The following is a 72,089-nucleotide window of genomic DNA, read 5'->3' as shown; positions in this document are numbered from 1 at the left end:
CGCCACTTCCAGCTTTTTCTGCTTTTGTGGTGCTGAGGAATCGAACCCAGGGCCTCATGCATGCAGGGCAAGCACTCTACCACTTAGCTACCTTCCCAGCCTTCAATTTTTTTTGTTAGCAAATTCCTTCATCTATTTTTGGATTTTGATTTTCAGCTTAATTTGAGTGAAAAGTATACATTTATTCCTTTTTGTTTCATTCATCAGCTTATGCCTCCACTTCCCCTTCTGAAATATTTTGTTGTTTCTTTCCAAATACTTTAGGCTGCTTCCTTACACTAGCAGATCTCATTATGAGACTTCTGAGACTTCTGAGTCTTCTTGATATCTCTGGGGAGATCCCAGAACTTTAGAACCATTCATCCCAGTTTGAGTGGACAGTTTTAGCTCTCTCCTATTGCCAACTTTCATTCATTAGTTCCCTGTGATGATTAGTCCTTAGTGTCAACTTGATCTGTTTGAGAAGCATCTATGAAAATCTGTAAAGTAACTGTAACCCCTCTATACAGTATTTTTACAATAAAAAAGTACAAAAAAAGAAAAAAGAAAATCTGTAAAGCCTGCTTCTGAGTATATCTGTTGAGTTTTCAGAAAGGATTCCAAGGGGGGAAGATCTACACTGAATGTGAGTGGTATTATTCCATAGGCTGGATGCTCATACTGAATAAAATGGGGAAAGTAGAAAGCCGTGAGCACAGACATTCTCTCCTGCTTCTTAACTACTACAAGATGGGTCTGCCATGCTATACTCTATCTGTAATGATGGATTTAAACAGTGAGCCCACATAAATCTTTCCCTTCTTAAGATGTTTTGTTCAGGTATTAGGTCACAGTGAAAAAACTCTTAACACAGAAAATGGGTACTAAGATTGAGGTTGTTGCTGTGACTGCCTGACCACATGGATCCAAAGCCTTTGGAATTAATTTATGAAAGACATTTGTAAAAAGTTGAAAAAGAATCTAGAGAAAGCCAACAATGTTGTAAGAAGAGCTTACTAGTGATGGACAAGGGGACTCAGAAGACCAAAGTGTGGATAGAAATATAGATGGTGGGCTGGGAATGTGGCTTAGAGTACTTGCCTAGCATGCATGAAGCCCTGGGTTAGATTTCTCAGTATCACACAAACAGAAAAGGCTGGATAGTGGTGCTGTGGCTCAAGTGGTAGAGTGCTTGCCTTGATCAAAACAAAACAAAACAAGCTCAGGGACAGTACCCAGGCCCTGGGTACAAGCCCCAGAACTGACAAAAAACAAATGTAGAGAGTGAAGACTGATCATGAAGTTTCGGTTGGAAACATGAACTATAAAACTGTGTACCAGTAGCTTGTGCCTATAAGCCTAGCTACTCAGGAGGCTGAGATCTGATGTGGTTCAAAGCCAGCCTACACAGGAAAGTCTGTGAGACTCTTATCTCCAGTTAATCACCAAAAAGCAACAAGTGCTGCCGTGGCTCAAGTGGTAGAACACTAGCCTTAAGCAAAATAGGTCAGGGACAGCGCCTGGGCCCTGAGTTCAAGCCCCAGGACAGGCATCTAAAATAACTAAATAATCAAATAAATTGAATTCATATAGCATGTTAAGGAATAAGTGCTAAAGAGAAAAGAATTCGGAAAATTGGTTTTGTTTCTGTATGATATTGTTTCTTTGGTCTTTTTTTCTTCCTCCTGTTAATGAGTATCTTAATTATACTACATCTTTCTAATAATTCTAGCTATCTTGGAAGAAAAATCTTTTCACTATACCTTCTGTAACTTTAGGTGTCTTAGGTCTCTTTATTGCTACAATACTGAGGATCAACTTGAAAGGGTCTTGATTTTATATTCCTTCTGAGCTTTTGATTGAAATCCTTAAAGAGTAAACTGCAAAATCTTGAAAACTTTTGATACTGAGCTTCCTGATATATAAACATATCTCTTCATTTGTTATGTTTATGTATTTTGTCTATTTTAGTGTGTGTGTGTGTGTGTGTGTGTGTGTGTGCGTGCGCTCGTGTGCACACGGTCGCTGTAATGGGGTTTGAATTCAAGTCCTTGTATTCTCACTTGGCTTTCTCTCTTAAGGCTGTCCCTGTGGCACTTGAGCCACACTCTACTTCTGACTTTTATGGACTGTACTGTCTGGGCTGCCGATCTGAGTTCAAGCCCCAGGACTGGCACAGACAAAAAAATTATACAGGAAATTGGACCGGAGGTCATTCCTGTTACATTCTGGCAAAGATCTTGTCTAAATTTTGTCTGTGATCTAAGATTTTGTGAGAGGCTGAGTTTTAAGGACAAATTTGGTAGAAGAAATTTTGAAGCAGCCCAGAATTCAAACAGTGGTGGTCATTACAGACTGTTTTTAGCCTAGGTGACAATGAGTATTAAAAGCAAAAAGTAGAGAGGATTGTCGGATTGGTGGTGCTTGACTGTATTCCCAGAATTTAGAAGGCTAAAGCAGGAGGATGGAGAGCTCAAGGACAGCCTGAGCTACATAGCAAGTTTTAGGCCTGTCTGGGCCACATACAGAGACTCTTTCCTAAAAACACAAAACAGGAAAAAAAAAGATGAAGGATCTGGAAAACAACAAATTTCCCCTAGAAAATAAGCCTGAACAAAAGTTGGGGCCAAGGAAATTGTGGCTGCTAAGAGATTAGGGCTATTAAATAGAAGCCAAGTGCTTTGCATCTGGACAATAGGAAAGATGCCTTGAGGGCATCTCAGGAATTGGCCAGGTCCCACCCATCTCAGGCAGAAAGGTTTTAACTCATTTGAAAGACTTTGTTTTGAGAAGAGAGCTTGGTGGGGGGGCAGGGCATCCCTAGGCAAGAGTTTCCATGTGTTTACCTACTGAGGCACTCTGAGGCCCCTGCAGCTGTGATTCAAGTTCTGTGGTCCAAACCTCTGAAACGGTGAGCAAAAATAAGTATTTCCTCCCTTAAATGTTGTGCTCAGGCATTACGTTACTTGTGCTCAGGCATTACGTTACAGTGACAAAAGTCTGCTAACACTCTCTCACTATCCCCTGTCTTTGTCTAAAATGTTTGTGTTTGCTTCATCCCAACACTTGAGGTTTCAATCCACTATGAGATCTCATAGACACAGTTCTGAGTTACTAAGTTCATGATGTTCCTGGGGCTATCACAGATTTAGATATTATTTCGATAATCATATACTTAAAGCTACTGGGCTAGTTTCTTCTGTTGGTTGTAAGGTTTCTATCTGTGACTCTTTGCTTTCCTAGATGTGCAATTTGCTAGTCTTTCAACTTTTTTTCCTTCAGTGCTGGGGATTAAATTCAGGTTCTGGCAGTTGCTAGGCAAATGCTGTATTACTGAGCTACAACCCCAGCTCCAGTCTTTGTGTGTGTGTGTGCTGGTGTGTGTGTGTGTGTGTGTGTGTGTGCTGGTGTGTGTGTGTGTGCTGGTGTGTGTGTGTGTGTGTGCGTGTGTGTGCGTGCGTGCTGGTGTGTGTGCTGGTGTGTGTGCTGGTGTGTGTGCTGGTACTGGGGCTTGAACTGAGGGTCCGTGCTCTTGCGTGGCTTTTTCACTGAAGGCTGGCGCTCTACCACTTGAGCCATCCCTCCACTTCCAATTTTCAATATTTTTAATGGTACAAATAATTGGTTTCATTATGACATTTCCACACATGCCAGTGTTTGTTGTTTTTATTTATTAGCTATCATCATTCTGCTTGCTTAAACTCTGTTTTTCTTATTCATATAGTCTTCCATTTAGGGTCATTTTTTTTCTTTCCTTGTTTTTATGTATCTATATTCCACATGTGAGAAATAGTATGCTGTGACTGTCTATGAAGGTGGTTGCATAAAGTTTTTTTTTTAACCCCACAAACAAGGGTAAGCTCTCCTCTAGCCTCCTGACTTTTGGTCTCCTTCCCCTCCCCTCCCCCCAATTTCGAATTCCTGTCCATCAATGGCTTCAATTCCACTTAGCATTTTGTGTTTTTGGTCTAACAAAGTAGTAATTTTCCTCTATTTGAGCTTTATTATCTTGTATGGTTTATCTTTTTATAATTTATTTTTTATTATCTTTAAGTAGTTGTACAAAAGGTGTTTGAATTGAACGTGTCAGTTTATGAGTACAATGCATCTTGATCAATGTCACCCCTTTCATCATTTTCTTCCATCTCTTCCAACCACACCCATCCTCTCAATTGTTCTAGCTCCATTTTCACATATGTACATTATTACAACTCTGGTTTCTCTTCTGATTGTATAATTCTTTTGCTTTTTACCTTTTCCGCTATGTAATTTTATTCCTTATTTTTATATATTTGGAGAAAAGAAAAGAGGGTTACCAAGATATATGAAATTACTAGCTAAAATTTGATATATGTATATGACTTGTCCTGCTGAGATTAACAAATATATATGAAACATATACTGTATCTATGAGCCTAACTCCACACTCTGTACTCTTATTTGTTCCTGGAAGTTATTTAATCTTTATTGGAGAACAACTTGTCATTAGATTAAATAATATGATATTTGCCCCAGGATACAATCGTCTCGATAAAATTGTCACCCAACTTTATGCTTATTTTTGTTTCTGTTGTAGAGGCTCCTTCTACTTCCCAGACACCTGAAGTAAAGCCTTTGGAAAACATGCAGTAAGTGACAATGAACCAGGGGTTATTGACCCTCAGAGACTCTCAGAACCCTTGAAAAAAATATTCCATACAAATTGATGTTTTCTATATTTCAGGACTCCCAGTGCCTTGGAATAAGTAAAGTAAGTCACAAAATTTTGTTTGAGATTTTTGAATTTATATTGCAGCTTACAAAATTAAGATGAAAATTGACTTTCAAGAGTATTACATGAAGCTGGGTGCCAGTGACTCATGCTTATAATCTTAGCCATTCAGGAGACTGAGATCTGAGAATCGCCACTAGAAGCCAGCCTGGACAAGAAAGTCTGTGAGACTCTTATCTCCAATTAATCAAGAAAAAGCCAGAAGTAGCATTGTGGCTCAAGTGGTAGATCGCTAGTTTTGAGCCAAAAAGATCAGGGACAGCACCCAGACCTTCACTCAGTTCAAGCCCCAGGACCAGCCACCCCCCACCCCAAAATAAACAACAACCTTATTATACTATATTTTCAGGCCCTAGACCCACATTCCTGGGTTTGTCCCAATATGCAACAACAACAACAAACAAACCCACTCCAAACTAAATAAAAACAAGTAATTGTGAAGGACAAAAATGAAAAAATTCAGGCCCCATGACCAAAAAAGAAATGAAAAAAGTTTAATATGGGATGAATGAATCTTCCCTAAAAAGCCTAGCCTATAAGGCCATTTAAGGATTAATGAGTTAAGTTAAATTACTGAGAATTCAATAAGCTTAAATAACAGTTGATGTTGTTGTTGTTGTTTGTATAATGATGCTTGTGGAAGAACGACTGTGGCATCTTGTCTGGAGTAAATTAGAACCTGCGAGGGGTCCTAATAGAGAAGTTGCTGTGACCTTTCAAGCTCTTATTTGCATTTGGTGGATTCTTTTGTGATAGTGTTTTTAATGTTTCCTCTGTAGTATTTTTAATGAAAACACATACTGTATAGCTGTGGAGTCTGAAACCTTCCTATTTTGTCTTTCAAACAAATTTCTTTGGCATGAACTTACTGGAAAGACAAGCTCTGGGGCTCTCAAGACCTTTCATAGTATAGCTTAATTTTGATCCTGCTGTCTTTAAAATAATTCAGAACTCCGCCAGGTCCCTGGCTCAAACCTATCATCTTAGCTACACAGGAGGCTGAGATCTGAGTATTGCTGTTTGAAGCCAGCCTAAAGTTGGAAGTGGAGCTGTGGCTCAAGTAGTGGAATACCAGCCTTGAACAAAAAAGGTAAGAACAGCCCCTGGGCCCTGAGTTCAAGCCCCTGTACTAGCACAAGAAGTAAATTTTAATTTAAAAAAATCAGAACTCATTTTATGAGGTGGTGCTTTGGAGAAATTCTCAGCAGCTAGCTCTTTATCACAACAGGATTCAAGATTGGGTTCTAGCATGGGTAAGAAAGTAGCAGGCAAATTTCTGATTGCTTCTATCTTATTTTAAAACTCAAGTTACAATATGGTACATTTGGGGGAGAATTAAACAGTATTTCCTTAGAAAAGCTATCGCAGTCCAACAAAATAAGTACGAGGAAATGGGTACAGGGACAGAGTCAAGGAGAGAGAGTTAGTATATGAATTAAGGAAGGGTAGAGAAAGAATGCTGCCATAAAATTCAATGCATATCCTACAAAATTAAGAAAACTGTAGGGAGGGATAGGGTTGGGAGGAATGGGTGAGAATGGTGAAAAGGATGGTATTGATTAAGACATATTGTATGCATAAACTTCTTTGTTGAATGGCAAATCCATTGTACAAATTCTTAAAGTTAATAAAAGTATAATTGAGGGAAAAAAGAAAACTCAGGTTACATATGTTGCTGACTGCTTTAGATAGTACAGTGATTATGATCAGATGTAATGTGTATCAGGAAAGGCTGAGAAGGCTCAGGCTATGGATCTATATCTGTCCTACTTATTTGTGTATGTGGTCTTAAGTAGTCTGTAAATGTCAGTTCCCATATCTATAATACTCTGTTATTTTACAGGACTGTCATAAAAAATCATTTGCAATCATCTATGAGAAAGCAGTTGACAGAATTACAAAGGCATTTGGAAAATTAAGTGACTTCCACTGTTGTTTGTTCTTTTGTTTGATATGTCAGTTAATAACCTGATATGCAAATCACTTTAGTCTTCACATAATCCAAAGTGTTTAGGACTTCTTCCAATCAAGGCTCAGAAAGCCCATGTAGAAACTTTCTCCTACTAGAATTCATTGTTTTTAGTTATTGTTTTGAGTTCTGATTTAGAAAGCCAAGGTTTTTCCAAGTCTGGTCATTGATGACTGAAATATTGGTGTCCTTTTTCTCAGTACTTCTAGCTGGCCTGCTAATAAGTACTTTAGATGATATATACTACAGTAAACAGTGCCTCAGCAAAGCTTTGAGAAGAGCTTGAGAGATTCTTAGAAATCTTCCTCTACCTTTCTCTTCACTAAAGATGGACCTAAAGCTAAAGGATCGTGACTTCTGGTACAGTCTCCATGGGCAGGTTCCAGGGCTGCTGGACTGGGACATGGAGAATGAGTTTTTCCTGACTTGTACCACAGACCAGAGCCGCTCACCAGAGGACAGCCTTGCCAGATACAAAATCAGAGTAGTGAAGCCCCCAGAGATGCCTCAGCAGAGGAACCCTGTTCCTGCTGAAGATGACCCTCACTTTCATCCCAATTTGTGGGTATGGGTAAATCCCAACCAAGTGTGTCCTCTCAGAAACCAGCAGACTCCTCAAAGCCAGCAGATTCCCCAAAGCCAGCAGACACCTCAAAGCCAGCTGACTGCCAGAAGCCAACAGAATCCCAAAGGCCAGCAGAATCCCAGAAGCCAGCAGAATCCTAGAAGCCAGCAGAATCCCAGAAGCCAGCAGATTCCCCAAAGCCAACAGAATCCCAGAAGCCAGCAGAATACCAAAATCAAACATACTTCCTTACCCTCAACCAGTAACAAAAAACACACAGTCTAACTGCTCAACAAAATCAGTCCACCCCTTCTACCAGCAAATTGAACTCACAGAAGAGAAAGCTGAGAAACTAAAGGACAAGTCTTCTGTGGCACTCAAACCTCCTGAACAAATGGATTGTTTCTGGAAGCAGAAACAACCAAATCAACAAGCTGGTGAAGTCCTGGACATAGACTCCTCTCAACTATACCCACCTAATTGCCTTGGCATTAGTAAACAGCCTATCCACACTGGCTTCTATTACAACAGATCTACAATTTCACTCAAAGACATTTTACCTTTTACTGGATGGCTTCAGAATTCGGGGGGAAAAACACTATTTGCCACAGCCTCTGCTTCCTAGGAAACTTTGGAAAGGAACCACTCACCCTTGAGGATGAGAGTGAAATAAAACCTCAATGTTGCCTCTGGAGACTCACTGAGGAGGATTACTGCGAATTTCAGGAGAATGCTCTTAGCTCCTGCTGGAGGGAGAGCATCCAGCAGTCCATGAGCCAGCCAGATTTGATGGCCTCCTCCTTTCACTTTTGATTGACAACTGCTCACTGCCTTCCTTATTGTGCCTACCCATGCCCTGCTTGATCTTTGTTAGTCCCTAAGCCAACCTTGTCTGGTTGATGCTAGGCCCATCTTTGGTACTGTTAAATAAAGTAACAAGTAGGTACAAGTGGGTTGAATTCCAGGGAGGAATATAAGGAAAGTTGCGTTTTGAAAAGAGGCAGAAAACCGTAGGAACAATGGCATAGAAGCTATGGAGAGAAGGGAGTCTTAGGAGAGAAAGGAATTCTGTTTACTGGGGCATATTCTCGAATGTGAAAGCAAATGATGAAATAATGAGTGCAGCCTGTGGGCAACCTTTTGTGCCACCTGAAGATACATTTGCATGAAGGGAACTGGATTTGATGTTCAAAATGTAGAGACAAGTGCCCCCCTCTGCAATTTATTAGCTGTGCCTTTTAAAAAAATAACTCATTTTACCCTTCAGAGTCTCACATTTCTTTCTGTGGTACTGGACTTCTTAGCCTTGTTCTGTTGCCATTCAATCCCAATATGACAAACAATTACAAGCTGGTATATTTTGTCTAGATATTGAAAACCCTAGAATTGTTCCTGTATTCACTTTGGGCCTGTTGATGACAAACCTATGTGTTTGTTTGTTTGTTTGTTTTGTAAATGGTTATTATAAAGGTGATGTACAGAAGGTTTACTGTTTCATAAGTCAAGTAATGAGTACATTTCTTTTTGGACATTGTCACCTCTTCCTTCATTCTCTCCCAGTTTTTCCCTCCCATCTCCCTCCCCTCCCCACAAGTTGTATAGCTCATTTTCATCATTTTCACCATGGTTTCTTCTGAGAACCACTGCTGCATTTGTTCACCCTATCAAACCTATGTTTTTTCTCTTTTTTTCCCCCCACCAAACCTTTATGGAGGAAATGCCCCATATGTCAAGATTAATCTTAGGTGCTTAGGATAGAGAGCCTGAGCAATACCAGTGGAAAATAGATATTTGTAATGTAAATGTGATGGAATAGAGGTGTGAAGTTGCCATGGAAATGGGGAGATATTCTTCCCTGGAAAGACAAGGAATGCATTAAGAAGGAAGTGCTTTTTTGTGTGTGTTGTAGTTTTGATGAATAAATAGGAATTTGCTGAACAGATAAAACGGTGAATTAACATTATAGAGGCAACAGTGTGATCAAAGTGAATGGAAAATTTGGGGCAATGACATCTACTTTGCTACTTTAGGGCCTAGAGTGACAGTGAAAAAGGTAGTCAAAAGGCCATTTTTGTAATGTGCTTGTAGGCACTGGGGAACTAAGGCAAGTGAGATATTGGGAAAAAACAAACCCCCAAGAATAATAAAGGTTTAAGTTTTTGTTTTTTTTAACTTCCAAATTCATATTTTCTATGCAGATAACTGCTTTAACAAGTTTAAGCACACAGCCTTTTTGCCTTCTGTGTTAGCATATTGTCAAGTATATACTAAAATCTAGAAAATAGATTTTAAGTAACTATTTAGTTGCAAAACCTTTAATAACTGAAGTACAAGAAAGTCTGTTATATTAAAGCAGTTAATGCAACCAACTTGTAAAATAGCTGAAAGTTGGCATTTTAGTCACTTGTAACAGCTGATACTAAACTTTGCATAGTTTAACTTACAAAAACAGCATGTTCAAATAAAGCTCTTTCAAAAAATAATGGCAAAGACTACTTTTGTATCATAGTGGTTCTGACCATATTGACAAAATACTTTGAAATCAGTGAAGTATTCTGGCTATAAGTTGTTAAGATATGCTTGCCAGTTTTCCAAAATTAACTGTTGTTAAGTTCTAAAATTAATGTTTAAAATGAACAAAACTCAACTGGGCACCCTATGGCTCACATCTGTAATCCTAGCTACTCAGGAAGATGAGATCTAAGGATCACAGTTCAAAGACAGCCAAGGTAGGAAAGTTTGTGAGACTCTTTATCTCCAATTAGCCACCAGAAAACTCAAAGTGGCACTGTGGCTCAAAGTGGAGTGAAAAAGCTCATGGACAGTGCCCAAGCCCTGAGTTCAAGCCTCACAACTAGCTCAAGGCTAGTGCTCTACCACTTGACCACAGCCCCACTTCTAGTTTTTTGCTGGTTAATTCGCGATACGAGTTTCAAGGACTTTCCTGACCCTGCTGCCTTTGAACCATGATCCTCAGATCTCAGCATCCTGATTAGTAGCTTAGGATCTATGTTTGTGTGTGTGAGTGTGTGTGTGTGTGTGTTTGTGTGTGGGTGCGCGCGCAGGTGCGTGCGGGTGCGTGCGTGCTTGTGTGTGTGCACGTGCACCAGTCGTAGGGCTTGAACGCAAGGCCTGGGTGTAGGCCCTGAGCTTTTTTCTTTTTTTGCTCGAAGCTAGTGCTCTACCACTTGAGCCACAGTTCCACTTCCCACTTTTTGGGGGTTAACTGGAGATGAGAGTCTCATAGACTTTGCTACATAAACCAGCTTTGAACCATGATCTCTAGATCTCAGCCTTCTAAGAAGTTAAGGTTACATAGGTGAGCCACTGGTGCCTGGTTAAGAAAATCTACTTTTTAAAATATTATTGTTGCTGTCAAACATGCTTTAAAACTGGTTCTAGTATCCCATATTGTAATCCTAACTACTTAGGAAGCTGAGATCTTAGAATCAAGGTTCAAAGCCAGCCCCAACAGAAAAGACTGAGACTCTTTATCTCCCATTAACCAGTAAAGTCAGAAGTGTCCCTGAGATTTTTTGTTCAAGACTAATGGTCTACCACTTGAGCCACAGCTCAACTTCTCTCTTTTTGCTAGTTTAATTGGAGCTAAGAGTCTCATGGACTTTTTTGCCCTAGTAGGCTTTGAACCAAATCCTGAGCTCTCAGCCTCAGTAGGTAGCATTAAAGGCAGGAGTAACCAACACCTGGCCACTGAGAGTTTTTGTTTTTTTACAAAAGAGTAACGAATGTATATTTAAAACTTAGAGCTAAGAGCTCAGTTCATCAGCTTCCCATACCATTATTTCTTCCTGCTTCTCTCTTCACCTGCCTTAGAGATTATAAAGACAGCAAGCAGCTGGACTCTCCCAATTTAGGATAAGGGGCTCTAAATAATTGAATAATAAAATCAGCAGTTGTTTGAACTCACCTTTCACCAAGCCAACATACAGTGATTTATTTTGGATAAAATGGTCTTATTTAGTTTAACAGTGATTTGTCTGATGCCTTAGAAAGATTTAATCATTCCAGAAAACAGTGAGAAATGAATTAATGTTTCCTTCCTTACGAGTCATCTGATTGATCAAGATGCACTGTACACAGGAACCCCTTTGTACAACTGCTTACAGACAATTTTAAAAATTAATAAGAAGAATTACCTCATGGAGACTAGAGCTGGATGTTTGAGGGAGAGGAGCATACACATGCCCTAGACCTGGTCAACACTAAGGGCTCTTTTACTGCCAAAAGCAAGTTGTTTGAAAGCTTTTTCCTCCTCACTTCTAAAATAGAAATAATATTAACTTAAAGGATTGTTATAGCTGGGCACAGGTGTCTTATGCTTGTAACTCTAGCTACTCAGAAAGCTGAGATCTGAGGGTCATGGTTTCAAGCCAGCCCCACCAGGAAAGTCCATGAGAGTCTTCAATTAAGCACCCAAAAAGCCAGAGGTGGAGTTATGGCTCAAGTGGTAGACTACTAGCCTTGAGCAAAAAGCTCAGGGCAAAGGAGAGGGTAAGGATGTTCGACAAGAAATGTACTCATTACTCTACGCATGTAACTAACCCCTCTGTACAGCATCTTTACAATAAAATTTAAAAAAACCCTTAGGGACAGTGCCTAGACCCCGAGTTCAAGCCCTAGGATCAGCACGCGCGTGCGCGTGCACGCGCGCGCGCACACACACACACACACACAGATTGCTATGAAAATTAGAGAAGTTATGTAAAAAGTGCTTACTGATCAGCTCATTGGGCTTTGATAGAAGTGAACTATAGGACCCATGGATGGAGATGGGAGATAGGGACTGGGAGAGAATAGGGAACAGAAGACACTGTACGAAAGGAGGATGTCATTACCTTGACGCGTGTAATTGTGATACCTAGGTACATCACCTCTATAATAACAATAAAGTAAATTAATAAAAAAATTTAAGTGAATATTGATGCAGATGCCTGTGGGTCACCCCTAATTAATCCTAGCTAATCAAGAGGCTGAGATCTGAGTGTCATGGTTTGAAGCCAGTCCAGGCAAGGAAAGTCTGTGACTCTTATCTAAGTCTCTTGAGTAGCTAGCATCACAGGCGTGAGCCACCAGCACTCAGCTTGAGTTCTAAACAAACTATTTTGGGTGATAATCTTTCTCTCTTTCTTTCTCTCTCGTTCCTTCTCTTTCTCTTTCTCCCCCCTCCTCTTTCTCTTTCTTTCTTTCTCTCCCCTCCCCTTTCTTCTTCCCTTCCTTCCCCTTCCTCCCTCCCTCCCTGCCCCCTCTTTCCTTCCTTCCTTCCTTCCTTCCTTCCTTCCTTCCTTCCTTCCTTCCTTCCTTCCTTCCTTCCTTCCTTCCTTCTTCTCTTTCTCTTTCTCTTTCTTTCTCTTTCTTCTTTCTCTCTTCCTCTCTTTCATCTGTCCTGGGGCTGAAATACTGGGCCTAGGGACTGTCACTGAGCTGGTCCTACCAGTTGAACCACAGCTTCACTTCTAGCTTTTTGTGGTTAATTGGCGATAAAAGTCTCGTGGACTTTTCTGCCCAAGCTTCCTTCAAACCATGATCCTCAGATCTCAGCCTCCTGAGTAGCTAGGTTTACAGTGGTGGGTGCCTGGCTAAAAATCATTTTTTAAAAGATAAATGTTATTTTAGAAATATTACCACCCAGGACAGGTGCCAGTGGCTTACTCCTGTAATCCTAGCTACTCAGGAGGCTGAGATTTGAATGTCATGGTTTGAAGCCAATCCGGGCAAGGAAAGTCTGTGAGACTCTTATCTCCAATTAACCATCAGAAAACCGGAAGTGGTGCTGTGGCTCAAAGTGGTAGAGTGCTAGCCTTGAGAAAAAATGCTCAGAGACAGTGCTTAGGTCCTGAGTTCATGCCCCATGACTGACAAAAATACTTTTTTCAGAAAATAGAAAATCATTATTCTCCTGAGAATGCAAAAATGAATTGTTTTGTTGAATGAAGAGCAACATATAATAACCAATTCAAAGAAAAAGTCAAAACAGTACAGATTTTGTATGTATTAAAAGTGATTTTCCAAATGGGGAGGGGAAATCTAAACTTCATTAGAAACTGGAAGGCACAATTTATTTTGTATTTCTCTGTTACCCACAATACACCGAGTTCCAAAATAAAGACATTGAACATCAAACAATGCTGGAATCTGACCACTTCAGAGACCTACTATAATCAATGAATAATTTTTATTTAAATACAAAATATGCCTCTATTATAGTCATCCCTCCCCTTTGATCAGAAATAGTAACAAGGAAAGTATATTCTTGCTCATGAAATAAGACTTGTCTCATTAAATTTACCCTGATTGTTTGCAGAGTTGCTACAAGATCTTAAGTTTGATTTTTTGGGAAGTTTTTTTTTTTTTTAAATAAGGAATCTCAGGTGGGAGACTCAGGTTTCTTGAACTTAGAAAATCAAATTAATAAATCACTATCAGGTTGGGAATACATGTTGGGAAACTCTTCTCATGGTCCCCTAAATATCCTTAGTCTCCTGGAACTGCTGGGCAATACCTTCTGTATCTACTTGAATGGTTGGCTATCCTGTAAGCCAAGTGCCAGACTGGTATTCCCAAAAGTGTCATAAACAATGATTTTATAAAGACAACCTTCAATCTCTTAAAAATGTCTTGTCGTGTATGACTAAATGAACATCATTTTCAAACATAACATTCCAGTTGAAATCTTACTATTTCCATTTATCTCCTATTAACACAAGGACAGATGCTTATTGACTTATTTTGTTTTGGAGGGCTTGAACTTAGGACCTGGCCAGCACTCTACCACTTGAGCCACAGCTCCATTTCTGGCTTTTTAGTGGTTAATTGGAGAATCTCCTGGACTTTCTTGGACTGAGTTCGAACCATGATCCTCAGATCTTGGCTTCCTGAGTTGTTAGGATTACAGGCCTGGGCTACTGGCTTCCAAATGACTTTTAATATGTAAATAGTTACATTACCATGAAAATAAGCATGTTTAGAGCTCCCAAGCTCTGGAGGAGTCAGGTAAGGAGAAATATGTCACAAAAAACGTGTTTTTTTTTTTCTGAGAAGATGGCTGAATAGATGTGGAGCACTGTCTTCCTCCTCCATCAAGAAGAGCAGGTGTGTAGCAGGTATGTAAATATATTTTGAAGTGAGTCATCATGAGAGGACACTGGGAAACAGCAAGAGGTTTGACTGTCTTCTTAAGAACAGGTCAGGGGCTGGGAAGGTGGCTCAGTGATAGAGCGCTTGCCTTGCATGCATGAGGTCCTGGGTTCGATTCCTCAGCACCACATAAGCAGGAAAAAAAAAGCCGGAAGTGGTGCTGTGGCTCAAGTGGTAGAGTGCTATCCTTGAGCTGAAGAGCTGAGGGACAGCGCCCAGGCCCAGAGTTCAGGCCCACGACTGGACCCCCCCCCAAAAAAAAAGAACAGGTCAGCATCTGCCACCTGAGCTTCATAGCTGGAGGTGAGGGAGACTGATTAGCTGGGGTATGGTTTTAAAAAAAAAAAGTCCCCAGGAAACTGTCCCAGCATGGATGCTGGTGATCCTACACACTGGAAAGTTTCATGTTCCTCATAAGCTTGCATCCCACCTTAAAAAAACAACAATAAAGAAAAATAACAACCCTGAAATATAGCTAGGTGCTGGTGTCTCATTCATGTAACTCTAGCTACACTGAAGGCTGAGATTTGAGTATTACAGTTCAAAACCAACTGTGGCAGGAAAGTCCATGAAACTCATCAACAATTAACCAGCAAAAGAACTAGAAGTGGAGCTGTAGTTCAAGCAGTAGAGTGCTAGCCTTCAACAAACAAGCTTAGGGAAAGTGCCCAGGCCCTGAGATCAATCCCCAGGACACACACACACACACACACACACACACACACACACACACACACACACACACACACACACACACACACACACACACACACACACACACACACACACACACACACACACACACACACACACACACACACACACACACACACACACACATCATCTCTCAGTGAGCCTCTCACAGGGCTCTAGCTCAGAGCCAACTCCAAGCAGGAGATACTATATGAATTCTTATTGCTCTGCATATTGGATATCCCTACATATTCCCACTTCTGGGAGACCACAGATATTTCACTGAATTGGTTCATAGGGTAGTTATGATCTAGCAGAATGCCTGACCCAAATGCATTCACAGTTTCCTGTACTGTAGGCAATGCCCTTAGGACATAGAGAGGAATGGGGGAGTATCAAACCCCTTTAATTTTGGAAATTAGAGAGCTTGCCCTTTGACATTAAGGGTATGGCCAGCCATTTGTGGAATCATACAAGTGTCTGGTCTAAAAGCAGATGACCACAGGGTTCCTATTACTGCTTCCCTCAAGCCATAATTAGGTACCTTTAACTGACCAGGTTCCTGATTGCCAGTGCTGCCTTACCCATAGAGGCATGCTGAGGGGTACAAGCAGCTCCATGGTTCCAGTCACCTCCCTGCCACCAAGTCCACCAGGATAAGAAGTATTGAAAGGACCATTTCTTAGTTCTAGCCCTAGTCTTTGCTCCTGAGTGTGCAGGAGTGTTTCCCAAAGAAATAAGAAATAAAATAAAATAAAATAAAATAAAAGGCAGGATCCTGAAGCTCTCTAGCCTCTAGGTGAGCATGGCCAAAGAGAAATCAAGAGAAACATGGCCCAATTCTGGCCACATTATCGCATTCTTGAGTACATGTGATAGCTGGAGAGTCGGGAAAATGGCTCCAGGAGCTATCCTGCACCTGGACACACAGAATCAAACAAGACTTAGAGGAAATTTGACTGTTACTAGCTGCTGTATTATTCTGAAGCATTCGCTGCCACTGAAGTGGCAGAAGGATCATCATGGTTCCTGCTGGACCCCTGCCAGTACATTTCTTACTGATGCTCCACCACACAACTTGTCTGACCATACACTGTATTAAGGATTGAGTGTGAATGCCACAGAGCATGTGCTGAGATTTCTACCACTGCCTTTCCAATGTAGCACCCATGTATCCACCACGGATTAGTTGGCAGAAAAGATCATAATGGGAGCTGAGAAGGTGGCTCAATGGTAGAGTGCTTGCCTTGCATGCCTGAGGCCCTGGGTTCGATTCCTCAGCACCACATTAAAAAAAAGCCGGAAGTGGCACTGTGGCTCAAGTGATAGAGCGTTGGCCTTGAGCTGAAGAGCTGAGGGACAGCGCCCAGGCCTAGAGTTCAGGACCCACGACCGGACCCAAAAAAACAAAAAACCATAATGAGTCTACCAGAAGACATATTTAATAAAGAAATTTCGTGAAATTGTAGGATAATAAATCAACATACAAAAATTTGTAGCTTTTCTATGTTCCAAAGATGAAGTAATTGAGAAAGAAATCAGGAAATCAATCTCACACATAAACTCCATTCTCCAAATAAAATACTGAGAAATAAGCCTAACCAAGTGGGTGAAAGACAACTACTACAAAAACTATAGAATATTCAGGAAAGAAATACTAGAAGATGAAAGGAATTAAATGTTCATGGATTGGGAAACTTAAAACTGTTATAATAGTATTAAAATGAAAATCAACTAGAGATCCAATACACTCCCTATTAAAATACCACTGTCAAGAAAAAGATCCTAAAATTCATATGGAAGTACAAAAAGCCCTGGATAGACCAAAGACCAATGGAATAGAATAGAGGACTCAGAAATAAACCTAATTAAAAGTGCCAAAAATATATTCTGGAAAAAAATAGCCTCTTCAATAAATGGTTCTGGGGAAATTGGATACCCACATGATTGCAGAAGATTGAAACTAGACTCCAATCTCACCCTATACAAAAATCAACTGAAAATTTAACAAAGATCTTAATGATCAACCTATGCAAATAAGACAGAGGAAATTTGATAATATAAAGTATACCATAAAAACAGAATGATGAAAAGAAAGAAAAATAGGAACAATATAGAAAAGAGAAAATATAAGATCAACTTAGTAAATACAGAAAAGATATTTGATAAAATTCAACATCCCTTCATGCTAAAGCCCTGAACAAATTAGATAAATAAAGATCATACCAGCCAGGTGGCTAACACCTGTAATCCTAGCTACTCAGGAGACTGAGATCTAAGAATCCGAGGTCAAAGCCAGCCCAGGCAGACAAGACAAAGAGATTCGTATTCCCAATTAACCAGCTAAAAGATAGAAGTGGAGATGTGGTTCAAGTGGTAGAGTGCCAGTTTTAAGCAAAACAGCTGAAGAAGAGTATGAGATCCTGAATTCAAGCCCCACTACCAGCCCTACTACCACTACCACACACACACACACACACACACACACACACACACACACACACACACACACATACAGGTTCATAGCTCAACATAATAAGGGTTATATGTGATAAACCCATAGCCAACATCACACCAAATGGGAAAAAGTTGAAGGCACTTCCTCTAAGATTAGGTACAAGACAAGAATGTCCACTCTCACTGCTCTTACTCAATAAATACATTTTAGCCAGAGTAATTAGGCAAAATAGAGAAAAGGTATAGGAATAGGAAGTTAGGAATGCAAAATGTAACTGCATTCAGATAATATGATTCTATATCTAGAAAAACTTAAACCAAAAGATTATACTAAAAGATATTGGAACTGATAAATGATTTGTGAAGTAGTAGGTTACAAGATCAATATGCAAAAACTACCTATTGTATACACCAATGATGGATTTGCTGAGAAGGAGATTATGAAAGCAATCACACTCACAATATCCATTAAAAGATGCTGAGAAGTAAACTTAACAACCAGGGAACTGAAAGACTTCTACAATGAATATTACAAAATTCTGATTGTGCTGGTTAATCTTGATTGAAAACTGATTAAGAAATGCCTAGATTAGTAAAGCACACATCTGAATATGTCTGTGAAGGCACAGAGCAATGAAAAGGTCAATTCTAAAATTCATATGGAAGCACAAAAACCGTAAGTAAAAATTATGATCAAAAATAAAAACAAAATATGAAAAGCCAGAGGCACTATAATGTCTGATTTCAAGACATATTACAGAACCACAGTGACCTAAACAGCATAGTATTGACATAAAAACAGACCCATAGACTATTGATGAAGAGATTCCAGAAATAAACGCACGCTTCTATAGCCTATATATTCCCAACAAAGTCACCCAAAACATATATGGGAGAAAGACGGCCTCCTCAGTAAGAGCCACTCAGAATATTCCATATTAAGATACAGAAGATTGAAGTTTGCCCCTATCTCTCACCCAAAGTCACAAAATTCAGGCAAAAATCTATCAAAGATCCAAAAATGAGACCATTAGAAGAAAATACTTCCAGGGCACACTTTAAGGTCTTAATACAGGCAATGTAAGAAAACCAAAACAAAACTACATTATAATCAACTAACAAGTTTTACATGACAAAGAAAACAATCAATCGGATAAAGATATCTATAGAAAGGTAGAAAAATTCCAGCTATTCATGTGACAGAGGGTTAATATCTGGAATTAAAAAAAACTAAAAATACTTAAAAACAAAAACAAGTAATTCAATTAAAAATAGGCAAATGATCTGAATAAAATAGAGAACAAATTTTAAAACTAGATGAACATCACAGACACTAGATCAACAAGAGGCAAGTATAGAGTGTATATGGAACACTGTTTAATAAATCATAAATTAGGACACAAAATAGGTCTTAATAAATTTAAAGAAGTTGAAATTTTGAAGTTTTTTTATGGTCATAATGGATTGCAACTAAATACTACCAGAAGGACAACCAAGAAAGTCACAAATATTTGGGAATTAAACATCCTTGCCTTAAATAATAAGTGAGTCAAAGAAGAAATCACAAAAAGAAAATTTAAAAATATCTATACAAAGGAGGATGGGAAGGGATGGGAAGGGGAAACAAAGGAGGAGGCTACAATGCTTGATAAGAAATGTACTCATTATCTTACCCGTGTAATTGTAACCTCTCTGTACAGTATTTTCACAATAAAAAATAAAATTAAAAAAAATCTATACAAATGAAAAAAAAACCACAACATACCAAAGTTTATAAGATACAGTGAAAGTAGTGCTAAAGGGAAATTATAATTGTAAATACTAACATTAAAAATAAAGTATTTCAGCCAGATGTCATGGCTCATACCTATAATCCTAGCTGCTCAGGAGGCTGAGATTTAAAGATGTCAATTTGGCCGGGTGCGGGTGGCTCAAGTCTGTAATCCTGGTTATTCAGGAGGCTGAGATCTGAGGATCATGGTTCAATGCCAGCCTGGGCAAGAAAGTCCGTGAGACTCTTGAGCCAAAGAGGGACAGCGCCCAGGCCCAGAGTTCAAGCCCCATGACAAACCAAAAAAAAAAAAAAAAAAAGGAAAAAGATGGCAATTTGAAGCCATCTTAGCAGGAAAATCTTTGAGACTTTTTTTTTATCTCCATTTAGCCACCAAAAAAGCCAGAAGTAGAGCTGTGACTCAAATGGTAGAGTGGTAAGCTTGAGCAAAAAAGCTCAGGGATGGCAGTTAGACCCTGAGTGAAGTCCCAGGATTGGCCAAAAAAAAAATCAGCCTGGCTTTCTGATCCCAATTTGAAGCCAATCTGGGCAGACCCATCCAAGAGACTCATCTCCAATTCCAAACAACAAAATGCTGAAAGTAAAGCTGTGTCTCAAGTGGTAGAGCACCAATCTTGAGTGAAAGACCCAAGAAAGAGCACAAGTTCGTAAGTTCAAGCCTCAACACAGGCACACACAAAAATATGTTTAAAAGAAAACACCTCAAATTAAAAAGGAAAAGAAGAAACTCCAGGCGCAGGTGGCTCAAGCCTATAATCCCCGATACTCAGGAGGCTGATCTGAGAATCAAGATTCGAAGCCAGCCGAGGCAAGAAAGCACATGAGACTTATAACTCCAATAACTACCTAAAAATAGAGCTGTGGCTCAAGTGGAGAAGTGCTAGCCTTAAGTAAGAAAGCTAAGAGACAGTGCCGAGGCCCTGAGTTCAAGCCCCAGGACTGACCAAATAACTCCTTCCTCCAAAACCCCAAAACAAGAGATTTATTTTAGATTTTAATCTTAATTTTGTTTGGCCTTCATTAGGCTTTTACACTCATTTGACAGTGTACGCTACGTTATTAATCATAATTTTTTCCGGAAGCAACTAACTTCAATTTCAGAGAAAATGGAATAGTGGGTAATTGTTAACTCCGTCACACACCAGCATGTTCTAGCAGATTACCAAGAGCTTGTTGGGGAAATCAAACAATTCTTCCAGCACAATTTGTGAACAAACACTACAGATTTATATATATAAAGATAAACTAATGTCAGTTGAATCTGCAAGGAATTTCACACAAAATTGTGTAGTAAAGTGAAAAAAAGAATAAGAACAAATAAAATTTCTTTTATCTCCTTGACAAACAGATGAGCCTTGTGACAATTTTCTGTATACTTTGTGAAATGGGTAGTTTCATATGTAAATATTTACAGTCCAAGGGTCAGAAGGCCCATGGCCTTGCATTGTCAAATTCAGCAGCTGCCCCTTTTAAACCTATTATGCTTCAAGTAGTTACTCTAAGCTGGTGGGTAATGGTCTTCCTTCTTTTTATAAAACAAAGAAATTTAGATCATCTTATTCTTAGATTTTGAAAAGCTGATCTATTTCCTCTAAAATGTTTCTCTTTTATTAGTATTCTGTCCTAATCTAACTTTTTTTTAAATTTTTTTTTTATTGTAAAGATACTATACAGAGGGTTACAGTTACATGAGTGAGGTAATGAGTGAGTACACTTCCTCTTGAACATTGTTACCCCCTCCATTGTTTTCCCCCTACCATCCCCTCCCTCCCTCCCTTCCCCAGGTTCTTTTTTTTTTTTTATTGTGATTAAGTGATTACATAATTTCCGGAATTTCACAGTATTGTGGAATAATGATGCTCATTTAAAGTCACAAGTTCATTCTAACTTTCCTGGAGCAAATTGTCTATCACAGTCTGTAACACTAATCTAACTTTTTAAAGTTATTGTACTATACTTCTCTGGGCTATTTGGAATCACTGCAATATACAGTAAGTCTATAACAAAATAAAAGTAGAACAAGTTTCATAATTATCAAAAATGAACTAAGAAATTATTTGGCCCAGTGCTGGTGGTTCACACTTCTAATCCTAGTTACTCTGGATGCTGAGATCTGAGGATTGCTGTTCAAAGCCAACCTTTGCGACTCTTATCTCCAATTAACCACCAGAAAACTGGAAGTGGAACAGTGGCTCAAGTGGTGGAACACTAGCCTTGGGCAGAGAAGGTCAGGGACAGTGCCCAAGCCCTGAGTTCAAGCCTCAAAACTGACAAAAAAATTTGTTTGATCTGAATATGATAGGAAAGCTATCTAAATGGCAGAAAGCCTATGAGAGTAGCTATTTTTAAGTGAATGCATTACCAATGTCAGGAATTCTAGAATATTTTAGATTCAAGTCAGAATATGTTGAGGCATTTTTTTTATCACGGAAAGTATGAGTCTATTGGTTCTTCTTTCAATAGGATGGGGCTCAGCCATACCTGTAGGTCTCTTCCCAATGTACCATCAGTTCATTAGATGAAGTCTCTTTATTGATGTTGATGAAAGATTTCCTTCCAATTCCTTATGATTTTAAAGTTTGGCGTCCTTAAGCATTTAGAACTGTGAACTGGATTCTTTGGGCCCAAAGCTATTCTGCCTGATGTGATTTTTTTTTTCCTACAGAGGGACAAGTTGGTATAATAAAAAGTTTTCTGGAGGAATATGAGCAATATTTTTCTCAACTTCAGATTCCTCATGTGTAAATTAGAGGGTTACTTTATTGAGCCCTAAATTTCTAACATATGATATGTGCTCTGAAGTTGTCCTACTAAGAATTAATTTTTCGTTTCTTCTTTGAAGTACATATTTAAGATATACAGGGTGAATTATTTTGTGCAGTTACTGGGGCTTGAGCTCAGGACCTGTACACTGTCCCTTAGCTTTTTCACTCAAGGCTGGTGCTCTACCACTTCAGGTATTGCTCTACTTTCAGCTTTTTGATGGTTAATTGAAATTAAGAGTCTTATGGACTTTTCTGCTGCCCCTTTTAAAGGAAATCCTCAGACCTCAACTTCCTGAGTAGATAGGATTATAGGCATGAGCCACTGGCACCTGGTTCAATGTAGTTTTGATTTGCATTTCCCCAATGGCTACAGATGTTGAATATTTTTAATATATTTATTCCCATTTGTATCCTTTTTAAAAAAAATAATCTGTTTGAGGGATTGGAGGTGTGACTCAGGTGGTAGAACACTAGCCAATGTGCAAAAGTGTCAGATATCAAGTTCCGGTCTCAAACAAAAAAAATTAATTTGTTTGTGTCATTTGCCCAATTATTGATTGGCTTATTATTTTGTTATTAAATTTTGAGTTCTTTATATATTCTAGATATTAAACCCTTGTTGGATTTTCTCCTATTCTGCAGGCTGTGTCTTTACTTTTTTTTTGACATTTTAAAACTTGCCTTCAATAGAGGTCAAACCTAACCCCAGTCCTATTTGCTGTCTCCCTTAACAAGGGTTCCTTCCTGTATTCTCAAAACTTTATTCAGATCCATGTATCCATTGCTCAGACCTATAATCTTAGCTACTTGGGAGGCTGAGATCTGAGGATTGTGGCTCAAAGCCAGCCCAAACCAGAAAGTCTGTGAGACTTTTAGTTCTAATTATCCACTCAAAAGCCAGAAGTGGTAGAATGCTAGCCTTGAGAAAAAAAGCTTAAGGCTAGCACTCAAACCCGGAGTTCAAGACCCAAGACTGGCGTGCACACACACACACACACACACACACACACACACACACACTTTACTCAGACTGGGCGCTGGTAGTTTATACCTGTAATCCTGTAATCTCAGGAGGCTGAAATTTGAGGATTGCATTTTGAAGCCAGTCCAGGCAGGGAAGTTATGAGACTCTTACCTCCAATTAACCACCAATAAAATGGAAGTGGAGGTATGATTGTGTGAGCTTATACAGAACTACTCTCTCACACATTTATTTTGTACATGTTATTGCTATCAATTCTACTTCATGAATACTAAAACTGGAGATTAGAAAGGCAACATAGTTGAAAATAAGGTATCTATCTTCTGAAATAGTATGTATTGTATTATATTCCAGGTGGCACTGGTTCATTCACTCATTCTTTTATTCATTCATTCATTCAAGTATCAGTGAGCACCTGTGTTGTAGCATTATATTCCACGCTTAAGGTTATCAGTGTTTATAAGGAGCATATAATTAAGCCAGGAGGGGAGACAAGGGTGGAAAGAGATAATTAAGATACAAATTGCCATGTAATTGCAGGGCTGTTCAGAGTACCAGAATGGATGGGCACTTGAGCATACTTGGAGCTATGAAAACTTAAAAACAATAGCTATCATTGAAATGAAAATACAAAATTTTAAAAATACATAGAAGCTGGGCACCAGTGGCTAACACCTGTAATCCTAGCTACTTAGAAGGCTGAGATCTGAGGATCATGGTTTGAAACAACCTGGATAGGAAGACTATTATCCCCAATTAACTACCCAAAACACCCAAAAACCAGAAGTAGGGCTGTAACTCAAATGGTAGGGTGGTAGCCTTGAGCAAAACAAGCTCAAGGACAGCTCCCAGGTCCAAGGATATCAAGTATATGTCTGTGGAAATGTAAGTGGCCTTAAACTCTAAAATGAGGATAGTAGACTATAACTTATATCATCAAACCCTGAGGGGTCAGCAATAATAAGTTTTCATACCAGGAGAGAAAAATTAAGCGAAAACCAGCCTTGATGGACTTGATTCTATGACAAACTGGGGCTGGCCTCAGGGAATGTATAGAGAGGTTTAATTATGTAAATGGAGGCAGACATATCCCTAGTTTCATCAAAATGGGGGCGCCAAATGAAATACTCATTTAAACATAAGCTTTTTAGTGAAAAAACCATTTGGTCCAAGTTTTATATTCATGGAGAGATTTCAAATTTAAATATTTGACATGATTTCCAAATAAGGTTATTGCTACAGGTATATGGAAATACATTTTTTAACCCTATTTTGACATTTCTCTTTCCCCTTTTCCTTCTTTAAATACAATTGGAAAAAAAGTTTTCAACAAATAGAAGACATCTGGAGTTCCCTTAAACTGAGAGGACTTACATGAGTACATATTTTTGCAAGTTCTGGGGTTTGAATTCAGGTTCTGGGCACTGTCCCTAAGCTTTTTTGCTTACTGCTTGTATTCTATCACTTGATCCACAGCTCTACTCTGGCTTTTTTGGCAGTGTTTGGGACATAAAAGTATCCCAGATTTTCCTGCCTGGACTAGCTTCGAACCATGATCCATTGATCTCAGCCTCCTGAGATGCTAGGACTATAAATGTGAGCCATTGCTGCTGGGCAGAATTAATTATTTCATTCAACAACCTCTTTCCTTTGTCAGAACTGGGGATTAAATTTAGGCCTCCTGCTTGCTAGGCAGTTGTTCACAACAGACCCTTTTTGTGTTGTACAGTTTTGACATAGGGTCTTGCTTTGATGTCAGGCCAACCTGGACTGTGGTCCTCCTATTTTTGCTTCCTTGTGTTGCTAGGATGAGAGATATACACCACCACACCAAACCATTGGTTGAAATGGAGTTTGATGAACTGTTTTCCCCCTGGAAGCCGGTCTCAAGCAGCCATCCCTTAATCCTCCCAAGCAGATAGGATTACTGGTTTGCCCACTAATCCTGATCTGATTAGGATTTCAATAAAATTATAATCACATTCAATTTATGATTTAACTTACCTAACTCTGTAAATTAGAGGAAACATTTCCATTAGTTTTCAGATAATGGTCTTATAGAGAGCTTTCCATTTTGGAAGATAGAATAGACATTCTGTATCAGTTTTCTAGGGCTATTTGTAATAAATTGCCAGACACCTGATGGCTAAAGAAAAGAAATGTATTTTCTCAAAGATCTCTGGATTAAACATTTGAAATAAAAGTGTAGGGTCAACATTCTTCTGAGTGTTCTAGGAAAGAATCCATTTCTGACACCTCTTAGCTTCTGATGGCTCACTAAATGTTGCTTGATTTCTAGAAGCATAACTCCAATCTCTACCTCCTTAAATAACATCCATGTGTTTGTGGTTTTCAGCGTCTTCTTTTCCTATAAAGACTTCAACCTTACTTGGTTTAGGCCCAATCCAATTCAGAATGCTCTCACGTTAACTAATGACCCCTTCAAAGACCTTATTTCTAGGTAAGGTTGTATTATGAGCTTCCAGGTGAATAAGAATTTTATTTTATTTTTTTAATTTTTTTATTGTAAAGATACTATACAGAGGGTTACAGTTACATGAGTGAGGTAATGAGTACACTTCCTCTTGAACATTGTTACCCCCTCCATTGTTTTCCCCCTACCATCACCTCCCTCCCTCCCTTCCCCAAGGTTCTTTTTTTTTTTTTTTGATTGTGATTAAGTGATTACTTAATTTCCGGAAATTCACAGTATTGTGGAATAATGATGCTCATTTAAAGTCACAAGTTCATTCTAACTTTCCTGGAGCAAATTGTCTATCACAGTCTGTAATATATAACGGTGCTCACATGTTACATACCATATATGTGATCAGCAGCATGGGGATATTTGATAGTGGTTCAACCAGATGAGTGGGAGTTCTTTGTTTCTTAAGTCCTGTTAGTTTTGTCATATCACCTAACATTTTGGATTTAGCATCCACTTCTCAGGGAGACCATGTACTGTTTGTCTCTTCGTTCTTGGCTTACCTCGCTCAACATGATTCCTTCTAGCTCCATCCATTTCCCTGCAAATGCCATTATTTTGTCATTTCTAATGGCTGCATAATATTCCATTGTGTATAGATACTACAATTTTTGGATCCATTCATCTGTGGTGGGGCATCTAGGTTGTTTCCATATCCTAGCTATTGCGAACAGTGCTGCAATAAACATGGAGGTGCACGTGTCCTTGTATATTGGTTCCTGTTGTTCAGGGTAGATGCCTAGAAGTGGTATGACTGGGTCGTAAGGGAGGTCAATCTTTAGCTTTCTAAGGACCCTCCAGACTGCTTTCCAAAGTGGTTGTATAAGTGTACGTGAATAAGAATTTTAGTGGTACACAATTCAAACCAGTCTGCATACTTTTCCCAATAACCCCACCAAGTACAGCTATAAGCCATGGACTTTAAACATAAAACAAAGAAAAGAAGACTGAAAGATGGAGAGAAACAGGCTGTCTAGGATTGCAAGACCAGAAGAATGACCTGGTAATAACTTATCTGAATTTGGTTTTTGCCAAAAACAGGTGACTAAGAAATGAATTTGATAATGAATTCAGACAAAAAAAGAACGTCTTCATTCTGAACTCAGAAAAGAGACTAAAAAAGAGGCAGCCAAGTGAGATAAAAATCTAGGTGCAACAGACATTCCATTTTACAAAACTACACAGAAAAGACTGTTGGCTCATGCCTGCAGTGTCTGCATGGGATTCTAGATTCCCACCTTTATTTGAATATAAATGAGTAGCCCAAACCACTTTCTTTACCCTGCAGCAGCAGCCAAAGCCAAGTAGTGACACTGGGCTTGTGTATCCTCTGGATAGTAAGGTACTTCCTTTGGGAAGGCACTCCCAACTGGAGACCATGTGACAGTCTGGGGTCACATCTTAACCTGAATGTAAACAAGGCACCCTTCTCACTTACCCAGCTTAGAAGAAATGGGATAATTACTCCAGTACACAAAATAGTAGAACTCCCCTAATATGAAATAAGTTGGAACTCATAATTAGTAAAGAAATTAAATTTGTAACTTAAAAATTTCAAGTATTTTTCATGCTTATATGATTTATTAGAAAATTCTATTAAAGATGTAAAGAAAACAGTATCATTTCTATATAATCTTGAGAAAAATTAAGTCTTTCTTATTTGATTTAAGAAGTCAGTTTGCTAAGATATAAAGCAAAGGAGAAGCAAATATATGACACAATAAAATATAAACCAATATTATTCATGAATATTTAATTTATGGGTGTAGTTCAAGGTCAGATAATATTTATTCCAGGCATGCAAGGCTGATTCAGTACTTAAAATTGATACTGTAGTTTGTTACATTAATAGGTTAATATGAAAAATTATATTTTTACATAACTGTCACAGAAAAATAAAATTTGATGAAATCAAGCAGTTATTCATGATATACCTCTCAGGAAAAAGAATAGAGAAGAATTTCTACATTTAATACAGAACATTTATAATAATCTTATAGCAAAATTGACAATTCCTTAAATGTAAATACTGGAAATATGGCTCAAGTAATAGAGCATTTGTCCAGCAAATGCAAGCCTCTGAGCTCACATCCCAGTTCTACCATCAAAAATAAATGAATGATTAAAACTCGGAGAGAATGAGGGAGGGAGTGACACTGTTAAAAGGAAATGTACTTATTATCTGACTTATGTAACTGTAAAACCCCTATGTACATTATCTTTACAATAAAATTTTAAAAATTAAAAAAATGAATGAATTAAAAATACATTAAATTCTTCATAAAGTGATTGATTTGATAAAAAGTCAATACTCAAATATATGTTGCTTACAAGAAATTTGTTTACCATCTTTGTTTGAATATTCTTATTATATTTAAGCAGTTGTACAAATGACTTGCCATTCATTGAAGCAGTTTATGAATACAATGCATCTTGGTCAATGTCATCTCTTTCAACACTCTCACTCATCCCTACTAACCCATCTCCTTCCCTTACTTATCTTAATTTTTTGCCACTCAACAAAGCAGCTTATGTGCTCAATGCATCTTGATCTGTGTCAACATTTGAACACCTCCATCTCTCTTTCACCCACCATATCCCTTATTTTTCTCAGTTCTTTAGAATATACAATCAATTATTGCCTGCATTCTTCCCCTTCCCTGCTTCATTTTTTACTCCTCTCCACTTCACCTCACCCTCCCTTCTTGCAAGTACCCATTTCCAGGTACTTATTTTGATGGGCTTAGACTTAGTCTTTTTAAAGAATTATACTATCTGTGCTCTCCACAGAGTCTATTGCACTTCAGTTAATTCATTTGTAACCACTTCCTTACTTCTTAGTATGTTTACTTGTAGATTTACCATCTTTAAATCAGATAAAATGGAATTTAAATTAAAAGTGGCAAAAGAGACAAGTAAAATTATGTAATTATTAAGGGATCAATTCAGCAAAAGGAAACAAAAAATGACAACTATATATACACTTGATATTAGAGAACCCAACACATTAAGCTACCTAATAGTAGAGGACTTTGAAACTTACTTCCTTTTTTTGTGCTGGCAATAGGGCTTGAACTCAGGGTCTTGCACTGTCACTTGGCTTTTTCTCCCATAGTTGGCACTTTACCACTTGAGCTACACTTCCAGTTCTGTCTCTTTTTTCTGGTTAGAGATAAGAAATCTCTCAGATCTGTGTTTCCAGCTTGCTTTCAATCTTGATCCCCATATCTCAGCCTTCTGAGTGGCCTGAGATATTAGGAATGAACCACTGGCACCTGGCTAAATCTCCACTTCCAGCAATGGATGGATCTCATATTTTCCAGACAGAAATTTAACAAAGAAATGGCAAAGTTAAATTGAATCCAAGACCAACTAGCATCTACAGAACATTCCATCTAAGAGCTACAGGATATACAGTACAACCTTCTCAGCAAAAGGAAAATTCTCCAGGATAGATCATATGACAAGTCACAAAGCAAAGCAAGTCTAAACAAAATTTAATACCAACCTATATTAAATAGATCACGCACACACACACACACACACACACACACACTCACACACACAATGCCCCGGGGCTTGAACCCTGGGCCTGGTGCTGTCCCTGAGTTTCTTTTGCTCAAGGCTAGCACTCTACCACTTGAGGCAAAGTACCATTTCCAGGTTTTTTTAAATAGTTTATTGGAGATAAGAATTCCATAGACTTTCCTGCCTGGGCTGACTTCCAAGTGTGATCCTCAGATGTCAGCCTCCTGAGTAGCTAGGATTACAGATGTGAGCTACTGTGCCTGTCTTAAATATAATTCTTAAACTTTATGTTATTGTTATTACAGAGGTGATATAAAGAGGGATTACAATTACACGAGTCATGTAATGAGTATATTTCCTTTGGTGCAGTGTCTTCTGTTCCCTCATTTTCTCCTAGTCCCTCCCTCCCATCTCGACCCATGAATTGTCTAAGTCACTTTCATCAATGTCCAGAGAGCTCCACTGCTGCACTTTTCTATCCCCCACCCTCCTGAATACACCATATATAAAGAAGACAGAATCACCAAAATAAATATAAAAGTTTTTTTTTTTTTTTTGTCCGGTCGTGGGGCCTGAACTCTGGGCCTGAGCGCTGTCCCTCAGCTCTTCAGCTCAAGGCTAGTGCTCTACCTCTTGAGCCACAGCGCCATTTCCGGCTTTTTTCTTTTTGCTTATGTGGTGCTGAGGAATCGAACCCAGGGCCTCATGCATGCAAGGCAAGCACTCTACCACTGAGCCACCTTCCCAGCCCAATATAAAAGTTTTTGAAAGGAGAAAAACCTTTGAAAGTTGAGGCTAGGCAAATTAGTTCTTAAACTTTGAACCAAAGCATGAAAGGAAGTAATGAAATTGAATCTCATCAAAATTAAAAATATTTTCCTTCATGAAATCTCAAGTGTGGAGGTCAAAAGGACATGCTACAGGTTTGGAGAAGTGTTTGCAAATCACATATCTGATAAAGGGCTAATAGCTATTTGAGTTAATTTTTAAAATAGCATTAAAATCCATACAGATGTATGCATTTTGGATATAAATTGAATGTGTGATCCAGGAAATGTATAGCTCCATTAAAAGGTTTTTGCTGCTGGGTGCAGGTTGCTAATGTCTGTAATTCTAGCTACTTGAGAGGCTGATATCTGAGAAACATGGTTTGAAGCCAGCTTAGCCAGGAAAGTCTATGAAACTCTTATCTCCAATTAACCACCAAAAATGCTAGAAGTAGGACTCTGGCTCAAGTGTGAGAATGCTACCCTTGAACACAAAAGCTCAGGTACAGTGCTGAGGCCCTGAGCTCAAGCTCTTGGCAAAAAAAGAATCTTTATGAAGAGCTTATTTCTATTTTGTTGTGTAGTCCTCCACCACTTAGGTTTTATTACAATCATAAACTATCTTTATTTTTTATTTAATTTTTATTGTAAAGATACTATACAGAGGGTTATAGTTACATGAGCAAGGTAATGAGTACACTTCCTATTGAGCATTGTTACCCCCTCCATTGTTTTCCCCCTACTATCCCTTCCCTCCCTACCTTCCCCAGGTTCTTTTTTTTTTAATTGTGATTAAGTGATTACATAATTTCCCAAATTTCACAGTATTGTGGAATAATGATGCTCATTTAAAGTCACAAGTTCATTCTAACTTTCCTGGAGCATATTGTCTATCACGGTCTATAACATATAACGGTGTACACATATACACCACACATATAAACTATCTTTAGAACAATTTTAGATTCATAGCAAAATTGAGCAGAAAGTACAGAGTTCCAATGTACCCTCAGTTGTCACTCATACACAATTTCCTCCACTTTGCACATCTTCCCTCAGATAGTTTCTAAGGTCTGTAGTTTATCCTAGAGTTTGCTCTTGGTATTACACATTTTATAAGTTTTGAGGAACACATAATATGTATCCAGCAGAATTGTATAATACAGAACAATTTAATTTCTCTAAAAATCTTCCATGTTCTGTTGTTTACCTCTCCCTACCTCCTGATCCATGGTACCTGACTCCATAGTTTTCACTTTTCCAGAAAGATGTATAGTTGCAGTGATATAATGTAAAGCCTTTTTAGACTGGCTCCTTTTACTTAATAATATACATTTAAGATTCTTCTTTCCATAGTTGAATAGTGTATTTCTTTCTAAAACCAAACACATTTCATTGTCTATTTGCATCACAATTTACCCATTCACTTACCAAAGGACATCTTGGTTACTTCCAAGTTGGGCAACTGTGAAGGAAGTTTTAATAAGCATCAGTATATAGGCTTTTCTGCAGAAACAAGTTTTCAACTTACTTAGGGAAAGCCAAGGAGTGTGATTGCTGGGTTATATGGTAAGAGAAGGTTTAGTTTTGTAAGAAACTGCTAGAGGCTAGAGGTGAGGGAGTTGTTATGTTTTATGATTTGAATATGAAATATCACAACACATGAAAGGTTCTTGTGTTGACTTGTGGATTCAATCATTGAGATGTGATTGGATCTTGAGGGCTCTGACTTAATAGATTTATGAATCTAAAATGGATTTATAATTTAATGGAATTATTGGTAGGTGATAGAAACTTTCAGAGACAGAACCTGGTTGAATGAGCTAGGTCTTTGGGGACAGGTCTTAGAGAACATAGCTTGTTTTGTTCTCTGCTTCCTGGCTTCCATGAGATGAGATATGCTCTGCTCTATGACATCTTTCCTATGATATATAGTCTCACCATTAGGCAGAAACAACAGACTCAGCAAGAATGTACTAAAATCTCAGAAACTTTGGCCAAAACAAATATTTTCTTTTTAAAGTTATTTTTCTCTGGCATTTTGTCTCATTGAGGAAAAATTAACATGGGGTGGGGGAGATATGATGGGAAATTGTAATCAAGAAACCAAAGCCTCAGTTAGGAGGCACTTGGTATTTTGTCCCCACTGTACTGAAGCTTGAACTTAAGAGCCTTGTGCTCATACTGTTTGCTTCCTTGCTCACAGCTGATGCTCAACCACTTGGCCACACAACAACTTTTATTTTTTGTTGGTTAATTGAAGATGGAATTTTTTTTTCTGCTCAGGCTAGCTTTAAACCTTGATCTTCTAAGTCTCAGACTCCTGAGTAGCTAGAATTGTAGGTACAAAACATTGGTGTCCAGCTTTTGTTTTGTTTGTGCTTTGAGATATACTACACAGTATAGTAATTATAGTAAATAGTAATGTATTATACATATTAATATATCTTGTATGAGTAAGTTTCAAATGTTTACACCAGAAAAAATAAGTATTTGCATTACTGGATGTATTTAGATTCATTTAATTATTCAGAACCATATACATATATTTTACAATTTTATACATATATGTATATAATTTGTCAATTTATAATCTAAAAAATAAAAATTTAGAAGATGAAACTGGAAAACTAACAAATTGGATGTACCTTACTACATTCCCATCAGAAAGGATGGTATTTCCTGTTGCTTGCCATTCTCATGAGTGACTAGGATTGGAAAGATATTGGATTTGAGAAATTCAATGAGCTATGAAGAAGTATCTCATTGTTCTATCTATCTATCTATCTATCTATCTATCTATCTATCTATCTATCTATCTATCTATCTATCTATATCTATCTATCTATCTATCTATCTATTAGCTATGAAGAAGTATCTCATTGTTCTATCTATCTATCTATCTATCTATCTATCTATCTATCTATCTATCTATCTATCTATCTATCATCTATCTATTTATATGTTGGTCCTATGGCTTGAAATCAGGGCCTTGGTGCTGTCTCTGAGCTTTATTGTTCAAAGCTAGCATTCTACCACTTGAGCCACAGCTCTACTTCTAGCTTTTTTGGTGGTTAATTGGAGATATGAGTTTTATGGACTCCCTTTCCCAGGCCAAACTGCAATATTCATACCTCAGCCTCTTGAGTAAGTAGGATTACAGGCAGGACTACTGTTGCCTGGAATCATAGTTTTACTTTTGAATTTCCTAATTACATTTGATGTTGACTGTATCTTCATATGCTTATTTGCCATAGGCATATCTTTTTTTGGGGGGGGGGTATAGGTCTTGGCTAAAATCCATGGCCACCGGGCTGGGAAGGTAGCTCAGTGGTAGAGCGCTTGCCTTGCATGCTAGAGGCCCTGGGTTCGATTCCTCAGCACCACATAAGCAAAAAGAAAAAAGCCAGAAGTGGCGCTGTGGCTCAAGTGGTAGCGTGCTAGCCTTGAGCTGAAGAGCTGAGGGACCATACCAAGGCCTAGAGTTCAGGCCCCACAACCAGACCCCTCCCCCGCCCCAAAAAAATCCATGGCCATGGTGCTGTTTATGAGGCATTTTTGTTCAAGTCTAGCACTGTGCCTCTTGAGCTACAGCTCTTCTTCTGGCTTTTTTGGTAGGTAGAGATAAGAGTGTCACAGTCGTTCCTGAACCATAAGCCTCAGATCTCAGGCTTCTGAGCAGCCAGGATTACAGGTGTGAGCCACTGGCACCTGACAGGCATATCATCTTTAATGATGTATCTGCCTGAGTTATTTGCACATTTTTCCATATTTTTAAAAACCAGTATCAATTAGTTGTACAAGGGGTTTTGTTTTGACATGTCCTTATCTGCCTATAACATACCTTGATCAGACCCACTCCCTGAGTGTCTCTGCCTCTTCCACATTCCCATTTCTTAAAACAATTTCTATGAGCTTCATTGTTTTATTTTTACATGTGTTCATGAAATATTTTGACCATATTCACCCAGGTACTTTAACGGGAGCACCTGTGTTTCACAGGAGGACAGAGACCTGGAAGAACTACATTCATCTGTCAGATGCCAAGCAGAAGGATAAATATATGTTCTTCATATATCACCAGTTTTATTCACCATACTGTGTGTAGAGTACTGCAATTTCCTCTGGAAGGTTGGCTCCACCTTTTCTTCAACAATGAGAGTATCTGTCACCTAGTGATCCAATCCAAAGGTAGGTTTGTAGCTCAGGGCCCTTGAAGACATGGGATTCATGCAACTGGACAAAATCTCTCAGCCCTGAGGCTGCTAGCTTGTGAGACTGCACTTAGCTTTAGCTGGTGGCCCATGATATGAATAAACCCATGATATGACCTTCTGCATATACATTGGAGAAACAATGGTGTTAGTGTGAGGCATGGTGGCTCACATCTGTAATCTTAGATGCTTGAAAGGCAGAGATCCAGATGTTTGAATTTCTAGGCTAGTTTAGGCAAAATGTTATTGAGACCTGCATCTCAATATAAGATGGGCATGCCAGCACACACCTGGAACTCGAATTGTCTTCATATTTTTCATTTAGGGCAATTTATTGTTCATGTGTAGAAAGGGAACTGATTTTTTTCCCTGCTGTTTGTCATGGTTCTTGGACTCAGGGCCTAGGTACTGTCCCCTAGGTACTGTCTGCTCAAGACTAGGGCTCTACCACTTTGAGTTACACTCCACATCCAGTTTTTTTGTGGTTAATTGGAGATAAGAGTCTTACTAACTTTTCTGCCTGGGCTAGCTTTAAACCACAATCCTCAGATTTCAGCTTCCTGAGTAGCTAGAATTACAGGTATGAGCCACCAGTGCTCAGTGGGAACTGATTTTTTAAATTTTTATTTATTTTTCTGTGCCAGTATTTCAGGGCCTGGGTGCTGTTCTTGAGCTTTTCTTCCTTTCTTTTTCTTTTTTCTTCTCTCAAGGCTAGTACTCTACCACTAGAACCAAAGCATTACTTCTGGCTTTTTTGGTGTTAATTGGAGATAAGTCTTGTGGACATACTTTTTTTTTTTTTGCCGAGGCTGTTTTTGAACTGCAGTCCTTATATATCAGCTAGATTACAAGTGTGAGCTACCAGCACCTGGTTATTTATTTATTTATTTATTTATTTATTTATTTATTTATTTATTTATTTATTGTCCAACATGGGGCTTCAACTAAGGGCCTGGGCACTGTCCCTGTGCTCTTCAGCTCTATCTCTTGAGCCACGGCACCACTTTCGGTTTTCTGGCAGTTAATTGTTGATAAGAGTTTCATGTACTTCTTGCCCTGGCTGGCTTTAAACCATGATCCTCAGATCTCAGCCTCCTGATTAGGATTACAGGCGTGAGCCACCAGTGCCCAGGCGATTTAATTTTAAATATAATTTAATTGTTCTCATTAAGCTGTACAGAGATGAACCACCAGTGCACAGCTGCAATCCACTTTTTAGCTTTGTTAGGTATAAAGAAATCTGCTCTGCTGAAATTAATATAGATATTCACATCTTGTGTGCATGTATGTGCACACATGCACACATACACAAAGGGTCTCAGATCTCAGCCTTCTGAGAAGCTAGGATTACAGGAGTGAGCCAGCATTGCCCAGCTGTAATCCTTCTTTTTAGCCCTTGTTAGGTATAAAGAAATCTGTTCTGTTGAAATTAATATAGATATTCCTATCTCCTTTTATTTAGCATCATTTGAGGAACTCTTTCTCCATTCCTTTACTTTTAGTATATACTTCTGTGTATTTAAAATCGTTTTCTGTAAATAATAGTTTTTTTTTTTCAGGTCCTGGGGCTTGAACTCGGGGCCTGGCAATGTCTCTGAGTTTCTTTATAGGCATGAGAGGAAGAGATAGAGGATGATACAAGGACAAGTATTACATGTTAATAAAAAAATCTTAAAAGACATGTGTTTTTAAAAATGCGATGGGTCTGGTGCAGGTGGCTCATGCCTGCATTCTTAGCTACTCAGGAGGTTGAGATCTGAGGACCATAGTTCGAAGCCAGCTTGGGCAGAAAAGTCCATGAGACTCTTATTTCCAATTAACCACCAGAAAAATGTGGAAGTCGTGCTATGGGTCAAACAGTAGAGCCCCAGCCTTGAGCAAGAAAGCTCATTGACAGCATCCAAGCCCTAACTGGCACAAACAAACAAAGAAGATAGATGTGTGTGCTAAAACCCCAGATGTCACCTGGTACTGAATGTTTTCTATGTGAAAGACAGGTTTTAAAAAAATACATTTTTATTATTATATCTTTAAGTAGTTGTACAAAGAAGTTCCCATTCTACAAAACAGTATATGAGTGCAAGGTGTCTGACAGCATTGTCACCAATTGCTCCTAACCCATCTCTTCTCTTTTTTTAAAAAAATTGAGATTAGGTGATTACATAAATTTCACATATTCCACAGTATTGTGGAATAGTGATATGTAAAGTCACGAACACATTTTAACTTTCACAAGACAAATTGTCATTATCATGGTCTATAAAGTTAGTGAATTCTATGAGCTTTGACAATAACAAACTGTGAAAGACAGTTTTAAGCGCTTTAGATGTATTAATTCATTTAATTATAACCTCAATTACAGTAACTAATGGTAAAGAGCAGGAAAACAAACAGTGCTTTTCTTTCCCAGCGGTAAGAATAAGCTGCAGTAAAATCCAATATCGTGGAGGCACTGAAATTGCTAGGGACCCTTTAATTCTCGGCTTTCAGGTCCGCCTCGGACCCAGAGAGCACCCGCACCACGTGACACGGATGGACACCACTCTGCTTTTCCCAGCGCAGTCTCTATGGTATTCTTCCCAGCCCACCCTCCCCTTGGGCAGCAGCGATCACGTGATAGGCTCTGGGTTTACGGGGAGTTCCCACGTGATCTCGGCCTGCAGTTGGGTGACTTGTGGTCTGGTACCTGGGCTCCTGAAGGGCGGGCGGCTAGGTCGTCACGGCCGTCGCCGCTAGCGGACTTCATCTGGAAAACCAACTCCGGACCCACTGGCCGGCTGCTTCCGAGGCATTCACCGTCTAGGGCATAGGCCAGCTCTTTCTGCCACCACCGCCTTCACGGTCCCGCACGTCTTTGCGGGTGAAGTCACCTTTGGGTTTGGAGACCTTGGGGCGTGAGGCCCTAACTAGGAACGACCGCTCCCCCCCCCCTTTTCCCTCTCATCTCCCATCTCTTCCTTTGCATCACCGAAATCACTCAGCTTTTGCATTTGCCTGCTTAGCCGTGCCTAGAGACCAAGTTTGAGCGGTAAAGGTAACGGTGGGGAAAGCGGCCCCCCAGTGGACAAAGGCGGAGGCGAGACTAGAGCCGGCCGTGGGGCCGCAGGCAATGAGAGTAGGCAGTCGAGGGGGGTGATCAAGAAAAAAAAAGTACTGCGGATTTAGAAGGCACTGAAAAGGACTTGTTGCACGATGGAAGAATCTGACTCTGAAAAAAAGATGGAGAAAGAGAATCTGGGGCCGAGAATGGAACCTCCACTGGGGGAACCGGAAGGATCGCTTGGGTGGGTGAAGGGTATTATTTCAAACCTGGAAGGGAGGGTGTTTTAATTGAAGAGAATGTTGTAGATGAATCCCCTTCCCCGCACCCCCAGGGATATATCGCTTCAAATGGCTAGCAGTATAGCATGCTTTTGAAAAAAGGAATGGTGCCAAACTAGGTAGAAACACTTTTAGGAACGGGGCTGATGATACTCCCAGTGAATTTGGATAGGGGGTGTAATTGAGTTCTAAATTGCTTTGAATTTTTAATAAAGGTAGTTGGGGATAACATGAGGGACAGGATTGATGTTCCCTGGTCAGCTTACTGGCTTTACAGTGTTTTCTGTGCTAATTTGTAAATGAATTTAAGATTTATGTAAAATGTATGTTGTGTGTCTGATGAGTAAAATATGACCTGGAACGGGCAGGTGAAGAACGAATGATACTTTCCACATTTAAAAAATGAGAAACCACATTAAAAAATACAAAGCTGCCTTGAAAAAAGAGCAAATATTCAGGCTTGGGGTGTGGCTTACGTGGTACAGTGCCTGACTAACAAATGTGAGGTTCTGAGTTCAAACTTAAGTACTTACCCAGAATAGAAAAGATTCAAATGTGAAAACATTGATTTATGAAAACACACATATATGTTGCTGTTAATTTTTAAGTGGCAGAAACTGAATCTTGAATTTCAATGGCTCATTGTATTCCTAAATATGCTTCCTAGGAGATATCTCCTGAGCTTGTATTTAGGGGATGGGGAACCACATCCAACTTATAATTTAAGAAAATGAGGGCCTCTGATCAGTTGAGATCCCACACAGCTATACTCAGTTGTGTTATAAATGCTCTTGCATATCCACATTTATTTGTATTTCATTCATTTCAGTTTCTGAGGCAATTGGATCATGGAAACTGTCTTTTGATTTGTATCTGCAGGTGGGTGCTACCAAATACAGCCATGAAGAAAAAGGTAAGATGTGTCAGGTACATCAGAAACAAGAAGGTAAAGGTAAAAAAGTTGCTAATCAGGAAATTTGTAGTATTCGTGCGTATAGTATGTGTGTATGTGTACACACATATATAACATTCTTCCTGGACTGTTGTAGGAATCTTCTATGTTTTTCTAACTCTTCCTCCCTTATTTGCTGTTTGATATAGGTGTATGGGTGAGGGTGTGTGTACACGTGCGTGCGCACGCACACATGTACTGGTACTGACACTGGCACTGGCACTGGCTACTGTCCCTTAGTTTTTCACTCAAGGCTGCTTTACCACTTGAACCACAGGGCTGGTTTCAAACCATAGTCCTCATGTCTCAGCCTCTTGATTAGCCACCAGCACCTGGTTCAGTTTTTTTCTTTTCTTTTTTGTTGGTCATGGGGCTTGAACTTAGGGACTGAGTGCTGTATCTGATCTTTCTCGCTGAAGGCTAGTGCTCTACCACTTTGAGCCATAGTGCCACTTCCAGTTTTCTGGTGGTTAATGGGAGATGAGTTTCATGGACTTTCCTTCTGGTGCTGGCTTCAAACAGCAATCCTCAGATTTCAGGCTCTTGAGTAGCTAGGATTACAGGCATGAGCCACTGGCACCTGGCCTGTTGTGTAGTTTTTAATACAAAAATCTGACTGGGCAAAACCATATACATACAATTGAGAAGCCTCTACATGCACATTTATTCTAGCCCATATCAAATGATAACATTCTGGGATATTGCATGACTTTTCTGACTCTAATTAGATACTCTTTCCTTTGTACTCTGGTTTTGTGCCTCATCTTGGGATTTAGGTAGATTCACTTAAGGGTTCATCTTTAGAGCTAATGTCTTAAACTTTTGGGGGCTTCAGTTTCTTCATTTGTATAATGGTGGTAATATTTCCTATCTCATATTACCTGCCTGTTTTGTGAACTTTGAGTGACTAAATTACTGGAGTTAGTACCTAACATGATGATCATTGGCCTTTTATAAGCAATTAAGTTAAATCTTTCTATTAAAACAAAATAAATGTTTTTAGCCTTAACTTTGTCTATCAGTAGTTCAGATGGGCTACAGAAATGTTCTTGATGAGTTAGTCTAAAGTTGCTATTAATAAAAGTGCTTGCCAGGAATTTTTACATGATTAAGAGCAAAAATTAGCTTTATTTAATCATCTCATAGTGTACACATACATAAAAAATGCATCCTAGAAATTTATGTAGTCTTTTAGTTAACAAATTTGAAAAAGGACAAAAACAAACTTTTTTTTTTATCTGTACTTGAAATCAGGGCCTAGGTGATGTCCCTTAGTTTAGTGTCTTTCTTTTTTTTTGTTTTTTTGTTTTTTGTTTTTTGTCGGTCTTGGGGCCTGAACTCTGGGTCTGGGTGTTGTCCCTCAGCTTTTCAGCTCAAGGCTAGTGCTCTAGCTCTTGAGCCAGAGCACCACTTCCGGCTTTTTCTGCTTATGTGGTGCTGAGGAATTGAATCCAGGACCTCATGCATGCAAGGCAAGAACTCTACCACTGAGCCACCTTCCCAGCCCTCCCTTAGTTTATTTTCTTAAGGCTGATGCTCTAATACTTGAGACATACCTCCATTTCCAGTTTTTTGCTGGCTAATTGGAAATAAGAGACTCATGGACTTTCCTGCCCAGGCTGTCTCTGAACTATCACCCTTAGATCTCAGCCTCCTGAGTAGCTAAGATTACAAATGTGAGCCATTGGTACTCAGCTAAAAACAAACTGTTCTAAACCAACTTTAGACTGACTCAGGAATGATATTTCCTTAACGCAGTGAAGTTGTATACATTTTTAGATTGGATCAAGTCTGTGTGAATTACATTTCATTAGTACCCATATGTGTAAAAGAATTTGGACAAAATATCTTGGGATTGAAGGTAGAACAAGTATCCTTTTATTTGAAATTCAAGGCAATTTAAAATATTTCATAAATTTTAGATATGAAAAGATTCTTAAAGTCATTTCATTCAATTCCTTTCTAGTGCATGAATATTTAGCCTCTTTTTTGATAGCTGTCTTTCTATTAAATGCTAGTAATGACACAAAGCCTTACTTTCCACTAGACATTATTTGGGAGCTAGATTCATGACTCAATGGTAAAGCACCTACCTAGCAACAGCAAGGCTGCAAGGCTCTAAGATCAAAGTCTAGTACTATCAGAACAAGGAAAAATACAAAAATACTCACCCAAACTCTCCTGCTTTGTATCTTTGTTTTTGGTAGCTTTACTGTTACTGGAAACACTAAAGGATCTCACTTTGCCCTTCAAGGGCTTAGAGTAGTGAGAAATACGTAGTACATTATTGTCTGCAATCATATAACAGTACCACCATGGGACTGAGGTAAGACATCTATGTCAGTGGGGGGCACTGGGGTCAGAGAAGCTTTTTGAGAAGGTAATTACTGAGCTAAGTCTTGAAGGATAAGTGAAACTTAAATGAAAGAAAAGACAATGGAACCTTATTAACAGAATAGTATGAATTCTCAGGAGGACTAATGACAAAAGGACTATATGTCATTGAGTTCTATGTGGCCCGTGCTTCCCTGGCCTGTAAGGGCAGGAGATAAAGACAGAGAAGTATAGACTGGATCTATACTTATAAGTATATTATAAGTAATTTGAGGACTTAACTTGTAGGCCATGAGAAACTTTTAAAAACAAAAAGGAGTCAGACTCTAGTGCCTAACACCTATGATCCTAGCCACTTGGGAGGCTGAGATATCAATATCTAGGTTTGAAGTAGAGGTATGGCTCAAGTGATAGAATGCCAACCTTGAGCAGAAAAAGACAAGAGTGTATGAACCTCTTGAATTCAAGCCTAGTGCCAAAAAAAGAGAGGCCATGTAATTAATAGGGTGATTGTAGGGGTAAATGGAAGTAGTAATGAGATCAAGGGTAGAGATGGGAAGTTTGCCCTTGAGCAGGAAGAGCAAGAGCCTTTATTACACTGAAATGCCCTGCTAGACAGTTCAGTGTATCAAACACTAGTTTCCTCTCAAGATGATATTTCTCCAACCTGTGCCTAAATATGTTAGTATTACATATTAGCATAAATTCAATGGAGTTTTATTGCCAAAATGAGATCAGGTAAGTGATTGGCTCCTGGAATGCTAGGTATATCTGAATTCACCATTGGTTTTGAAACATGTTACTTACTGGTATTTGTGCCTAGTTGTTGAGATGGTCATTTCTGTGTAAGATCAAATACAGGAGAGAAATCGGACCTTGTACACTAGATATTTTCTAGGTTGCTAACCTTTGTTTTCTTTTCCCCACTTTGTCTGTAGGTGCTGTTGATGGGTAAAAGTGGGTCTGGTAAGACCAGCATGAGATCTATTATCTTTGCAAATTATATTGCCAGAGACACACGTCGTCTTGGTGCAACAAGTAAGATGTTTTATCTTATTGTGAAATGAGGTGATCTTAACTGTTAATAATCTGCATAACACACTTGATGGCCATAGCTTGTGCATGCAGAGGTTGAGGGATTTGTTTTGGAGCATGTTTTTCTCTTCTGCATCTCTTCTCCTCAGAGTGATGTGGCCTAATTCTGGTTATTACTTACTTTCCTGGGAAGCTTTTTATTACGTTGTGGGTTGCTTACAAAGTGGAATGCCCTTGTCCAATTTCTTGTTTGTCCTGCTGTTTCTTAAGAAAGCATAGAAAAACACTTTTGCTTGTTCATTTTTGTGGGAGAATGTTTGTTTTTAACTGATATTACACCAAGGGAAATTAATAGATATTAACAAGCATATAGTAAAATCTCCTAAGATTTTTTTTTTCTCCTAAGATTTTTTTTTAAGTAATAGTTCTGGTCCCCATGAAAAGGTAAACTATGAGAATAGGGAAGAGGGAGACCAATCTGCTCTATACTCTTCTTTTCTTTTTAGATACACATAGGTCGTCTCATGGGAGTTTTTACTCTGACTTGGGAAATACATTACTGCCCTTTATAATTCAAATGTTAGTATAGACTTGCTGGACTGCCATACCTATGAAGACAGTGAATCTAGCACCTTGAGAGAACTGCTTTGTCTCTGAGCTTAAATGGCATTTCATTTTGCAAGCAGCAAAGAATGTCTGGATTTTGCCTTGGTCCTTAGCTTCTAAGTGAGGGAGTCATTGCCCTAACTGGCATTCAAACATTCCTGTTCTGGGTTTCTACCATTGTGAATGCTTTATGGGACAAGTCACTCTATAAGGTGTCAAGAATAGTAACATTATGCTCCAGACCCTAGGATACCAAGGAGAAGGAATCCTTATTTCTTTTCTTATGGGATTTGAAAGTTTAGACTTTCATTATTGGGGCACCTATTTCTTTGATAGTCTGTCCTCAAATATTTGAGTATATCCGAAGTCTTAATTTATCCTTAGTCATTTTCTGCCTCCCAAATCATATTCAGTTAAACATATCTAGTTTCTCTATCTAGTCTTCATTTTATGTTTTAGAATTAGAACAGAAGCCAGATGCCAGTGGTTCATGACTGTAATCCTAGCTACTCAGGAGGCTGAAATCTGAGGATCACAGTTTGAAGCCAACCTGGGAAGGGAAGTCCATGAGGCTCCACGAAAAACTACCAAAAAAAAAAAAAAGCCAGAGTGGAGTTGTATCTCAAGTGATAGAGTGCCAGCTTTGTACAACAGCTCTGAGATAGCACCCACGGCCAGAGTTCAAGCCCCAAGACAGGCAAAAAAAAATTTGAACTCAGAGCTTCATGCAGGTATTCTATACGTAAGCCATGTGCCTAGCTCTTCTTTGCTTTAGTTATTTTTTAGATAGAGTCTTAATGTTTTTGTCTACAGCTTCCCACCTATACATCCTTATGGAATGACAGACATGCACCATTGTACCTGACTTATTTTTTCAGATAAAGTACTGCTTTTTACCTAGACTGGCCTTGGTTTTTTTGGTTGGTTGTGGGGCTTGAACTCTGGAACTCTGGGCCTGGGTGCTGTCCCTGAGCTCTTCAGCTCAAGGCTAGCGCTGTACCACTTGAGCCACAGCACCACTAAGGAGTTATTCAAATGTTTGCATTTTTGAATTGACACTTGAGTGCAGATGTTTTTGGATCAGGGCAAGGTGGGCCTATTACATATCTTATTCTGGACATTACATTGCTGTTAGCATAGTGTAACCCTTGTCAGGGGCAGGTTTCATTATATTATACTAAAAACACTTCAATTCATATATATATACATATATATGTATATATATGAGAATACACACATATATACATTCTTCTGATTCTTATGCAATTAGTATTTAAGCCTATGCATAAGCTCCTATTTATACTTAATGACTCAGTTTTTGTTAGCTCATGAAATATTTCAATGCCCTGTGTTTGTTAATTATGAAAGCCAAGACAAGTCACTGTTTCTTAGGTCCTCACTTTAGGATTTTATCCATAGGAAAGGGGTTGAATCCAGTTATCATTTTGGCTACTTATTCTCTCATCTGATATATGAACTGTCCTTCCTAGCTCTGTATAGTTTGTACATTGAATAAGTATCTCATCATAGTTTCTATGTATATCATACATGTAGAGCTGACATCTGGCCCCTGAAAAGGCAGCTTGCCAAATATCTGTCTTGATAGATACATTTACAATTATTTTCTTCTAAGTTCAATATTTGGGCCTAGTATTTGTGTGGTTCCAATAGATTACACGAAGCTAATATTTATCAAACTGTTGGTAGGTTCATCTACAATGTTTTATTTACTTAAGTCTTCATAGTAACTTTCTTCTGAGAGATGATAAACATATGACAGAAAATTATGTTCACTCAGCTAGTAAATCTGAGAGCTAGACTGCAACTCTGTGCTCACCTTCTGTTTATCACATCACAGCCTGTCTGGTTTACACTACTCTTAACAATTCCCAACAGGCTTCTTTCTCTTTGTGTTTTAAATTCTGCACACTTTATTGAAATACTTTTTCCTATATCAGTGATACAAAAACTGGGATTTTGGGGCTGGGAAGGTGGCTCAGTGGTAGAATGCTTGCCTTTCATGAATGAGGCCCTGGGTTCAATTCCTCAGCACCACATAAGCAGAAAAAGCTGGAAGTGGCACTGTGGCTCTAGTGGTAGAGTGCTAGCCTTGAGCTGAAGAGCTGAGGGACAGCACTCAGGCCCAGAGTTCAGGCCCACGACCAACAACAAAAAACAAACACAAACCCCCCCCCCAAACTGGGATTTTAGCTGATCAGCAGCATTAATTAATAACCAAGTCCAGTGAATAGTATTGCCATCAAAATTTCAGGACTAGTCAAACTTCTAACAGTAGTTTTGACATAATAGGCAGCACCTTTATGAACAAAATGTTGTTCATTATATGAATCCTACTCATTAAAGTAGGCCATTTATTTTACAAGTATGTTTCTGTAGCTTCCTGTGTGCCAGATACTGAATGGTACAGGACTTTTGCCCTTAAGGATTCTCAGGTGGGAACTTTATTGGTAACGCTCTAATTTCTGTTTCATTAAAAGTAGTAAAAAATACTTCAAAATGTTATGTTGGCCCCAAGGCTTTAGTGTATCATGAACTAGTTTGTTGTGTCACTGAACAAAGGTTGAGGTTTTATTGCTAAACATACAGACTGGTTTAAAATGCATGTATTGCATTGGTTTTAACTTGATAAATCTTTTTTATTCAGTTTCTTTCTTTAAAAGTAGTAAAAGAATACTTAAAAAAATACTGTTTGACTATAATGTGTTAGTGCGTTCCTAATTTGTCATTCCTGAAAAAGTCCAGTTTTATTTTGTGAAACTTATAGCCTACTGTGTTTTAAACTTTGAAGGAAAGAAATGATGATGTTATTAACTTATTAGGTGGATGTTAAAATGTTTTTGTGGAAATAGTAAATTTGTCATTAAAAATATGATTCTGAGGTGTTTCAGACTCAAACACTGTTGACGGCTCCAAGATTTCCTCCCTTCTCAAAATTCTCTGTTCTCTTGGTTTTTATTTAATGCTTTTATTACCCTGGTTTGCTTCCTTTATCTTTAATCATCCCGCCCTACTTTTTTTAAAAAAAAGATATTTATGATAATATTTTCTTCTTTCTGCCCCATAAGTGTATATGATTCTCCAAAATTCTGTTCTTGGTTCCTTTTCAGTTAACTCTCATAACAAGTAGACAGAAGAGGCAAAGCACAGGTAATATAGGGATCTTAAGGCTAAGTGGAGAGCAAGAAGTGGGAGTAGAGCAAAAAATACTTTCTATGCCAAGTTTGGTAGTTTGAACTGAAGGCCCTTAGTTTTAAACTGAAAAGTTTATCAATCAGATTTATATTTGATTATTTCCAGTTTCCAATATTAATTACAAAAGTAATATTTGTGAGAAATGCAAGCACTACAGAATGTAGAAAGTCTACTCCTTCACTGTCAAGGCAACTTCCTGAACTTTAGTAGTTCAGAGGTTACCAAATGACCTGTATTGGTATATACATTTATGCATATACAAAGAGACATATTCCTTTTCTTTTTGAAGAATGGGATAAAAATCTCTCTCTTTGCCAGGTACCAGTAGGTCACACTTGTACTCCTAGCTACACAAGAGGTTGAGATCTGAGGATTGTGTTTTGAAGCCAGTCCTAGCAGGAAAGTCTGTAAGACTCTTATCTCAAATTAACCACCCAAAAGCCAGAAGTACAGCTGTGGCTCAAGTGGTAATGTACTAGCTTTGAGTGGAAAAAAAAAGCCTCAAAGACCAGCCTAGGTCCTGAGTTCAAGCCCAGGATCTATGTATAATATGGAGTACAGAGTAGAGGGAGGCAAGTATAGAAACGATAGAAAATAATTAACTTACTTTAGTAGACCAAGTAAGAGATGACAGGGGCTTGATTTGGGTTAGGCTAGTAGTGGTAGAGATGGTGAGAAGTTCAGGGATTTAGAGTATACTTAAAGTGGTCCAGTCAGGAGAATTTGACTATTAGATTTGGTGAGAATAGTGAGAGAAAGAACAGAACTAGAGTTTTCACTTAGGCATCTCCACTCAAGTGGAGAACATTGAAAGAGGAATAGAGTTTGTGGGAAGAAAGAGGAGATGGGTTCCAGTTGGATATTTTGAATTTGTGATATTTGTTTATTTCTTTAAGTGAAGATGTACAATAGAGGAGAAAGGATACCTATTTGTATATCCCAAGTGGAAACTAAAGCAATATGAATAGATGATCTTGTCTTGGGGAAGAATACAAAGATGACCAAGGATGGAGTCCTGAAGAACTCTAACATTTAAGGGACAGAAAGCAGAATAGGAGCCTATGAGGGAGAATTCCAGAAAGTTTGTAGGTACAATATCAGAGACCAAGAGAAGAGAAGTTTTTTTTGAGAAGAGAGTAGTCAACAGTGTCATACTGCAGAAAGTAAGACAAGGACTATAATGTCCACTGGATTTGGTAATGGGGCCATTGGTCACTTGATGAAAGCTATTGCTGTGACATGGGAATAGAAACCAGATTTCTATCCCATGTGCCCCCTATCTAAACAGTCACTGAATCCTGTCACTTCTTTTGTTATTGTCTTTCCCTTTCTCAGTAGCACTTCTTTCCATTTTTTTTTTTTTAGTACTAGACCGTATACATAGTCTTCAAATTAATAGCAGTTTGAGCACCTACTCTCTCGTAGACTCTGTTGGAAATACAAAGACATGTAAGATATGATTCCTTTTCCAAGGAGGGGGAATTAAAGGGGAGAAGGGAAGTAGTTTGAGTACCTACTATGTGCCAGGCACTCATTGAATCCTCCCAGTAATTCTGGGAGGTCAGTATTATGCCCCTTCTTTCTTTTTTAAAATAGGAGTAGAAGCTAATACTCAGATCTTAAATAACTTGCTCAATATCACACAGAGGTGGAACTGATACTTGAACTAAGGTCTCTTTGACTCCAAAATGTTTATGTTTTATTCCATAGTACTTTGTTGGCTGTGATCTAGATTATGAGAAGATAAAATTGCACAAAAGGTAGCTAGCAGTCAAAGCAACAGCTTGGAGGTAGTCAAAGAAGAAATGATACTAGGTGATGAATCTGACTGTCCCATTAAATTATGTAGATAACAATTACTAGACTTTGAGAAATTTGGGGCATAAAAATTTAGTTTTTCCTTGGGAATCTTAAGTGCCTGGCAGAGAGTAGATGCTTGTTACTAAATGTTTGGATGAATTCAGAGGGAGAGAGGATGGTAAGTGGGGATTTCCAGGCAGGGCTTTAAGAGGAGGTGGGATATACTGTGGGTCTTAAGAGGTAAATATAACTTTGCAAAGAAAATGGGGAGGCCTTTCCAGCAGAACAACAGAATAGGCTAAGTATAGGGGGAGAGAAATGTGAGACAGAGGTCGCAAACAAATAATCTTTGCTGAATAAGGCCTATAGATAGGTTTTATTTGGCCTACATATTGTTTAAGAAAAATTGGAGTTAGTTGTTACATGTAAAAGTTTCCTTTAAAACCTGCATTTCCTACTACTAATGAAAAAAAAGAAAGGTCTGGTAACCTTGAGCCAATATTCTGTGGCCAGCTTTGAGGGTGTACCTTTGCTGGCCAGGCTCTTATGAGCAAGTTTGCGACCCCTGATGTGTAAAGTATTTTGAGGGTTGGGGAGTTAGTGGGATTTGGGAGGACTGTGAATAAACGGAATTGGACTCAAGTGAAAGGCTTCCTTAATATGATTTATTGGGGGAATATAAAGATAGATTGGAAGCTAAATTGTGAAGGACCTTGAATGCCCTTTTAGGCTTGGAGAAGCCATTGAAAGTGTTTTGAATGGGGAGTGATATGTTCAAAGTAGTGTTAAGAAGATGAACATGCCAATAGCCTTAAGGAGGAAGTAAAGTGGATAAGTCTTTCTGGTGAGATTGTCAGTTATGGAGCTCTAGTAGCAGTTTAGGCATGAGATGAAAAGGGCCTTCTTTAATGATGGTGGTGGGTTAAATAAAGAATGGATTTAAGAGAGATTACAATTGAATTGAATGTGGACAGAGGAGTCAGAAATGGGGAAAAAGTAGCATCATTAACTGAAAGGGAAATCTGTACAGGAACTAGTTTTGCAATGTTTTATGTTTGTTTTATGTTTGATTTTTGTTTTTGTTTTATTTTTGTGAGGGAAATTGGTAAGTGCAGGTGGAACAGGGACAATCTATTAAGTGGTTTAGGTCATTGTCTTACATGTTAAATTTTAACATTGTTATTATAATTGGAGATTGTTTTTGCACTGAGTACTAAACTACTAAAATGTAAAATGACTTACATAGCTGAAGTTAGTTTAGTTGTGTCCTCCTTGCCACTAAACCACGTTACTAAGCTGAAAATCACCTTCTTGTTGTGGCTTTGAGCATTTCACTCCACTTTGGTCCTTCTAAAGTCCGTGGGATAGTGCTTTGCTTGTCTTAAATTTTACTGTGCTTGCTTCAATTACTAGATTTATTATATTTGTCTTCCAGTTGATGTAGAACATTCTCATGTCCGATTTCTGGGAAACCTGGTTTTGAACCTATGGGATTGTGGTGGGTAAGTACCATCTGCTTATTTGTTTGTGAAATTGATGATAATACCCATGACATCTTCTACAGTCAGCATGGTAAATACACTTAGAGGAACTGTCACTTGTAATAGGTACATTGGATAGAAATTTCTTCATGGATAAAGATCTCTAAGTTTGTGCAAATATCCTTTGTTTGTGATGTGTTTAAATAGCTCTAATACAAGCTCCATGCTTGATCTAAGTATGTGTAGTATGGGTAGATAATCCCTTGTCTTGCAAGAACATAAGTTAGATTTGTGTCTCAGATGGTCCAATACCAGTGCTGAGAGAGGTCTTACTATCATCATACCAGACTACTTCGTTCTTAGTTATTTCATCATTATCTAAAAGTAGGCTTAGCGCTGAGATTTTTCTCTTGAGTTACCCGTTGTTGGACAAGAAGGAGACAATGTTTTCTCTCATGACAAGGCACTTAGAAAATATCCCATCACTAAGGCACACTCACTGTGATTGTATGTTGATGTTACTCTCTGTCCTATGGTTATTTGCATCTTTGTGCTGAAACAGCATTGTACAATACCCAGTGACTAGGAATGCAAGCACTGGAGTTACACTAGGGTTTAATCTCAGTTCTGTTAGTGTGTTATCTTGTACAGATCAGAAGCTGAGCTTCTGAGCTACAGCTTCTTCATCTGTACAAGAGGGAAAGTAGCTGGACAACAGTGGCTCATGCCTGTAATCCTAGCTACTACGGAGGCTGAGATCTGAGGATTATGGTTCAAAGCCAGCCTGGGCAAAAGAGTCTATGAGACTCTTGTCTCCAATAAACCGCCAGAAAACTGGAAGTGGTGCTGTGGCTCAAGTGGTAGATGCTCTAGGCTTGAGCTGAAAAGCTGAGGGACAGCGCTCTGGCCCAGAGTTCAACCCCGTGACCAACAACAACAACCACAAAAAAAAGAGGGAAAGTAATGGTTCCAATTCACTGGGTTATTTTGATGACCAGAAGATAATATATGCAAAATGAAAATCATATATTATTGCCAACTCAATATTTCCCAGCCACATATAGAATAGGTGCACAGTTAATATTTTTTTGAAAGAATAATGTAATAATTAGTCTCTAAGAAAATGATCCCATTCCTGTGAGCAGATGGATCACATAACAGTCTAGCAGCCGTTTCTCATTATTACTTAGATTTCTCTAATTTATACTAAGAAATCAGTCCAAGTCCTTTGCTTTTGGAGACTAAGATGTGATGTTTATTTTTACAGATAAGACAACTGAAGTCCGAGGAGATTATGATTCTCCCAGGGTCACACACTAATTAGCAGCAGGTGCATAACATTGAACCTAGATTCCTGACTTTTCCCCCTACTATACAATGCTGCTGTTTTCTGCTCTTCAGAAGTTAACTGAAGAACATTTTGGGAAATGGAACTCAGATTAAAAAGCAAAGAATAATATTCTGCTAAAAGGTTATCACTAAAGTAATTTTCATGTTTTAGAATATTTGGCTAGTACGGTATTGATTCAGGAAATGTTCACTGAGCATCTAACATTGTTTTCAAGATGAGAAATTGGCTGAACACTGGTGGCTTATACCTGTAACCCTAGCTACTCAGGAGACTGAGATCTGGATGATCACTGTTCAATACCAACCCAGGCAGAAAAGAATGTGAGACTCCATCTCCAAACAACCAGCAAAATCTAGGCTGGGTACATGGCTCAAGTGTAGAGTGCCAGCTGAGCAAGCAAGTTGAGCGAGTATATGAGGCCCTGAGTCTGCACCCCAATACTAAACAGAAAAGCTGAGAAGTTACGGGGTTATTATTATTACCTTGCTATCTAGGAAACTAATGCATCAATTAAAAATCATGCACAGCTATATGCTGGTGGGTCACATCTGTAATTCTAGCTACTCTCAGAAGGCTGAGATCTAAGGATTGAGGTTCAAAGTAAGCTTAGGCAGGAAAAGTCCACGAGACTTGCCTCCAATCAACTACTCAGGAAAAGCTGGAAGTGGCATTGTGGCTCAAGTGGTAGAGAGCTATCCTTGAGCAAAAGAAGCTCAGAGACAGCACCCAAGCCCTGAATTCAAACCCCAGGACCTCCCCACACCCCTATGGGGTACAAATCAGCCACAAGAGGAACAGAGAATGTTAGTGTGTTCAGGACTTGAGGAATGGGCAGAGAGGATACAAGTTTGTAAATTTTGGCTCAAGGCTCAAGATCCTCCAACCTGTTTGCTATTATTTTCTCTAAATTAAAGTCATAGATTATTTTTCACTTAACAAAAATAGGTCATAAGTAGGAGTAATTGAACCAAGGGCTTGCTTACTATCTAGATTTTGTTTTCCAAACAGACAAGACACCTTCATGGAAAATTATTTCACTAGCCAACGTGACAACATCTTCCGAAATGTTGAGGTTCTGATTTATGTTTTTGATGTGGAGAGCCGGGAACTTGAGAAGGACATGCACTATTACCAGTCATGCCTGGAAGCCATTCTACAGAACTCTCCAGATGCCAAAATCTTTTGCTTGGTTCACAAAATGGATTTGGTACAAGAAGATCAACGGGACCTGGTAAGAAATAGTAAAGGTGTTAGGCCAAATGATTGACATGCTTTGTGGATTTCTTTTGTGGAAGTATAGGTATTTGTAGTATTTATGTTCTGGAAAAAAGCTGTCAGGCTGAAATGCTGTCATTTAACAAACATTCTTAGCTTGGCATGGTGGTACATCCCTATAGTCTCAGCTGCTTGAGAGGCTGAGGTGGAAGCATCAGTTGGTCCAATGAGTTCAAGACCAACCTGAGAAACATGGTGAGACCCTATCTTAAATGAAATTCTTGACTATATTTTCCATGGTAAGAGAAACACAGTATTCACTTAAATAATTTTCAGAATTGGTATCATTAAGCAGTATCTATATATATAATCTGTTTGTTTGTTTGTTTTTTTGGTCGGCCGTGGGGCTCGAACTCTGGGCCTGGGCGCTGTCCCTCAGCTCTTCAGCTCAAGGCGAGCGCTCTACAACTTGAGCTACAGCGCCACTTCCTATATAATCTGATCTGTTGGTGGTACTGAGGTTTGAACTCATGGCCTCATGTTTGCTAGGCAGGTACTCTAAAACTTGACATATGCCTACAGTTCTCTTGAGCTTTAGTTATTTTTCAGAAAGGGTCTTTTGCTTTTGCTTAGAGATGGCCTCAAACTGAAATCCTCCTGCATTTGCCTCTCATATAGATAAATTTATAGTCAGGAACTACCATACCTGGTTTGATGCTGAGATAGGGCCTCTCTAATTTTTTTCCCAGGCTGGCCTCAAACCAAAATCCTCCTATCTACCTTCTAAGTAGCTGGAATTATATCTATGAGCCACCACACCTGGCTTACTTTATAAATATATTTCCCCTTGTTTTACTATGAAAGCTGTATATGCATCCGTTTAAGTAATAACAAGCATGCTATGTAAAGCACTATGAAAAATCCCTCATAATGGTACTGGAAGTATATTCTCTTTGGCATGAATGAATTAGTACATATAATTTTAAATAAAAGAAAACATCATAGGGAGAATATTGTCACTACTCCTACAAAAACCAATTAGGTAATTGCTCATAAGCCAGAATAGCCTAGGTGGGTGCTACACAGGAGGTTGAGATTTGAGGATCTAGGTTTGAAGTCAGTTCTGGTAGGAAAATCCATGAGACTTTTATCTCCAAGTAACCCTCCAAAAGCTGAAAGTGGAGCTGTGGCTTTTTTGGTGGTTAATTAAAGATAAGAATCTCACGGACTTTTCTGCCTAGGCTTCCTTCAAACCCAATCCTCAGATCTGAGCCTCCTGAAAGTGGTTAGCTGGACTAACCTTGAGTGAAAAAGCTAAGAGATAGCAACAGGCTGTGTCTTAAAACAACAACAACAAAAAACTGTGAATAAGCTGGGCACCAGTGGCTCATGCCTGTAATCCTAGCTACTCAGGAGGCTGAGATCTGAGGATCGAGGTTCAAAGCCAGCCCAGGCAGAAAAATCCGTGAGACTCTTATCTCCAATTAACCACTAGAAAACCGGAAGTGGTGCTGTGGCTCAAGAGGTAGAGCACTCGCCTTGAGCTGAAGAGCTGAGGGACAGCACCCAGGCCCAGAGTTCAAGCCCCACGACTGACAAAACAAAACGAAACAGAACAAAACAAAACTCTGAATAGCCAAGAGAGTGCTCAAGGCCCACTATAGAAAAGATACAGTAGAAATAGTAAATTCCTAGGTATGAGACTGTAGGACAGGCAAGTCAGTTTGTTCAGTTCAAGAGGATGGGATTTTAAGGTCTAATATGTCCTACAGTGAAAGTAGCGAAAGCAGTTTTAGAATATATTTGTCTTGTAAAAGAATATAGTTCCTTCTTGAGTTGGAATGTAAAAGTGTCAGAATATCTTTAGACTAAATACTTTCTTGACAATAGTTGTGGTATTGTTACAGGATTGCTTCCAGTGTTTTGCTGTTTAGCTTTGGAAGGCTTTTATATTTGACTCAGAATACATTTTTTTGTCAGTCATGGGGCTTGAACACAGGGGCCTGGGTGCTGTTCCTGACCTTTCTTTTTTTCTTTCTTTCTTTCTTTCTTTCTTTCTTTCTTTCTTTCTTTCTTTCTTTCTTTCTTTCTTTCTTTCTCTTTCTTTCTTTCTTTCTTTCTTTCTTTCTTTCTTTCTTTCTTTCTTTCTTTCTTTCTTTCTTTCTTTCTTTCTTTCTTTCTTTCTTTCTTTCTTTCTGTTTTTTTTTTAAAATGAAGGCCACTGCTCTACCACTTGAGCCACAGATCCACTTCTTGCTGTTTTGGTGGTTAATTAGAGATAAGAGTGTTAGGGACTTTCCTGCCCATGCTGCAGCACCTGGCTCAGAATACTACTTTTGAATATCCAATGTTTCCATTGGTATTTTTTACTTCCCCCTTCCTATCTTAGGAAATAATGTGTGTACTATGAGTCTTGGGTTTTTGAGAGTTTTGTTATTGTTGATCTTTTGTTCTATTTCTTTTAAAAAGCATTTCAGGAGCTGGGCCCCAGAGGCTCATGCTTGTAATCCTAGTTACTCAGGAGGCTGGTATCTGAGGATTGAGGTTTGAAGCCAGCCTAGGCATAAAAGCCCATTAGATTTTTTTAATTTAAATTAACTATTAAAAAGCTAGAAGTGGAGGAGTGGTCAAATGGTAGGGCACCAGCCTTCAGCAAAAAGCCAAGTGGGAGTATGAGGCCTTGAATTCAAGCCCGAGTACTAGCACACACACACACATGCAAAAAGTATTTCAAGGATTGAGGATATAGCTTAGAGTAGAGTGCTTGCCTTGTATAAATGAAGTCCTAGCTTCAATTCCCAACACTGGAAAAGTAATTTAATTCCTTAGAATTGCAGTAGAAAATCCTAGAGCATTTCAACAAATGAGCTCACAATGTATGTTTCAGCCATTTTTTGTTTTGAGTGATCATGTTATTTTTTTTTCCTACGTGCCAATATAAATATCTTCAGATAGTCTCAGTTTTTTTGGGGGGGAGCGGCGTTAGTGATACTAAGGTCTGAACACAGTACCTTGCTAGGCTAGTGCTGTTTTGAGCCACACCTCCAGCCCTTTTTTGCTGTTGTTGTTGTTGTTGTTGTTGTTGTTGTTGTGTGTGTGTGTGTGTGTGTGTGCATGCGCGTGCGCGCGCGTGCCTGCCTGTCCTGGGGTAGGGCTTTGCCATTTTCCCTGAGATTCTTTTGCTGAAGGCTAGTGCTCTACCATTTGGTCCACAGCTCCACTTCTGGCTTTTTTGGTGGTTAATTGGAGATAAGAATCTCATGGACTTTTCTGCCTAGGCTTCCTTCAAATTCTAATCCTCAGATTTTCTGCCTAGGCTTCCTTCAAATTCTAATCCTCAGATCTGAGCCTCTTGAGTAACTAGGATTACAGGTATGAGCTACCAGTGCCAGCCTGGCTTAGGATTTCTGGTTTTTTGTTTTGTTTTGTTTTGTTTTTTAAGCTAGAGTCATGGATTTTTTGTATGATGCAGACTGTATGCCTACCTACCTTTGTTGCTGGAATTTCAGGAATATATCACCAAGCCTGGCTTATTAATTGTGTTAGAATCTTGCTACCTTTTTTGGCCTGTACTGACCTTGAACTGTGATCTTCCTGTCTCTGCTTTACAACTAGGTTAATATTCTTTAAGTAATTTTAAACTTAAGAAAATGTTTAATTTCACTAAAGACTTATTCTTGAAAAGCTTTAAAATGATGAGAGTGCTTCCTAAAATATAAATTTAAGCTTTGATATTTCCGTGTGTGTATGAGTATGTATATGTATGTGATAGGGTTTTCTAGAGAAACAGAACCAGTCAGATATCTTTGTATAGAAAGACAGAAAGACAAAAAAGACAGTAAGTATTTGTCATAAGGGGGTAGTGGGCCTGAAATCTTGAGAGCAGACAGATAGGCTAGGGAGTGGGAATTATGTGGCAGTTAGAATTAGAAAGTAGGATGAACTGTTTGCCTTTGAGGCCTTTAAATGACAGATAACGACCACTCACATAATGGAGAGTAATCTGTTTTCCCCAAAGTCTAGTGAATTCAATGACAATCTCATCTGAAATGTATGTTCACAGCAAAATCTATATTACTATTTGACCAAATATCTAGCTACTATAACATAGCCAAGTTACCATATAAAAGTAACCATTATGGTCTACTCCTTGTCAACAGGACAGTTATACTCATCTCCTGAAACCTTACTTAGGCTCCAGATAAATATAATAACAAGGTCATATTTCCATTTTACATGATATAACTATCATGTGTACAATTAGAAACAGACTAACCCTTTTAACCCCAAATGTATGCAAAGTCCTGGGATAGTATTTACTGTTCTGGGGGCTGGGAACATGGCTCAGGGGTAGAGTGCTTGCCTTGCATGCATGAGGCCCTGGGTTCGATTCCTCAGTACCACATACACAGAAAAAGCTGGAAGTAGGTGCTATGGCTCAAGTGGTAGAGTGCTAGCCTTGAGCTGAAGAGCTCAGGACAGTGCCCAAGTTCAAGCTCCACGACCAGCAAAAAAAAAAAAAAAAGTATTTACTGTTCTGCTTAATATCATATAAGTTAAGTATAAGATATAAATAGTATATAAAGTATATAAAAATCTTACATTAATAAGCCAGAAGAAAACCAGCTTATGATTATATATATTCATGTATATGTTTATAACAGAGTTGAAATACTCATGACATATACTTATTTGTATAACTGGTCATGTGTTACAGCTAGTAAGCTACCTTCTAGAGTTCCAGATTTCCTTTGCCTACAGCAAGCACCTCAGCTGATTGTAGTTCTTTACATGAGGGCTGAACCAGACCTTAATATTCCTAGTGGTATGTCCATTAGCAGAAATGCATAGATTAGGAAGTTATAGTTTTCTAACACTTTAAAGTATGATATTACTAGGAGATGGCCTAAGCAATCTCTTGTATTCCGGAGATACCTTTCCTTATCTGTTTTGTGAGGAAACAGTCCAGCTTCCACCTTGATAGTCAGGATCAATAACACAGGTTGGCAGTTTGATCCAGAGGCACAATGAACCCTTTGTGGCTGAGTAGCACTCTTAATCTCCATTTTGGTGGAATTATTTTTGTGTTTCCTGCCTTTAGAACTGTGACCTGACATGTTGAATTGAAAGAACTTTTTACACCTATTTAAAGGTAATGATGATGATGAAAGAACTGAGACCTGCAGGCAGGGAGAATATAAGGTGACAAGAGCAAGAAACAACTTTATCTCCTACCCTTGGTGATGGCAGGCAGATAGCAAGTGATGCTACACTTTGTATCCTGGACTTATGAATCCTCATGATAGAAGAAAAAGCACCATATACTCAACTCGAGTCACAGCATTTACCACCTCTAGAGAACCTTTCCCTAGCCTTGGAAGGTATTGCCACCTAGTGGACAATGTGACAGCCTTTATATTTTTAAAAAAATTCCCACATTTTTTAGGAGCATCAATTAGATGACAAAGGGATTTCATTTTGACGTGTCCATATATGCATACGATATACCTTGATCGGACTCAAACCCTTCATTGTCATTCATTCGCTCCTTTTTTTGGGGGTGGGTTGTTTCTAGGGCTTGAACTTGGGGCTTGGGCTCTGTCCCTGAGCTTTCATTCAAGGCTAGTGCTTTACCACCTGAGCCACATCTCTACTTACCCAAGTCTATTTATAGCCACTGAAAATTCCGTAAGCCAAGAACTGTTTTCCAAATGGAAAGTATCTGTGGAGGATGGCTTTCATCCTTAAAGGTATATGTTAGATTTAACCTATAGGACCTCCCAAAAGCTCCTGAGAGAATCCCCATCTGCCACAGTCATTTCACACAACCTTGGATTTGCTAGATGATACAGTCCCAGAGGCAGAGAGGCTTGCATAGCAGCCTGGACCTGTTAACAGGCAGTCTTCTATCCTAGGCAATACTCAAGGCCAGTAGCTTATTAGGTCAATCACTTGGTAAGTAAGCTTGAGGAACACATCCAAGTAAGGAATGTGTTGCTTCTAGGATCCAAACAGGCTTGCCATACATTGTGCCTTTTTCTTGGATGTGGAATAGGCCAGTCAAAACAATTTATTCTTATTAGAAAGAGTATCTCAGCATGTCCCACAACACTGGACTTTTAGGAATTTCACTGAGGTTGAACTCCTGAGTTTTTTTTTTTTTGAGATTTATTTCCTCCCCTTTGATATGCAGATACATTTTTAGAATAACTACTTCTTGCTTGGTGGGTCCATTTGGTGCATTTTCATTAATGTAATGGACCAGTGTAGTATCTGTAAAAGGAAAAGGTAACCAAAATCCCTGCAAATTAAATTATTACATAGGGCTAGACAGTTGGTAGCTCCCCAGTTGGTAGGTTAATTGAAGGTGTATTGTTGGTCTTGCCACCTAAAAGCAAATGATACCTCATGAGATTTGGGGAGAAGTAGGGGTGGGGGGAATGACAATAGTCAGAATTGAGACTTAAGGAGGTCTGGTGGTCAATGGAATTTTACTTCCAATTTGTCTCAGTGGGCCCATTAGGTCTCCAAAACGGTACTGTCATGACTCTCCCAATTTTGGAATACAACATTGCTAACTGAAATAGTACTTAGAAATACGGTAGAATCCTCATATTGGATCCTTTACCTTACCTTACCTTTACCTTTACCTTGACCTTGACCTTACCTAACCTTTCCTATCGTTATGATAGAAAAAGCCAAGCAGAAGCCACTGGAACTGCTTCTACCTAGAAAAACAGTAAGTCAAAAGCAATTTCAAGTTACTGAAGGGATTCTTGAGACTAGTGCCATCATCAAAGACAAGATGCAGGGATAGAGGTTCCTACACCTGGTCCCTATTTTCTAGTCTATATAGATTGGAAAAAAATATATCATTCTTCTGGGATGTAGGACCCTTTCTCATGGCAGACACTTTGTACCTTACCTTGTATCTTCTGGGATTTTGAGTCTAGCTTGTGGCTAGGAGAAATGGTAGGGGTCAGATATAAAGCAATCTGGCTGTGGCTGTCTCTCACCCCATTGATCACTAGGAAGATTTAGCCGAACCTGATGGCTACCTGGGTGTTCTCTCCCCTCCCCCACTCCATTCTATACATATCCTTCTTGAAGCTGCATGCCTGGTCAAAGAAGATAACCACCAATAGAAAAGGATCTTTCTTAGATCACACATATACAAGTAGCTCTGACCTCGTGCCTCTAGAACTACTTCTTGCTTGGTGGATCCATTTGGTGCACTTTCATCAATGTAATTGACCAGTGTAATATCTTATAAAAAGGGAAAGGCAACCAAAATCCCTGCATATCCCTGCAAAAATCCCTCAGAGTGGGCCATTATAGTTTCTTCAGGCAAAATAGGGTCAATCTCAAGTAGAAATGGAGTGTCTGCTTCTACTTGTGAAGACTTGAGAATTTAGAACTTCAATGTCCTCAGGCTCTTCCCAAGTCTTATATGACCTTTATTCCAATCTCTCACATCCCATTCCGTTATAGTCAGCCCTTGCTTTAACAGCAGATAGTCTGTGAAACTGGCAATTCAATATGCATTGTTGTTTGGCTAGTCACATGATGAATTCTAAATTTAATTTTCAGCAATCTTTCTTCAGTCTATGACTAGGAAGTAAGGGTTTCTTTCAGGGCAAATACAGAGACCTTGAGGTGGTTTATGCAGTGATTGGACTGGGGATTCAAATCTCATTCAAAGCTCATCCTTTTCTTCCCCCCCTTTGTCTAGCACAGATAACATCAGTCTGAATATTTTGTTAGTATTACATTTGGACAAAAGTAATTCATTTACATATGAATCTTGTACACAGAATCTTGTGTCTTTTAAGTATTTTGCTAGGAATCTTCAGTATTTCTGTTGCCAAATCATACCATTAACTATCAGTGCTCTTTTTACTACTGGAAATAGGATCATTAGCACCTTTAAATACAAATATATTAGGAAACCAATTTCAGAAACTTCAAAATACTTAAGATTCTCTTCTAGAACTCTCAGTTCTAAAATCTGCATTAGGGTCTCCAGAGTAACAGAATCAATAAACAGAGTGTGAGAATACACAAACACATACACACATATATGTGATGGGGGGAAGGAGGGAGAGGGAAAAAAAACTAAGAGACAGAGGCAAAGAAGCTAGTTTATTTTAGGGAAACTGGCTGGCTTAATAATTGTGGAGACTGGCAAGTTTGAATTCTGTAGGGCACACCCACAAACTAGAGACCTATGGAAAAACTGAGCTTACATATCACAGTATAGAGGCAGTCTAGAGGCAGAATTCCTTTTTCTTCAGAATGTCAGTCTCTTACTCCTAAGGCTTTCAACTTATTTATGTGGCCCACCAACATTGTGGAAGGTAATATGCTTTACTAAAAGTCTACTTACTTAAATGTTAATCTCTTTTAAAAACTTCCTTTGTAAAAGCATCCAGATTGTTATTTTACCAGTTGTCTAGGTACTGTAGCTGAATTAAGTGTATATAGCGCACACACACACACACACACACACACACACACACACACACACACACACACACACACACACACACACACACACACACACACACACACACACACACACACACACACACACACACACACACACACACACACACACAATCTACCCATCAGGAAAAAGTATCTGTGTGTGTGATATATCTATGTATATTTAGGCATATATTAATAGAAACATATCCAAAATTGTTAGGTAATTTTGTGGATTTGATAGTTCTTATCTATATGTTAATTAAATATAGTATACATGTAAATAATGGGTATAAATGTATATATATATGGGGAAGAAAATATACGTTAAAAGATTAAAGTACAAAGTACTGATATAGATATAACTATCTTAAAATGTCCCAGATTTGGTGAATGGAGTGTTAGATATGTTTTATTGAGATCCCTCTCTCTGTATGATAAATTTTATTTTCCAACATAATTTAGTTTTTTGTAAACATTCAGTACAGGCTAAGCCTGAAGAATTCTAGCAGCTACAGGAGCTAACCTAAAATGTTTTCTATCCTAGTTTGCGAAATAATGTTCATACTCCAAATTCCGCTTAAGAAGGAGCAGAAGCTTCTAATTAAAATACACTGAAATAATTGTGCCTTAGATTTTGTAATGAAAGAAGTAAGCAGTTATATGCTGACCAACGCATTGAACTTTTAAATTCAGATTTTTAAAGAGCGAGAAGAAGATCTGAGGCGTTTGTCTCGCCCGTTGGAATGCTCTTGTTTCCGAACATCTATCTGGGATGAAACCCTGTATAAGGTGTGTATATTTCCTGAGTTCCCTCATTTTAAGAGCATGAAAAAAGCTAGAAGAGTATTTTAACAAGACTAAAAGATTTTTAAACTATTTCACAGCCATCTAGATTTGTACTTAAAAAGAAATAATATACAAGAAATTGTTTGAAGACTATCAAACATCATTAATCATCATCTAGAGAGTAGGGATTTAAACTTAGACTGAGTTGACATTGTTACCAGGTCACACTGAATTATCCAGTTTGGTTGTAATTAATTTGATCCTAGTCTTTGGGATAACAAAGGTGCTCTAAATGGCTATCATCCATTTTGACCTGTTGTGATCTCAATGCTGATTGGAGCTGTATCTAGTATTTGCGTAATTACTTACATGGTAATGATAGAAGCTAGTCTGCCTAAGTTTGGAAGAAAATTATTTCGTGGAGAAATTGGAGAATGTAATTTTAAAATGAGACACATTATGCCTAGAATGTAGAGTAGGTTCAACTTTTATACCAGAACTGGAGACCAGCATTCTTTCAACCAGAAGGATTGTTTCCATTGCTGGGGCAGATGCCACCCTTCTTGGAGTAATTATAGAGGTTATAACATTAGTTCATGTGGATGAAGCCAAAATTACCCTTATTAGCAAATAGACTACTTTTTCCTACTGATCTAGTGATGTAAGGACTGGCTCCTTTTGTGTCTTCCTGTGGTCATACTTTTCCTTCAGACTGCTTCTGTATCCATTAACAAGTCTGACTCTGGGAGGCAAAGGATCCTTCTCTGTCACTGGTAGCTAGAACCTCAGTCTCAACTGCATCTGACAAGTATCTACAACCAGAAACACAGAAACCTGACTTACAAAGGAGAACAGACATTGGACTTTAAAAATAGCCATTGCTCTTTTTAAAACTAATATACTTTTCCCCCCAATATTACGTTGACCAGCTTCACTCTAATAACATCATTTGAGATACCTGTCTAGGAAGTACTGTTCTAGATTGATATGGGCCGAATTTCTCTCAAAGCCTTATTCCCATAGAACAGGTAACCGTGAATAAGGATGGACATGACGCACTGATAAGAACCAACTGCGGTGTGAAGGATGGCAATACATAACACGACCAAAGACAATTGGCTAATCACAACACTGCTGTGAGTGACAATGTCTCTGCTGTGGTTAGCTTTGGTGCCTTCTCCAAGGTAAATTCAGCAGTGACATTAACACCGACTTGGGAACTTGGAACCTGAACCCCTATGCCTAAGTAATAAAACTAATTGGAACAGAGACATGGCACTACTATCTTACATCGATGTTGCATAGAACTGACTTAAATTTTTATGTTAAGTTTTTGTCAACAAGCACTCATTGCCTATCTGCTTGATGCTACTACATATCAAAATGAATAAGATCAGGTTCCTGCCCTCTAGTAGGGGAGAGAAGAACAAAGTACACCTAACCAGACAAATTGGAGTGTGAGTGAGGAAGTATTAGAATGGAAGTACAAAGAAAAGGAAATAGAGGGAGGGTGTAGTTAACTCCTCTGGATGAAGTCAGTATTAGGCAAACACAGTGGACATTGTAAATGCAATTGGATTGATTGATAAGTTTTACAGAAGACAACAAAGCTTTGGAAATGATATATATCAGTAATTTCTCTTGTAATGGTTCATTATCCTCTCTTGACGGGAGGGCCCATTTGTCCATGTGGCTCTACTATTTTTGCAAATTATTCTTGGGTATATGTTAAATATTGTGTTATTAGGATCTGATTTTTAAGGCACTCTACACTGTTGGACTCATGTATTTGTTGAATATCTAGGTTCTGATTTTTAAGGCAATCTACACTGTTGGACTCATATATTTGTTGAATATCTGGATGAGAAGCTTTTTAGCACAGTAGATCATTTTCTGCAATGTTTTTTTCCTAAGGCAATATGATGACATTAAATTACTTGTTTACTTTTCATTATCCATGGAAAGAAGTTTCTCCAGCATTTCTCAGGTATTTGAAGTTAAAAACTCAACTCAAAGGGTAAAAGACAAATGTTAGCTTCATATTCTCATTTCATTTGTGTTATATTTAATGTCAGTATTTATTTGGGACTCAATTATCATTATATTTTGCTGTCTATATGTTGTAGTGTACTTATTCACTTCAAAGCTCTGAAACTGGCTACCAGTTAGTAATATTACATTGTGCTTCTATTCTGTTAGGCTTGGTCCAGCATTGTTTATCAGCTGATTCCCAATGTTCAACAGCTGGAAATGAATTTAAGGAATTTTGCTGAGATTATTGAGGCTGATGAAGTACTTCTGTTTGAGCGAGCTACTTTTCTGGTAAGAACTGTGCTCTTCAGATAGATTTTTTATTTTTAATACATTTTTTATTGTAAAAATACTGTACAGAGGGTTTACAGTTACATGAGTACATGAGCAAGGTAATGAGTACATTTCCTATCAAGCATTGTTACCTCCTCCTTTCTTTTTCTTCTACCATCCCTTCCCTCCCACCACCACAACTACACTCCCCACCCCCTGCCTAAAATTGAAAGTTTGTTTTTCAACATACACATCTCATTGTTACAATGGGTCAACCTGTATCCCTATTTAAGCATTTTGTTTTTCCCTTCCCCTCCCCAAATTAGAGAAGTGTATATACAAGATGCAGGGCACCAACATCAAATACAGTGAAAACAGGGGGAGGAACATACAAAGAAACAAGATCACATGGTACACTATAAATACGTTAGAAACAAAAGCAAGAAAGAAAAAAGCACTTGTGTCCCTATCTTGGGGTTCATTTCACTTAACATCATCTTATCTGGTCATATATATATAGCTTTTGACCTTTTCTGCTAATCTCAGACATAGTAGTTACTGAAAATAAGTGAAACCATGGGACCTATGTTTCTTTGGGTCTGGCTTACTTCACTGGAAAGACTTGGAAAAAAATATATTAAGTGAAGTATTACAGATAGATTTTTGTACGTTTTCTATTCAGTAAGAGAATAACATTCCTGCTTTCAAAAAGAATCTTACTCCCTTTTGTCATTACTTCAGTATGCAGTCTTTTTTTTTCTTTTTTTTATTATAAATTTTTATTTTTATTTTTTGTGAACATACTGTACAGAGGGGTTACAATTACATGGGCAAGGTAATGAGTACATTTCTTATCAAGCATTGCAGCCTCCTCCTTTGTTTACCCTTCACATCCCTTCCCAGCCTCCCCCCGCCTCCCATCCAATCCCCCCCCCTGCAGTCTTATTTTAAACTACTATTGCCAATAAGTGATTAGAAAGAAGTTCTTTAGTGTGTGTGTGTGTGTGTGTGTGTGTGTGTGTGTGTGTGTGTGTGTGTGTGTGTGTGTGTGTGTGTGTGTGTGTGTGTGTGTGTGTGTGTGTGTGTGTGAATGGTACTGGGTTTGAATTCAGGGCTTTATGTTTGCTAGGCTAGCACTCTACCACTTGAACTACATCTCCAGCTTTGCTTTTTGTTGTGCCAAAGTTTGACCTTGAGCCATGATTCTTTAGATCTCACCTTTAGGAGCTAGGATTACAGGCACGAGCCACTGGTACCTAGCTTGTATGTGGCCCTCTCCTCTCCTCTCCCTTCCCACTCCCCTCCCCTCCCCTCTCTCCTAGAAATCCATTGTGTATATAGACCCCATTTTCTTGATCAATTCATCTAATGAGGGGTATCTGGGTTGGTTCCATATCTTAGCTATGGTAAATAATCCTGCAGAGAACATGGTTGTGCCGGTATGTTTAGTATGGCGTTGTTTGGGGTCATATGGGTAAATGCCCAGGAGTTGGATTTCTGGGTTGTAGGGGGAGCTCTATGTTTAGTCTTTTGAGGAACCTTACTGATTTCCAGAGTGGCTGAACCAGTTTACACTCCCACCAAGTGTAGTAGTGTTCCCTTTTGGCCACATCCCTACCAGCATCTGTTTTTATTAGATTTCTTGATAATGGCCATTCTAACTGGTGTAAGGTAGAATTTCAATGTTGTTTTGATTTGCATTTTTTATGGCCAGAGATTTTGAGCATTTCTTTATGTGTGTATTGGCCATTCTTACTTCTTCTTCAGAGAAGAAGAAGTAAGCCCACTTGTTAATGGGGTATTTGTTTCTTTGAGTATTTGTTATTGGGGGATTTAATTTTTGAGCTTTAAGTATATTTTAGATATGAGGCTTTTGTCTGCTGTATGGCTAGTGAAAATCTTCTCCCAATCTGTGGCCTTTCTATTTATCTTGCTAGCTATGTCTTTTGTTGTGCAGAAGGGCTGCAGTTTAATGAATTCCCACTTATCTAACCTTTCTTTCATTTGTCATGTTTCTGGGTCTTTATTAAGAAAGTTTCAACTTGTGCCAAGGAGCCCTAGTGTTTGTCCTATTCCTTCTTATAATATTTTCAGGGTATCTGCTTTTTTTAAAATAAGTTTTTTATTGTGAAAATACTGTACAGAGGGGTTAAAGTTACATGACCAAGGTAATGAGTACATTTTTTATCAAGCATTGTTGCCTCCTCCTTTGTTTTTCCCCTACCATCCCTTCCCTCACACCTCCACAACTACACTCACCCCCCCATCTAAATTGTAAAGTTCATTTTTCAACATAGTATCTTCTACATCTCATTGTTGCAATGGGTCAACCTGTATCCCTATTTAAACATTTTGTTTTTTCCCTTCCCCTCCCCAAATTATACCAATATCTGCTTTACCTCGAGGTCTTTGGTCCATTTGAAATTGATTCTTGTGCACGGTGATATGTAAGGATCTAACTTCAGTTTTCTATACATGTATAGCCAATTCTGCCAACACCATTTGTTGAAGAGGCTGTCTTTCTTCCATCCAGTGTTTTTGGCTCCTTTATCAAAGATTAGGTGACCATAAATCTGAAGGTTCATTTCTGGGTCCTCAGTTCTATTCCATTGATCCTCAGGCCTGTTCTTGTGCCAGTACCAAGCTGTTTTTATTACTATGGCTTTATAATAGAATTTGAAATTTGGTATTGATGTTCCTCCGGCACTGTTCTTCCTGTTAAGGATTGTTTTTGCTATTTGGGGTCTTTTATTGTTCCATCTGAAATCTTGGGTTGCTTCTTTTATTTCATTAAAGAAAGAAGTTGGGATATTGATGGGTATTGCATTGAATTTGTAGATAACCTTTGGCAGTACTGCCATTTTCACAATATTTATCCTCCCAATCCAGGAGCATGGGAGGTTTTTCCACTTCTTTAGATCTGCTTTAATTTCCTTTTTCAAGTTTTTAAAGTTTTCATTGTAGAGGTTTTCCACTTCCTTGATTAAGTAATTCCTAAGTATTTTTTTGAGGCGACTACACAAGGAGTTGCTTTCTTGATTTCAGCTTTGCCCTCTCATAGTTGGCATACAGAAAAGCTATTTTTTGTGGATTAATGTTATACCTTGCTAATTTCCCAAGATTTTGGGTTAGTTCGAGTAACTTGTGAGTGTAATCTATGGGATTCTCTAAATACAGGATCATGTCATCTGCAAAGAGGGAGGGTTTACTTCTTTCCCTATTTGGATCCCCTTTATCTTTGCCTCTTGCCTATTGCTCTAGCTAGGAATTCTGCTACTATATTGAATAGGAGTAGAGAGAGTGTACATCCTTATCTCATTCCTGGTTTTAGAGGAAACAGTTTTAACTTTTCATCACTAAGTATAATGTTGGCTATAGGCTCATATTACTTTATAAATAATTTTTTTGGGTCCAGTTGTGGGGCTTGAACTCTGGGCCTGGGCACTGTCCCTCAGCTCTTCAGCTCAAGGCTAGCGCTCTACCACTTGAGCCACAGAGCCACTTCCGGCTTTTTTTCTTTTTTCTTATGTGGTGCTGAGGAATCAAACCCAGGGCCTCATGCATGCAAAGCAAGCACTCTACCACGGAGCCCCCTTCCCAGCCCCTAAATAAAAATTTTAAATAGCAGTAATAGAAACCAGTTTGAGATGTTACATCATACTACAGAAATAATTTCTAACTAGCCTGGTAAATGATAATTGTAGGAGTATCTGCCAATAATGATTTTGTTTTTGAGCTCTACCATTGCTTGGCTGATTTTAAACATGTATCTCAACTTTTCTATGCAAATTTTCCCCTTCTATAAAACAAGATAATGGAACTTATATCAAAGATTTATCATGTTGATTAAATTGGGTCAAAATCACTTTAAGCATCTAGCATAGTGTGTGTGTGTGTGTGTGTGTGTGTGTGTGTGTGTGCGCGCACGCGTGTGTGTGTGTGTGTGTGTGTGTGTGTGTGTGTATGTCAACTTAAATGTCAGTTGCTGTTACACCAACAGGGGGAAAACAGTCTTAAATGATGTTGTCCCTGTGGACAACTCCTTCCTTTGTGGAAATACTGTTTGTAACTATGGTAGTATTTGGTACCGTTGAGGCAGGGAGTCCAAAGAATGTCTTTGTGCATCCATCTAGTGGTAACAGGTTGCTTGTTTGGAATTACTCAGAGCCATTTCTTTCTAACTAGTAAGTGTAGCAGTAAGAAAGTAAGCTATTCTTTTTGTCTGGATGCATATGGAACAAGAGAATCCTACTCCATTAGTATTCCCTTGCCTTATCTACCACACAAGGCTGTGTGTTTGATCATTTTTACTGAAGGAGATTAAGTCAAGCAAGGTCTATCTCTTCTGCCATTGGTATAGGAATTGTATAAGTTTTGCATCATATTCATCAATTCATAGGGATTTCCCTATGCATTTACTTTTGATGATAGTTCTATGATTTTATCAAAATTCCTGGGAATTTTATCAAAATTCCTTAGAAAGGCAAAATAAAAAGTTCAGCCAAATAAAACACCATTAGTGGGTACTCAAAAGGGATAGGGTAAGGTTAAGGAGAAAGGGTAGACAAGTGAAGAAGAGAAGAGGGAGATAATGTAGACAAGAATCCAATGTATATCTTACAAAATTAAGAAGAATGAGGATAGGTGTGGATAGGAGGATGGGTGAGAATGTTGAAATGGTGACATTGATGAAGACATTATATTCATAAACCGATTTGTTAAATGGCAACTCCTTTGTTTAACTACTTAAAGATAATTAAAAAATGTTAAAAAGAAAATATTAGGAGGAAAATATTTTCAGCTGGCGTGAGTGTCCATTCTGAACAGACTCATTTTATTTTCCAATTTTTAGGAGCTGGAATTATCTAGTTAAGATTTTAAAATAGGATTCCCAAAGTCCCTTGGTAGTACACCTCATTAAAATTAAATATCTTAAGTATGTCTGTATCATAGATAGCTAGGAGTTGTAATTTATTTTTCTTTTTCTTTTGTAGTTCATAAAATCAAAGACTGGTGAAACTGAAGTAAGGCAAACATTTAATGATAAAAAAGCAATTGAAAAAATATTTCAGTTTACTAAAATACAGATGCTCCTTGATTTAGGATGAGGTTTATGTCCTTTTCAAGTTGAAAATACATTTAATCCACCTAGCTTCTTAAACATAATAGCTTAGCAACACAAGTACACTAAGATCCCTTGTCTGCCCTTGTAATTTTGTGGCTCACTGGAATTATTACTCATTTGCTGCTGCTCAGTATCACAAAAGTATATCTTTGGGATGAGAAAATTCAAACTGTTTTCTACCTAATGTATGTCACCTTCACAGCATTGTAAAGTTAAGTCAAATCATCATAAGTCAAAGATCAACTGTAGAAAATACTTGAATGATCTAATAAAGTTATGACCAAGGGCTGAAGTCACACCCAATGTTGACAGAATATGAGACAGAGGGGAGGAGACAGTAAGTCAGATGACAAGTCTATCCTGAAAACTAGGATGACCAAGAGACTAATAGTTACCTCCTTTAGGTATTAGCAGAAGGTAGTACGAGTATTTGATATGGATTTTTTTGGGGGGGTCGGTTGTGGGGCTTGAACTCTGGGCTTGGGCACTGTCCCTCAGCTCTTCAGCTCAAGGCGAGCACTCTACCGCTTGAGCCACAGCACCACTTCTGGTTTTCGAGTGGTTTATTGGAGATAAGAGTCTCACGGACTTTGGACTTTCCTGCCCGGGCTGGCTTTGAACCTAGATCCTCAGATCTCAGCCTTCTGAGTAGCTAAGATTACAGGCGTGAGCCACCGGCACCTGGCTTGATATGGATTTAAAGGACACTGTTTGTTGGGTACCAGTGGATCACATGTGTAATGCAGGAGGCTGAAGTCCAAAGATTGTGATTTGAAGCCAACCCATGTAGAAAAGACCGTGAGACTCACATCTAGCTAACTACCAAAAAGCTGAAATTAGAGCTGTGGCTCAAGTGGCAGTGTTGAGTGAAAAAGCAGTGCACAGGCCCAGAGTTCAAGCCCCAGTACTAGCACCAAAAAATGACAATGTTTTTCTTCCACAGGTGATTTCTCATTATCAATGTAAAGAACAGCGTGATGCCCACAGATTTGAGAAAATCAGCAACATTATTAAGCAGTTCAAGCTGAGCTGTAGGTAAGAGATTTTACACATGTCATCTATTAATGGCTGGAAAAGAGCTATTGTCATTTTTGAGAAATTCAAATGACTAGTTGATCATACTAATAGTTCCTTTAGTAAAAAAAATAAACTTTAATGGAATCTACATTTGACTGAAGTGAAAATCATTATCGTTTATTGAAAAGTCAGTAGACTTACAGTCTTGAAGCTAAAAAGTAATGTAGCCTCTTGGGTATTATGTTTTTCTCATGAGAGTTTCATAAAGCAAGTTACTAAATCCAGGAATTTAAAAGAAAAGATCAACCCAGGTCTGTGATTTATATAAACTTAAAGAGTAGAGAATTGTATGAAAAGTATTGAGTTCCCTTTTGAAATATTTAATATTCTTAAGAAGAAATAAATGGAATATCCTAAAAATACCTTTTTTTAAAAAGAAGGAAGGAGAATTTGTCTTATTAAAGACTAAAATTTACTATAAAATTATGATAATTAAACTAGTGACAAACTGATTCAGAAATGATATACCAGAGAGTCTTGAAATGTCTAATAATGTGTCAGCTTTTAATAATATTTGAATATTAGCATTATGAATATAAGAAAAAGAATTTATTTTAGCAAAGATTTTTTAAAATGGAAATAATGCTTCTGATGAAAGGTAGATGCCTATACTGTAGGAATAAGTTTATCTACTTTATATTTATTCTTTGAGACTTTCTAGAATGTTAGTTTTTTTACAAGAAATAGTCAATGGCAAGCAAATATAGTCACCCTATTTTCAAAGAAATGCAGTCATTTCTTGGATTTAAATGTAACGTTGAAGTCATATAGATATTAACCTCAGTGATAGGGATAATTCAAACTAAGATGCTTTCTAAATATTAGAAAAGTATTTTGTAACTTGGTTTGTAACATGGATATAGATCTAAGCCCATTTTTATTTCTTAGTCAACATTAAGCCCAAACTTAATTTCTAAAACATGTTAAATTCAATATTTGAATTTCACTGGACACCATCTTAAGGAATTTCTGAACTTAAGTATAATGCTATAAAATGTTTATCATAAAAAAGAGATTGTTATGCTCCTACTGTTTTGTTTTATTTCATTCAGCCATTTTTTTCCTTTCTCCTTTAGCAAGCTAGCTGCCTCTTTCCAGAGTATGGAAGTCAGGAACTCTAATTTTGCTGCTTTCATTGACATCTTTACATCTAACACTTACGTGATGGTCGTGATGTCTGATCCATCCATTCGTAAGTCTAAATTTAGCTGACATAATTTCAAAGCCACATAATTTAAAAATAATTGCCCTAGAGCTAGTACTTTAGTAGATACTAAAAACTATTTTGTAGATGAAATAATTGCACAATAATGTAAAATTTTTAACTTTCATTAAACACTTAAAACGGTAAGCCTGGTAAAATTTATGTGTTATACACACACACACACATATGTTATATATATTACTAAAGTTAAAGAATAGTTTTTATTTAATAGGCTTATATTTTTGAAGCTGAAAATCTGTTTAGTCTCTAGGGCATTGTTTTTCTTCATGGAAGCTTCAGAAACCAGGATGTAAATCCAGGAATTTAAAATAAAATAGAATCCAGATCCTTGATATATGGTAGTAGATTGCTAAGGCAGGCTAGTTTATATATATACTAAACTACTAAATGCTAAAACATTTTATAAATTATGCATATTCTTATCTGCCATAGCACCATGTTTCTCTTAAGGGTGTGATGGGAGTATTTGGTGCTTCTATATTGTGATACCCATGTCTGTCATAGCCATTAGAATAAATGTCCTGGCAGAATTTCCAGAATGTTCCCAAATGTTTAAATATCTCTCATGCACTGGCTTTTCCTACTTCAGGTTAATATTACTATGTTACATATGATAATGGGTTTTATTCTACAAGCCCCAAACCAAAAGGTTTTTAGAAGTTTTGTGTTTAGAATATGAGTATATCTTCTGCTTCTTCAGAAATATTAAACCTTGGTAACATGGGACCTCCTACTCTGGTATGTTCTCAGTGGCATACATTGAAAGATTTGTTTTTTTTTAATTTATTTGTTTTTGCTTGTCAGAAGTTCTTTTGACTGCCCTTCTTACTCTGTTGGGTGTCTCCCACCCCCACCCTTAGCTTCCGCAGCTACTCTGATCAACATCCGAAATGCCAGGAAACACTTTGAAAAGCTGGAAAGAGTGGATGGACCAAAGCAGTGTCTTCTCATGCGCTAAACATTGCCGAATATTGTTTCACACACACAAAAATTGAAGCACTGTTTCTTAATTAATCGTAATGTTGTGTTCATATATGTAGGCTACAAATGTTGTGATGCTTACTACTTCTGTATTTCTTCTCTATTCTCCAGTCTTAACGTTTAACCTCGAATGCTATGTACTCAAATAGCCAATGAGGAGTTAGAAGATGAGGTGTCCATGAAGTTGGTGTAATATAAAAGTAGGTGATTTATGTAAGTGTTCTGATAACATGGTTCTAATAGTGTTTAAATGTTCTGATAATGTGGTTCCAATAGTTGTGTATGCCAAAGCTTTTCCCAGCATCCTCTTGTATTTGTTACCAGATAGTAACCTATAAGTTTAGGGTAGTATTGTTTTCTCAGCATGCATTAAAAATTTTTCCTTAACTTCAATTAAATAAAATTTTGCTGTTAGGGATTTCAGTGTCTTGTTTTTATTTTCCTTATTTCTTCAACTTGCCTTAAAGAACAAAGGAATTTGAGTTATCTTTGTGATGGCAACCTGCTTGTTGGAAAGAGTACAAAGTAAATTTGAATGGGAGAATAAAGCTACATTATTGCCTTCAATTAAGCTAAGCAGACGAGTTGAGATATATCTAAATGTGATAGGAAGCAGGAAAGCATTGCAGGCTTTATAGGAGGAAATAATAGGCAAGAAATTTAAAAAATTTAAC

At 38.3% G+C, this 72,089-nt stretch overlaps 1 protein-coding gene across 3 annotated transcripts; it reads left to right on the top strand.

Moving 5' to 3' along the window:
• Nucleotides 1–36,789: 36,789 nt before the first annotated feature.
• Nucleotides 36,790–71,771, top strand: Rragb (Ras related GTP binding B). Of its 3 annotated transcripts, none has more exons than XM_070040371.1 (11): nucleotides 36,790–37,406; nucleotides 38,323–38,356; nucleotides 41,668–41,767; nucleotides 46,949–47,032; nucleotides 48,819–48,885; nucleotides 51,224–51,446; nucleotides 60,611–60,706; nucleotides 62,903–63,025; nucleotides 69,076–69,167; nucleotides 70,286–70,401; nucleotides 71,527–71,771. In XM_070040371.1, exons 1-11 carry the CDS (start codon nucleotides 37,315–37,317, stop codon nucleotides 71,562–71,564), a joined length of 1,065 nt encoding a protein of 354 aa, XP_069896472.1. In that variant the 5' UTR covers nucleotides 36,790–37,314; the 3' UTR covers nucleotides 71,565–71,771. The 3 variants fall into 3 exon arrangements, with proteins under 3 accessions (XP_069896472.1, XP_069896471.1, XP_069896473.1); XM_070040370.1 differs by having other exon boundaries at nucleotides 71,295–71,771; XM_070040372.1 differs by lacking the exon at nucleotides 46,949–47,032 and having other exon boundaries at nucleotides 71,295–71,771.
• Nucleotides 71,772–72,089: the final 318 nt, after the last annotated feature.

Source organism: Dipodomys merriami, unplaced genomic scaffold, assembly GCF_024711535.1.
Source record: "Dipodomys merriami isolate MVZ:Mamm:240054 unplaced genomic scaffold, mDipMer1.0.p SCAF_3, whole genome shotgun sequence".
Classification (NCBI taxonomy): domain Eukaryota; kingdom Metazoa; phylum Chordata; class Mammalia; order Rodentia; family Heteromyidae; genus Dipodomys; species Dipodomys merriami.
This window is presented reverse-complemented; position numbering and strand designations above follow the sequence as displayed.

Bases quoted from the DNA above. Each gene is read 5' to 3' on its own strand.
- Rragb (XM_070040370.1), top strand. From the start codon at position 37,315: ATGGAAGAATCTGACTCTGAAAAAAAGATGGAGAAAGAGAATCTGGGG. The intron at 48,886-51,223 runs GTAAGTACCATC...TTTTCCAAACAG, and splicing joins AACCTATGGGATTGTGGTGG to ACAAGACACCTTCATGGAAA. The intron at 60,707-62,902 runs GTGTGTATATTT...CTATTCTGTTAG, and splicing joins GGGATGAAACCCTGTATAAG to GCTTGGTCCAGCATTGTTTA.